At 41.7% G+C, this 72,089-nt stretch overlaps 1 protein-coding gene across 5 annotated transcripts; it reads left to right on the forward strand.

The window, feature by feature from the left end:
- The first annotated feature begins 2,924 nt into the window (after nucleotides 1–2,924).
- GPAM (glycerol-3-phosphate acyltransferase, mitochondrial) lies at nucleotides 2,925–46,796 on the forward strand. 5 transcript variants are annotated; one of them, XM_048857884.2, is made up of 21 exons: nucleotides 2,925–3,045; nucleotides 6,787–6,915; nucleotides 8,849–8,971; nucleotides 12,118–12,191; nucleotides 15,172–15,285; nucleotides 16,641–16,784; nucleotides 17,412–17,508; nucleotides 24,796–24,932; nucleotides 25,851–25,950; nucleotides 28,470–28,682; nucleotides 29,091–29,204; nucleotides 30,716–30,801; nucleotides 31,929–32,044; nucleotides 32,973–33,043; nucleotides 34,660–34,924; nucleotides 35,564–35,706; nucleotides 37,241–37,318; nucleotides 42,418–42,558; nucleotides 43,555–43,744; nucleotides 43,880–43,938; nucleotides 45,859–46,796. In XM_048857884.2, the coding sequence occupies exons 2-21, from the start codon at nucleotides 6,790–6,792 to the stop codon at nucleotides 45,973–45,975; spliced, it is 2,508 nt and encodes an 835-aa protein (XP_048713841.1). In that variant the 5' UTR covers nucleotides 2,925–3,045; nucleotides 6,787–6,789; the 3' UTR covers nucleotides 45,976–46,796. The 5 variants fall into 5 exon arrangements, with proteins under 5 accessions (XP_048713841.1, XP_048713845.1, XP_048713840.1 ...); XM_048857883.2 differs by having other exon boundaries at nucleotides 3,007–3,114; XM_048857885.2 differs by lacking the exon at nucleotides 2,925–3,045 and adding an exon at nucleotides 3,110–3,165.
- Nucleotides 46,797–72,089: the final 25,293 nt, after the last annotated feature.

Here is a 72,089-nt window from a genome sequence, read left to right on the forward strand (position 1 = left end):
GGATAGAAAGCTGGCTAGATTGTCGGGCTCAACGGGTAGTGATCAACGGCTCGATGTCTCGTTGGCATCCGGTATCAAGCGGAGTGCCCCAGGGGTTGGTCCTGGGGCTGGTTTTGTTCAACTTCTTTATTAATGATCTGGATGATGGGATGAATTGCACCCTCAGCAAGTTCGCAGATGACACTAAGCTGAGGGGAGAGATAAATACACTGGAGGGTAGGGATAGGGTCCAGAGTGACCTAGAGTCTGGAGGACTGGGCCAAAAGAAATCTTATGAGGTTCGACAAGGACAAGTGCAGAGTCCTGCACTTAGGAAGGAAGAATCTCATGCACCGCTACAGGCTGGGGACCAACTGGCTAAGCAGCAGTTCTGCAGAAAAAGACCTGGAGATTACAGTGGATGAGAAGCTAGATATGAGTCAGCAGTGTGCTCTTGTTGCCAAGAAGGCTAACGGCATATTGGGCTGTATTAGTAAGAGCATTGCCAGCAGATCGAGAGAAATGATTATTCCCCTCTATTCGGCACTGGTGAGGCCACACCCGGAGTATTGTGTCCAGTTTTGGTCCCCCACTACAGAAGAGATGTGGACAAATTGGAGAGAGTCCAGTGGAGGGCAACGAAAATGATTAGGGGCCTGACTTACAAGATGATGCTGAGGGAACTGGGGTTATTTAGTCTGCAGAAGGGAAGAGTGAGGGGGGATTTGATAGCAGCCTTCAACTACCTGAAAGGTGGTTCCAAAGGGGATGGAGCTAGGCTGTTCTCCGTGATAGCAGATGACAGAACGAGGAGTAATGGTCTCAAGTTGCAGTGGGGGAAGTCTAGGTTGGATATCAGGAAACATTATTTCCTCGGAGGGTGGTGAAGCACTGGAATGGGTTACCTAGGGAGGTAATGGAATCTCCATCCTTAGGGGTTTTTAAGGCCCGGCTTAACAAAGCCTTGGCTGAGATGATTTAGTTGGGATTGGTCCTGCTTTGAGCAGGGGGTTGGACTAGATGACCTCCTGAGGTCTCTTCCAACCCTAATATTCTATGATTCTATGTTTCTAAGAGGGCTGGATATACTGTTGTGTGTGGGGATTGCTTGCTGATATGGTGCAGGATTGGAGGTGGTTTTTTTGCGCGGGGGGGGGAGGGAGTTGGTATAGTTGGATGGAGATGCTTTGAAGGGGCTACAGGGGTGTGTGTGTGTGGGTGTATTAGTGTTGGAATGGGGTGTTGGAGCTGCTGTTGTGTGTGTGTGTGAGATTGGAGGTGCAGTGATGGGTCAATGCGGGACTAGAGGATTGGAGGAGCTGAGGTGTGTATAGGGTGGTGGAAGTGCAGTGACAGGCGGGGTGAGTGTGGAGCTGGGGGGTTTAAGGTGTTGGGGTGGGGAGGTTGGAGGTGCTAGTGTTTGGGGTGGGGTTGGAAGTGCAGTGACAGGTAGGGATCAGTGCGGGGCTGGAGGGTGGAAGTTGTTGGGGTGAGGAGGGAGGTTGGAAGTGCAGTGACAGGTGGGTTCAGTGCGGGGCTGGGGATGCACAAGGGGTGGAGGTGCTGGGGCTGCCTGGGGGTGGGGTTAGAGGTCAGGTGTCACTGTGGGGGGGGGCTTGGTGCTGGAGGGGAGTGAGGTGGTGGGGGGTGGGGTTAGAATGGGGCGTCACTGTGGGGGGGCTTGGTGCTCGGGGGGGTGAAGTGGGGGCGGGGTTAGAATGGGGCGTCACTGTGGGGGGGCTTGGTGCTCGGCAGGGGGTGAAGGTGCTGGGGGGCAGGGTTAGAATGGGGTGTCACTGTGGGGGGGCTTGGTGCTCGGCGGGGGGGTGAAGGTGCTGGGGGGCGGGGTTAGAATGGGGCGTCACTGTGGGGGGGCTTGGTGGTGGGGGGCGGGGTTAGAATGGGGCGTCACTGTGGGGGGGCTTGGTGGTGGGGGGCGGGGTTAGAATGGGGCGTCACTGTGGGGGGGCTTGGTGGTCGGGGGGCGGGGTTAGAATGGGGCGTCACTGTGGGGGGCTTGGTGGTCGGGGGCGGGGTTAGAATGGGGCGTCACTGTGGGGGGGCTTGGTGGTCGGGGGGCGGGGTTAGAATGGGGCGTCACTGTGGGGGGGCTTGGTGGTGGGGGGCGGGGTTAGAATGGGGCGTCACTGTGGGGGGGCTTGGTGGTCGGGGGCGGGGTTAGAATGGGGCGTCACTGTGGGGGGGCTTGGTGGTCGGGGGCGGGGTTAGAATGGGGCGTCACTGTGGGGGGGGCTTGGTGGTCGGGGGGCGGGGTTAGAATGGGGCGTCACTGTGGGGGGGCTTGGTGGTCGGTGGCGGGGTTAGAATGGGGCGTCACTGTGGGGGGGCTTGGTGGTCGGTGGCGGGGTTAGAATGGGGCGTCACTGTGGGGGGGCTTGGTGGTCGGGGGCGGGGTTAGAATGGGGCGTCACTGTGGGGGGGCTTGGTGGTGGGGGGCGGGGTTAGAATGGGGTGTCACTGTGGGGGGGCTTGGTGGTCGGGGGCGGGGTTAGAATGGGGTGTGACTGTGGGGGGGCTTGGTGGTCGGGGGGCGGGGTTAGAATGGGGTGTCACTGTGGGGGGGCTTGGTGGTCGGTGGCGGGGTTAGAATGGGGCGTCACTGTGGGGGGGCTTGGTGGTCGGGGGCGGGGTTAGAATGGGGCGTCACTGTGGGGGGGCTTGGTGGTGGGGGGCGGGGTTAGAATGGGGTGTCACTGTGGGGGGGCTTGGTGGTCGGGGGCGGGGTTAGAATGGGGTGTGACTGTGGGGGGGCTTGGTGGTCGGGGGGCGGGGTTAGAATGGGGTGTCACTGTGGGGGGGCTTGGTGGTCGGGGGCGGGGTTAGAATGGGGTGTCACTCTGAGTGTGTGTGTGGAGGGCTGGGGGTGCTTTCGGCGGAGGGGGATGGGGATGGGGTGGCGGTTGCACAGCAGGAGGGGCGGCGTGCGCTCCGCACCATGGAGACGGGCGCGCAGGATTCGCGTCAGGCCCGCGCCGCCGCGAGTCCTTGAGCCAGGCTCTGACAGAGTCTCTGGCGCGGCCGCCGCCGGGAGCGTGCGCGGGACCCGTGAGTAGTCGGGGTGCGGGGAGCCGCAGGGGCGGAGAGACGCGTCTGGGGCGGGCTTCCCGGTGCAGGGTGAGTAGGAGGGTTTCCTAACTGGCAGGAAGGAGCGGGAGGCTGCACGCGGTAATAACGTGGGGGCCCAGGGCGAAGGGGGTACAGTGTTGGGGATGGCGCACGGGTGGGTGGGGCGGTACTAGTGTGGGGGTCCCAGGGCAGATGGCGGGCGGAGGTGGGGGGAGGGTGCAGAGGGATAGTGTGTGTTTGGGGGGGGGCGTTGCAGAGGTGGGTGGGGGCGGTGTGGCGCAAGGGACTAGCGTGGGTGGGGGCAGTGCAGAGATGGGTGGGGGCGGTGTGGCACAGGGGAATAGTGTGTGTGGGGGTTGCAGAGGTGGGTGGGGGCGGTGTGGCACAGGGGAATAGTGTGTGGGGGGGTTGCAGAGGTGGGTGGGGGCGGTGTGGCGCAAGGGACTAGCGTGGGTGGGGGCAGTGCAGAGATGGGTGGGGGCGGTGTGGCACAGGGGAATAGTGTGTGGGGGGGTTGCAGAGGTGGGTGGGGGCGGTGTGGCACAGGGGAATAGTGTGTGGGGGGGTTGCAGAGGTGGGTGGGGGTGGTGTGGCGCAAGGGACTAGCGTGGGTGGGGGCAGTGCAGAGATGGGTGGGGGCGGTGTGGCACGGGAATAGTGTGTGGGGGGGTTGCAGAGGTGGGTGGGGGCGGTGTGGCGCAAGGGACTAGCGTGGGTTGGGGCAGTGCAGAGATGGGTGGGGGCGGTGTGGCACAGGGGAATAGTGTGTGGGGGGGTTGCAGAGATGGGTGGGGGTGGTGTGGCACAGGGGAATAGTGTGTGGGGGGGTTGCAGAGATGGGTGGGGGCCCTGTGGCACAGGGGAATAGTGTGTGGGGGGGGTTGCAGAGGTGGGTGGGGGCCCTGTGGCACAGGGGAATAGTGTGTGTGGGGGGGTTGCAGAGGTGGGTGGGGGTGGTGTGGCACAAGGGACTAGCTTGGGTGGGGGCAGTGCAGAGATGGGTGGGGGCGGTGTGGCACAGGGGAATAGTGTGTGGGGGGGTTGCAGAGGTGGGTGGGGGCGGTGTGGCGCAAGGGACTAGCGTGGGTGGGGGCAGTGCAGAGATGGGTGGGGGCGGTGTGGCACAGGGGAATAGTGTGTGGGGGGGTTGCAGAGGTGGGTGGGGGCGGTGTGGCACAGGGGAATAGTGTGTGGGGGGGTTTCAGAGGTGGGTGGGGGCGGTGTGGCACAGGGGAATAGTGTGTGGGGGGGTTGCAGAGGTGGGTGGGGGCCCTGTGGCACAGGGGAATAGTGTGTGGGGGGGTTGCAGAGGTGGGTGGGGGTGGTGTGGCGCAAGGGACTAGCGTGGGTGGGGGCAGTGCAGAGATGGGTGGGGGCGGTGTGGCACGGGAATAGTGTGTGGGGGGGTTGCAGAGGTGGGTGGGGGCGGTGTGGCGCAAGGGACTAGCGTGGGTTGGGGCAGTGCAGAGATGGGTGGGGGCGGTGTGGCACAGGGGAATAGTGTGTGGGGGGGGTTGCAGAGATGGGTGGGGGCCCTGTGGCACAGGGGAATAGTGTGTGGGGGGGTTGCAGAGGTGGGTGGGGGCCCTGTGGCACAGGGGAATAGTGTGTGTGTGGGGGTTGCATAGGTGGGTGGGGGTGGTGTGGCGCAAGGGACTAGCTTGGGTGGGGGCGGTGTGGCACAAGGGAATAGCGTGGGTGGGTATGGGGGATAGTTTATCTAGTGGGTGTGGGGGATGTGTGCAGGGGGTAGAGGCATGGGGGTATAGTGGGAAGGCATGGAGGGTGCAGGGGAAGATAGTGTGTGTTGGTGGGGGGGTTGGTTATGGGTCGCTTCTGTCTTTTCTGTAGGCCTGGAATAGGATGAAGCATTCACTGAGCTGCAGAGATTCAGGCTGTACTCTGAACTGGAAGATTGGAATTAGAGGCTGGGAGCCCTATTAAGATTGTTTTTTCTTTGCCTTCTCACGCACCTTTATGCTCACTCCCTTCCAGACCAATGGAGCCACAAACCTTTATTGCACCTTGCTGATTTTGTCATATCCGTTCCTCAGTTCCACGTGAGCTTCAGAGGACAGTGCAGTTTCATTGCCATTATGGTCTGCTCCTCCTCCAACATTGCCTCAGCGCAGTCCGCTTGGCAATATGCCCCTCTATTGCTCAGGGACATTCTACACCACATATTTGTGCTCAGTGTTTGTAGTTTTATTTTTAGCAGATCTTTTGTATTTTTACTCCATGCTGATTCACTTTAGATTGACATATTTATTGTAGCTGGTTTAGAGCATAAGCTGTTTAATGGGGTTTAGGTGCTGGAAGAATTTTTTTCTCTGTAGATTTATGTATGAAATTGCCATTGCTTCAATAGCTTTTTATTTCTAGTGTTTGTCTTCAAGTGATTGTGTATACACACAAATGTGACCAAGGTGACCGAGAAGTGAATTAGGGGACATATCTTTCTGAATATGTATGAGCATCGTATTTGTATTTATGGGTTACTTAGAGTATTAGTGTGTTTAAGACCCAGTAAAGCAAATAAAGGTCCTGAACCTGCAAAGATCTATTCACGTGTACCTTTTTGTACTCACAATGTGTAAAGTTAAGCCAAAGGGCCTAATCCTGTAAAATGCCAGAATTTAAAATTTTAATTTAAGTTGAGAATTTTGTGCATGGAGTGCTTGCAGGATGGATCCAGGGTTGACTGTTGTTTAGAATCATAGAAATGTAGGGTTTAAAGGGACCACCAGACTTCATCTAGTTCATTTCCCTGTGCTGAGGCTGGTTGATTGCCTGGGATTAAATGAAGTAAAATTTTGGGTTAGTGATTTTAGTCTCTGCAAACATTTATATACCAGAATATGCCCATTGAGTTCAGTGGAGAGTACTCCTACAGGTATTTGCATGATCTGGGCTTTGAAATATTTCTCTGTGGTAATAAATGAAAGAATTAGCATCCTCTCTTAATACTGTATACATATTGAATATAAATTGATATTTTATGAAATATATCTCACAATTTGTAGTGAATACTACTACTTGATTTCAGAATGTCCGAGTTGTGCAAATGCTCATTGTAACACTCTCTTAATGCTTTTGACTTATTGGCTTATTAATCTTTCATGGAGTGATATGAACTAAATTTATTAGATTGATGATGAAATATTTTATTTCAAAAGGATTATCTTAATGCAGGCTTCTCCACATGCAATGTGGGCTTGTGTTGGATTTTTAATATTTTTTTTATTGCGTGCCAGTAATGAGTTTGGAATTATACATGCACATATAGCATGAACCTTGCCCCAAGGAGTTTTAAATCTAGTTTCAACACTTAATCTAGCTCAGACACATGCAATACACTGGCTGGTGGTGCAAGGAGAAAACATTTCTGAAAGACTTTATAGAAGAAAGATGTTCCCAGGAGTCAATTTATAAAAGAGGAATGTTGTATAGTATAAGAGGAGTGTGAGTAACTTCTTGAGCAAAGGTATCCTTTGGGTCAGTACAAGGCAGTATGGGCAAGGTGTTAATAGGTCTCTTCATCTAGACATACTGAGTATGCTATTTTGTCCATTTACTGTGTTGGTACAGCTGCTTGTACCAAAACCTGAGAGAGTCAATCTGGAACTTTGCAGGATATGCATTGATACAGGAAACCAATTTATGATGAATTATTTAGAATTGTAAATTACCCTTCACAAAAATATGCATTTTGCCTTTTAGCCCATGGTCTTAAATTTGTCCTGTGTCATGGATGAGGCTGCTTTGTCCCTTGGAACAATAGATGTTTCCTATTTGGCCTCTTCAGCAGAATATGCTGTCACTAGATGTAAGCACTCCAGTGAAGAATGGGTAAGTAAAAATATGGATGTAAGTCCTTAAGATTTGCTTTATTTTTCCTTAAAGTATAAGATAGAATTTTCTTTTTTCTTTTTTTCTTTTTCTTTTCATGAGGAGTGAGGATAAGAATGTTATCTCCTATGTACATTACACAATTTCTTCCAGTACTTGGCTTAGAAATTGGTGATGAACCAAGAGTATAATGCTGTTGCAGAGACCGGTATTGCTAGGCAGTAGAATGCCTTCATTTTGTCAGGCATAGAAAGAAATGGTGTTAACATCCTTAGAGCCTCATGGTATATTTATTAATAGTTTTATATAGCTCTTGAAATGGTTTCTTAGAAGTGCTGGAGGGAGCTTGGTGGGCATTAATGGGGAGGCTTTTGTAGTTGTGCAGGCTGTTGTGGAAAAGGATTCAGGATTTGGAATATACAAAGTGGGCAGTGAACAGAGTAGGTTGGGAGGAGCATAAGGAGCAGCATGGGTGTAGGAGGAGATGATGTAGCAATGCAGGCAGGGTGGAATTGTGCAGTGCTCTAAAGATGAGAAGTTTGAACTTGGAACTTGATACGAAAGAAGAGTTGGAAACATGGTCAGAGTTGAGAGAAAGGATGTTGATTTTGGCAGCTGTGTGTTTTGGATCCAACTAGAGGTGGAGGAGATAGGAGGGAACAGGCTACAGTAAATGAGAAAAGATTATGAGAGTGGGGATAATGGCATGCACGAGATGGGAAGGAAGAGATTTTGTAGAGAAAGTAGTAGCAGGTTTTAGCAAGGGCCTAAATGTGAGGGTTTTGACATAAAGGTTTTGAGCTTGGATGGTGACCGTTTGGTGGTGGTATTGGTAGTAGATGGGGCTGGTGAAGGGACAGCATTTTGGTGCTTATTTCGTTTCTGAAAAAAACTCTTTAGGGTAGGAACATTAGCCAATTCAGGCTATTACCTGTTGAACATTTCAATTTTTAATATGAATTTTTGCCTTGCTTTTGACTTTCTGGTTGTTTCTGAATGATGTGGTTTTCTAGTTGAGTATATGATAACCCACGTTTAGGATTTCTAACAGGTATGCTGCATTGAAGGTACTGGCTGCAATCTGCTTTGCTTCCCTTTCATGTGTCATTTTTAACATATATGGGCTTATTTTGTTTTCTCTCTTTTGGTTATATGGTTGCTCTTTATATCAATATTATAACAGATGACTTTGTAATTCCATTGAGTACAATGGTCCTGAACCAGCATCCACAGGCAAGTAATATTCCCATTGATTTCAGTGGGAATTATGCATGTTTAATTATGCATGCTACTGTAGTTAAGAATGGCATGGTTTGTTTTTCTAATTAATCAAATAAAAGAAAACTCCAGCTTTCTTGTTACTGATTCCCTGTACTTGGGAATCTTTAAAAATCAGCCTGAGGAATTAGGCTTTCGTACAGTAGTTATTTTTGCTTATTACTTTTCATATGGCTGTTGAAACATAACCTATAAGGACTGTAAAATTGGTGAAGTTCTTATACGTTCAGTCATCTTACAATTTTAAAATGACATTGTCCGGCAATGAATTAAAATTCAGATTTCCTTGATTACATTATGAACGACTCTGAATTATTAAAATGACATCTGATTTACTGTTCACTATACTTTGTTAACTTTTTACTCTTCTCTCATTTCTGAAAATGAAAATATACTGGTTAATTTCTCATCTGTTTCTAGTTAGCTTATGTCAATTTCATTTTCAGCTTTGCAGGCATCAGTACAATAATGCAGTGTTAGGGATGTAAATAGTGCAGCAGAATGTAGGGGTTTTTTTGGTATCAGTTGGAATTTTAGAAAAAAAAATTACGGAAACATTTCTATTGGCCTTAGGTTTAAAAAAATAAGTTGGGCCTGGTAGTATCCCTAAAGTCTTTAAATTCTCAGTAGTGGATAATTGTCATTTTTGTGCTAGGGAGAGTGCAATTCGAGGCCTACTGTCTTCCGATCTGCGACTTTAAAATGGAAAGAGACACTACTGAGCAGAAAAAGGCCATTTGTGGGACGCTGTTGCTACATGTGTACTCCCCAAAGCCGGGTAAGAAGATTATGAACTGGATTATGTTTGACAATAAGAAGTTGAAATGTGATTACAGTGTATTGGAGTTTCAGTAGTTTCCTCACTTTCAGAATTAAGATCACAGTGTTGTTAATCTATACAGGGAGGTTGATTGTTACTTCTCTTTTGTTTGCTTGGTAGTTAAGATTACCTTTCCTAAAACATTGTCATAAAATTTGGAGATGGAAAAGACCTTTTGTGATGTCTTGTCTGTCTGTCTGTCTTCCAGTGCAGAATTCCCTGCACTAAATTCTGTTTGAGAACTAGTGTTTGAATTTTGTGAAAAACTCATTTGCTGTGCAAGATTATTTAAAATACATGTTACTGATGTAAATTTAATGCTCATGAAAGGTATTAATCTCCAAAAATGAAATCTTAACGTTCACTCTGAATCCATAGAATAACTACAGTCTGACCATTGGTCTTGAAAGCTTCTCGTATTCTCCAATATGTTTCACCACTGACTTGAAGGAACCACAAGTAGGTTTGAGAAGACAATTGAGTTTTCAGACCCAGACAATTCTTGGCTTTTCTGCTGAGCCTGGCAACAACAAGTGCCAGATGTAGTAGTTTTTGTGATGTTTTGTCCCTTGGAGCAGTATCAAGATGCTCAAGTAACAGATGATCTGCAAGATGACTTCAAAAAGTGTTTTGCCAAACTTTTAAACTATAGTGAATGAGCTTCCTTTGAAGGTGTGATTGTGTGAAATGGTACATTTTTACTTGTCAGATATGTACTCTCTTTTGTTCAATTATATTTCATAGATTCACAGAGTTTAAGGCCAGAAGGGACCATTAGATTATCTGATTCTACTCTGACCTCCTCTGTGTTACAGGTCCCTAAATTTTACCCAGTTACCCCTGTAGTGAGGCCAGTAACTTGTGTTTGGCTATAGTAAGTATTTGTTGAGTTCAGTGACAAAAGAACACTTTTGCTTCTGTTAACTCCTGCCACCAGAGTAGGAATGGTCAATAACGACAAATGGATACAGGGGATAAAACCCCAAATGCATTGTAGAGAACTATCCTTGGTAGGATATGGGGAACAATATAAGGACCTAGATAAATTGATTCCACCTCCTGTGTACACGTAGGGGTTTTGTGCCTCATATGTTTTTGCAATGCTTTTGTAACTTGCCATATCAAAAATATTTTTGGATTTTGTTTAGTCTGTGGAGCCAGTTTAGTTCTGAGAGTGAACTGATTTCTTTTCTGGCTCAAGCATCAAACTTGTTGTTGATGATCCATTTGTAGGGCCACTTAATCCCATTTTCTTTGAATTATGCCCTTAGTTATACCTGTGCTGCCCCACTAAAACTACTGCGGTTGCTTAGGTGTAAATGAGGGCAAAATTCAAGGACTCTGCCGGGGGGGGTTACATAGCCATGATCTCCTTAGTCATACCTAATGTGATGGAATACATATGGAACACCTCAGTGCTGTTTTTATAGTCCCTTTTCTGATGAGAATCTCAGTTTAAAGTTAAATTTGAAAAGGAAGGGGTAAATACTAGATCTGTTGACACAAATCCAGTGATTTTTTTTTTTTGAGGTTGGCTTTTCATGCTACATATGATTTGAGGGGAATACCTGCAGCAGAGTGTTTTATGTCCTTTGCAAATTGTATTGTAGCAATGCATTGAAAGGTGGCTGTGGTATCAGACACCCTTTTGTTAACCTCAGAGCATAATTGTACAATACACTTGTTGCTTAATGTTCTAGAAGGGAAATAAATAGATATTTTTATATTATCTTTTATAGCATTTTCATCAGTAGCTCTTGTGCTTTACAAAGGAGGTCAGTATCATTATCCCCATTTTATAGATGAGCACAGAGAGGTGAAATGACGTGGCATAGAGAGGTGAAATGACTTCTCCAACAGGCCATTGGCATAGCTGGAAAGAGAACCCAGGTATCCTGAGTCCCAGTCCAGTGCTCTATCCAAAAAGCAACATTGCCACCCAAATACAATAACACTCCCTTCCCTGGTGGTGTTCCTCATTGAGTTCTTTCCCATCCCTGTGTCAGCTACGTTCATGAATCTTTCTCTGAACTCATAAATTGTTTGTCTGGGTTGGCAATACAACAACAACAAAAGGCAACTTGTTATCTGTGTGATGACTTGCTTTATTGGCATCTTCTGTTTAGGGTGGGAGGTGATAAGTGACTTGAGTGTGCTGTGAATCTCTTCTTGAATGAGTTCTCACTTCCCAGGACCTGAATGATTCATATACACGTATTTATTTTTACATAGCAAATCACAGGAATGCAGGTTTTGTACTTGTTACAGCAAATGTCTAGATTTGAGAGAGGATCACCTTCAGTTCGTGACTGTCAAAATGGGCTACAGTACTAACTATAAACCTTCTCATGCAGATGCTGTGCTTGAGCCAGAGGGTTTGACTGGGGTAAGGTTTATATGGTGTATCTCCTGCTTACACCAGGTGTGAATCTGACCTCAAGTTCCAGTCTGAAGCATCACTTCATTATTTGTCTTTGCACAAGTGCTGGTTTATGTAGTTTGCTCATAATACAATATTCTGGCTTTGTAGATGGACCCTGGGCCTAAACTCTGACTGTTTTTGAACAGCTCATGACCTGCATCTATCTTCTGGTATTCTATAACACCCATTGCTTTCCCATTTAAGTGATTAGACTGGTTAGACAAGTTTGGATTAAACTAACCTTTATTTTGTTTTTCTGTGGTTTTCACTGGCTGGCAGTGTTACCCATGCTAAAAAAGTGAGGGTTATTTCCCTTCTGTTTAGGAACGTGCATTTACTTATACCCCCGCTCATTACGTATCCTGATCTTCATCCACTTCCAAGTGGGAGGCACTGTTGAGTTTTCTAGGTGCAGTAAAGTATCATGGATGAACTGAATGGGCGCTAAATGTGGCCTGAGTAAAGGTCTGGGAGATAGGGCCTCCTGAGTTTAAATCTCAGCTCTGGTACTGGTTTATTTTGTACTCATCAACAAGTCACATAACACTTCTGCCTCTGTTTCTTTATCTTCATATTTGAAGAGGAAAAAGAATTTACGTTATTGTTAATGTGAAGAAACGACCATTATTTTATAAGGAAAAAGTCTTCCAATTATTTCTTTTCTCTCATTTTGTTTTGGTAGGATAAACTTTTCAATGCTAGTATCCCTTCTTTGGGCCTACGCAATGTCATCTATATCAATGAAACGCACACAAGGTAAGTTAAACTATTTCCAGCATAATTAATGACATTTTCTTTGTCTTTCTAACTTACTGGATCTCTTGGCAGAGAAACCACCAAGAAAGATTTAACAACCTCATGAGGGCTAGAATGCTTTCTTGGTACGCTTGAATCTGTGCTGAATTTACAGCGGCAATAAAACCTATAGTCTGTCTTGGCACGCTGCTAACTACAGACAGTGTGTGCAAACTGCTTGTATATTTCAGAGCAGTCCCAAGGTTGTCTACTTACATTGACTGCATATAAGGAGTGTGAAGATGGCACGTAGTCTGCGTAAAGTAAAGCAGATGTCAATCGCCATTGACTTTAATGCATTGGGGTGTGAGTCACAATGTGCGTGTCCCACAGATATTGATTTGAATGGGTAAGCATGTATCCCTGTATTAAAGATGAAAGCAGCAATAGATTAAAGATGAAAGTGGCCTCTGCATCCTTGGGTTGACTGTGTGACTGAAGGCTGCATTGTTGAATTTGTCAATTTGGCCCACAGCCTACACTTTGGCCACTGTTGGTATACATAGGAAAATAGCAGTTATAGGTTGAACCTGTCCTTCCATGATAGCAAAGTACAGCTCTTTGATATGTGTGTTTAAGGTATTTAACTGGATAATGCATTTTTGTTCTGTTTTTATAGTTTTGTCCTGGGGTAATGATACTTTCATTTTGAAGTAAATGAAAATGTTTCTGTGTTCTGCCTGCCTGCAAAGTTGATTCTCCTGATATCATAATTAACGTAAGATTCTGTAGTATTCATTGTAGATTCAGAACAAACAGAGACAGGCTAATAGACTGGAGGAAACGAGCCAAAATGTCTGAGTGAAAGAAAGACAGTGTTGTGTTGTACTTGAGAGAGAGAGAGAGGGAAGGCCTGGCGGTTAATACTGGAGATTACTGTCTATTGATTTAATTGATTATTTTTTGTGTGTGTCATCAGTGGTCTAGAATACTGAAAACCTTTTGAAATGCTGTTTAAAATAAAATAAAAAAAATAGGTCAAATCCTTGAACGGTCTTGATAGCTCATGGTTTTGTAAAATAGGAATGTAAAACCAGTTGATTCATCGAACCATTTTTCCTTAAACCACAAAATGTGCTTAACTCACAGTGCAGTTGTAGTGAACGTGTAAATGATTTTTTGAAGTTCCATATTTAATCTCTCAGTAACTTTCATACCACATTTGCTCATTTTCAAAATTAAAAAAGTGATTTTTCTAACTGCTAGTGAACAGTGACTATATTCACAGATTTTAATGAATGCATATTTTGTTTGTAGTTTAGCCTACCACTTTAAGTTCCTTTGGAACTCTTGAATGAATACCATCCAGTAACAACTTATTTATTTATCATTTTGTTTCAGCCCCTCTTCCTTTTGACAGTGTAGTATTTCCCTTGAATTTAGTATTGTACTGAAATGGAATTCTCAGCCAGTCTGATTCGAAGGGTGCTAGACAGTTATTGATTCCTAACTACAGTTTTTTCCCGCAGTAAATCCTTGTGCTCTGATTGGTTGCAGATACCTAATTTACATAATATACAGTTTCTCACTATGTATACAGTATGCAGTTTTCTCTGTCTGACAGCCATTTAGAGAGTAGAGATTTGCATGATTATTATTTCTAAGCCTCATAGTGAATGTGCTAATATTTGACAGGCTTCTGTGATATTTCTGTGCTGATCTGATGACTTACTCACAATAACCAAGCTGTTTGATAGCAACAAACGTCCCTTCTCAACTTTTCCCTTAAAATCAATTCGGATTGGGCATATGACTGGTCCAAAAATAATTGGTCAATTGACTGGTCGAATATTGTCAAATATGGTCAAATATTTTAAAGTGCTAATTTATTAGAACAGTAAGACAAAAGAGTAAGACTTTATGGTCTACAGTAGGCATAGCATTTTATTTATATATATAATATATATACACACGCGCGCTCACTCTATGCCTAATTTTTAAAAAAAAAAAGTTACTTGTTTCACATTTTTCGGAGTGAAAATAACTCAATGAAATGAAGTTCTAAAAAATTAAAGAATGGCTCCATGATGCAATCAGAAATGTAGGCTGCTGATCAGGGCATTCTTGGGTGAATATTTGACCATAGTGAAATATGTGGTCAGTTGACCATTTTGTCAAGCCTAATACGAATTTTTTTATAAAAACCTCTCAAAGAATTTTTTTTTTAGAAAGGAAAAGCAATGAAAATGCAGTTGCCAAACAACTGAGAAAGTGCTTTAAAATATTAAAAAAACCTTTAACCTATTTTCTTTTCTTCCTTGTCCACAGTTTAGCAAGGCTTTTATCTCCAAAATAACTGTTTGCAAATTCCTAGAATTGTTACAATGCAAACAGGCATATATGTGCATTAAAACAAAACAAAATATCTTGTTAATAATTATAGGAGGAGGTGGCAGGAACCCCTATCTTTAGGTTGAGGATTGACACGTGACTCAGGCAGCTTTGAAAAATGTCAGCCTCGATCTTTTTATAAAAATGTTGACGAATGTTAGCTGGATTTATGCTGCTCACAGCAAGGTCACTGATTTGCTTAAAACTTGGCACTGGGTGAATTGTGTATTCTGACCTGGCAGACAGCCGAAATGTATGTAAGTTCTGAGATGTAACCAAGGAAAATACCGCAGATATGTTCTTTTGTGGCAATTTTTTTATGATTGAGTGAAAATGTTATGACACCAGCCTCCCATAAGTTTGTTGCTTCAGTTTGGGTTTCTTCCCACGTATCTTGTGATATATATCTATTCTGTCTGTAACACTGTTAATTTTCTGATATAGTAGAAAATACAGAAGCTATGAGGTAGCTGTTCAAAGAATTTTACCTACTTTTGTAACCTTTTATTGGATGTATGTGAATGTTTGACAATAAAATTATTCTTTTAAAAGCTGACAATGGGACACATTTTTGGGACACATTTTGATGATTATCTTTCTTATGATATAGGTACAGAGGGTGGCTGGCAAGACGGCTCTGTTATGTTCTTTTTGTGCAAGAACGAGATGTGCATAAGAGTATGTTTGCCAACAATGTGACAGAAAATGTGTTGAACTGCAGCAGGTAAGATGTGCTAAATAAGCCAACATTGTTTTTTTTGTGTCTGTTTCCAATTTCATGCATAATATTACATTTAATCAAAGATTGTTACAGAATGACAACACAGCAAATTCTGAAAGCTAGAATATTTAGAATAATAGAAGGTACAGTGTCTGTATGACAGCTCATCCCTCAAATTTAAGCCACATAACTTTTGTATAGAATAGTTATGGGTGGGTGGGGTTTTTACACATCAGCCTCCGTATCTTTGGAGAGACTGCTGCTACAGATACAATAAACTTAATATTAAGGGCTTGTTAACATGGGACATTAGTGCATGGCAAGCAGGTGTGCTATAGGTTCACGTTAACGTCCCATGTGGAAAAGTCCTAAGTATAATAAACTACTATGGAGCCCTTTGCAGCTTTTGTTACCAAGTTCATAGTAGATCTATATAGCTAGGGCCCTACCAAATTCACGGTCCATTATGATCAGTGTCATTTTACGTATTCAGATGTTTAAATCTGAAATTTCATGGTGTTATAATGGTGGGGGTGCAACCCAAAAGGGGATATTTGTGTGTGTGTGGGGTCACAAACCTGTTGTAGAAGACTCATGGGATTGCAACCCTCACTTCTGTGCTGCCTTCAGAGCTGGACTCTGAAGGCAGCAACCATGGAGCTTCCTGCAGCCGCAGAAGGTTCCCGGAGTGGAGATGGGTCTGATCTCCCCCGTGCTGCTGGAAGTGCCCTAGCCAGGGGCAACCATCATAGGCCCTACTCCTTCTAAGCGGTGGATCTATAGTCTATGCTCTCATTCTGTAGTAACTTTTTGAGCTAGTGCTTATAGTTGGATTCCTAATTCACTCAGTTTCTGAGCCGACTTTCATAATATCCAGGAATACTTGCACAAATTTAAGGAATGCTTTGAACATCAGCCATTGATCTGAGAGCTCTCAGACCCTTGCTTTTAAAATTTTATATTCTATAGATGTGTTCTTAGAATGGAGAAACTTATTAAAGGCCAGCACTTGCCATACTCTGTCAAGGGTTAACTTTGATAGCCAGTGAATGATATTTTTGCCTCTGTACTGTATTTATAACTTTCAATATGTTTCTGCAAATCATTGACCAGCTGATACCAGTTTACCCATGGATTGGTCCATTTCATTTTACAAGTATTTAATCGAAACTTAGATGACCATTGAATTTCAGTTTATGGCAAATGAAACGCAAAGCATGTTGATGTGCATTTCTTTCATCTTCCAACTTACTGCAATAATTATACCATAGAACTGCCCTAGTTCATTCCTTCTAGAAACAGTCTATAGCTTAACTCATTTGTTACAGAACTGTCTTGTGTTTTATTTTTAAAATCAGAGTGCAGAAGGCCATTGTAGAGGAGGCTTCTGTATTAAGTGCTGCAGGTACTTGGACAGACCTCAAGGCCATCAGCAAAGTGAAGAAAAAAGCTAGAAGAATTCTCCAAGAAATGGTAGCAAACATCTCACCTGCTTTGATCAGGTAATAACCATAGTTTGGTGAACTATTTTTATGCTTGCCTAGCATCAGGGGAAGGATCTCCAGTCTTTGCCCTTGTACATGAGCACAACAGTCACTTCCTGCCTAAAAATTCCTATTTTATAGCTAACCCTAATGCTACCCCAAAACATGAGGATTATAGGTTTTAGCCTTAAAAAATGAAGTGTAATCATACTCTCATATTGGAACACAAGGAATCTGTGGGCTTTCCAACTTACAAATAGTATGATAAAATTTAAATAAATACACTTTCCCCCCCTGAATTAAGCTCCTTGCTGTCAGCCCCAGGGTACCCTCTATTGTTACTGCCTAAATCAGCTTAAGCATCTTGCTGCAGTAACTTACGATCAATAGTCCATTTAACAATATTTTTCTTTAGTTGTGACTCTTAAGATAGGAATCAAATTTCATGCTTCAGTGTGCAAGCTGATCACGAGAGATGTTAGGAAGGAATTCTCCCTGATTATGCCCCCAACAACTCCACTGACCAGTTGGTGTTGCAAACTCTACATCTCTATGTGACCATATTGGTTATAAAAGCAATACAACAGGAAGGCCACTTTGAATTAAACTTAAAATTCTCTTGGGTTTAACATTTTTCACCCTTAGGTTGACTGGTTGGGTGTTACTGAAATTATTTAACAGCTTCTTTTGGAACATTCAGATCCACAAAGGCCAATTGGAGATGGTCAAAGCAGCCACCAAGGTAAGAAAATTACATAAACTCTTAAAACATGGGGAAACTTCTGATGTTACTTTCACTGGTGTAAATCAGGAGTGACTCCATTGAAGTCAGTGAAGTTATACCAGTCTAAATGAGATCAGAATCAGGCCCCAGTTCAGATCCTGTGCTATCCAGTTCTGTCAACGTACCATTCAGCAGACCTGTCTTTATTAGATAATCCTAGGTACTAGAGATACTGTGCTCTTTCAGCTGTGTGTTCACAGCACCCTAAAAGACCAAGCCAAGTTCTGGTTTTATCTCAAGTTTCAGGATCATTTTTGAGTGTAATGTCTGATGTGACCCACTGTAGAATATTCTCTGTCCCCCCCCCCCCCCCCCAATGCTGATACAGCTGCAGGCTAATAAATTACTAAACTTTTTAAAACTACTTATACATATATTTAGACTTCAAGGAATAACCTGGTCTTCATACTTGTCTGCAAAGTGCCTCACCTACTGCTTGCTTATTTATTTAAATTTATTATAAGCATCCTTTCAAGTTCTACCAGTCCTTACCCCTCCCATTTCACAATATCAATATCCTGAATTTTCTACGCCTTTTATGCAGAATTTACCACAGAAAGGTGCTATATGACCCATACACTATCAAGGAATAAATAATTGCACTGAAATGAGAGAGAGAGGCACCATTGATTTCTAAGGAACTTTACCGGGAGTATTTGGAGACATTGTGCAATATTGCTTAGATAGTATGCAGTGAGAATAAAATGGCAGGTTTTTTCCTTATGTAATCAGTTACCGTGTTAGCATTTTGGAGTACAATGCCTGGGAACATTGCTGCTGATAAAGTTAAGTTACTTTTTTACAAAACAAGTCAACAACCTGTTTACAGTGGAAAATTTTGGCACATCTCAAATAATTGTCGTCATCTTGCATTGATACTGTAAGTCTGAAAAACCTGCTAATGTCATTCTACTGCTCCCTGCAGTGCCTACAGCACAAACACTGGTAGTGCAATTGCCTAGTCTGTTCTCGCTGCTAAAGAAAATAAGTGGAGAAGTGTAAACTGAAATTCTGTCAGTTCTACTAATCTAAGGTGTTACTCGGTAAAGAAAATTTAGAAGACAAAATTCTTCTTCGAGATGTGTCCCTGTGAGTGCTCCACTCCAGATGTAGGTGCGTCTTTGCTCGGAGAGTTTTACCGCAGGGCCCGTATGGGTTGTGCATGCACGTTGCCTGCCTCGTGCGCCGTTGTCTGTTCAAGTGTCGCGTGCACAATCCGGACTCCTCAGTTCCTTCTCAGCTGTCCCCGGCCTGAGACGGAGCGCTGCAGTGCCGTTCATACCTAGTTTTTAGTTTAGGAAATAGTTATTTAGTGTTAGCCAGTTTATACCATTTGTATTTTAGTGCCAAGTTTTTTTTCTTTTCCAAGATCCTCGCAGTGGCAACGGGGCATCTGAGGAAGCCAGGAATAATTATATTTCCTTATCTGGCCGATTGTCTCCTCAAGGTGTACACTCTATTGGAAGCTGTTCACTCCATGCAAACGGCAATAAGCTGTTTTCACAGCCTCAGCCTACAAAGAAATCAATGATAGAACCTACCCAACAGTTGGTATTCAGCTTACGGCCCATGAATGCATACAACTTTTGAGCCACGTGGCAGCATGCACATTTGTAGTCAATTATACGTGTTTGCACATGCACTGCCTGCAGGGATGGCTATCAACAGTGTACAAACCAAACAAGCACAACATGAACATCCGCTTAACAATGTCCCACAAGAGCAAGGAATCATTAACCTGGTGGACTCACCCACCCAACCTGTGCTTGGGGATCCAGTTCACACAGATTCCCCCCCCCCCCCACCTCACAATTGCTCACGACAGATGCCTTCCTCGTGGGGTAGGGGAGCAAACAAGGAACATCGCTCAGCACAGGGGCTATGGTCCACAACAGAGACCAGGTTACATATAAATTTCCTGGAACTTCGCGCTATGCGCAATGCCTGCCTCCACTTCCTACCATTCATACAAAATTAACATGTACGAGTGATGACCGACAACATCACTTGTATGTTTTATATAAACAGGCAGGGGGGGAGCCAGATCCCTTTCACTCTGCTCCGAGGCTATCAAGCTCCGGAATCTACGCATCCGTCACAATATCCACATTTCAGCTGCATTTCTACCTGGCTGCCAGAACACCACAACAGACGAACTCAGCAGATGGTTTCCTCAGGACCACAAATGGGAACAAAGCAACCCAGTACTTCAACATGTATTATGACAGTGGGATCACCCACGTATAGACCTTTTTGCCACAGTCCGCAACAGCAAAAGTCCCCTATTCTGTTCCAGAGCAGCCCTGGGGAAACACTCTTGGAGAGATGCATTCTTAATCAGCTGGATCACTGATCTCCTATATGTGTTTCCACTGATACCACTGCTCCCCAGGGTCATACAGAAAATAAGAACCGATAGAGCCAGAGTCATCCTAATAGCCCCTACGTGACTGAGACAGCAGTGGTACCCCTTCTTGAAATGCATGTCAGCATAGCCCCGATCACTCTTCCCCTGCACCCAGACCTACTTACACAACAGGAGGGACAATTACAGCACCCCAACTTGCAAATGCTACAGCTCAAGGCATGGCTGCTTTATGGCTCTCTCATGATGAGCTAACCTGTTCAGAACAGGTTCAACAGTAGGAAGCTATCTACAAGCTCCACTTACATACACAGGTGGAAGAGATTCATAACATAGTCAACGAATGGCTACGTAGGTGGTGTCGGAGAGAAGGCTTTGGATTCTTCGACCATGGGATGGTGTTCCAAGAAGGAGTGCTAGGCAGAGACGGGCTCCACTTAACGAAGAGAGGGAAGAGCATCTTCGCGAGCAGGCTGGCTAACCTAGTGAGGAGGGCTTTAAACTAGGTTCACCGGGGGAAGGAGACCAAAGCCCTGAGGTAAGTGGGAAAGCGGGATACCGGGAGGAAGCACAGGCAGGAATGTCTGTGAGGGGAGGGCTCCTGCCTCATTCTGTGAATGAGGGGCGATCAACAGGTTATCTCAAGTGCTTATATACAAATGCACAAAGCCTTGGAAACAAGCAGGGAGAACTGGAGGTCCTGGTGATGACGTGATTGGAATAACAGAGACTTGGTGGGATAACTCACATGACTGGAGTACTGTCATGGATGGTTATAAACTGTTCAGGAAGGACAGGCAGGGCAGAAAAGGTGGGGGAGTAGCACTGTATGTAAGGGAGCAGTATGACTGCTCAGAGCTCCGGTACGAAACTGCAGAAAAACCTGAGTGTCTCTGGATTAAGTTTAGAAGTGTGTGCAACAAGAGTGATGTAGTGGTGGGAGTCTGCTATAGACCACCGGACCAGGGGGATGAGGTAGATGAGGCTTTCTTCCGGCAGCTCACGGAAGCTACTGGATCGCATGCCCTGATTCTCATGGGTGACTTTAATTTTCCTGATATCTGCTGGGAAAGCAATACAGCGGTGCATAGACAATCCAGGAAGTTTTTGGAAAGCGTAGGGGACAATTTCCTGGCGCAAGTGCTCGAGGAGCCAACTAGGGGGGGCGCTTTTCTTGACCTGCTGCTCACAAACCGGGTAGAATTAGTGGGGGAAGCAAAAGTGGATGGGAATCTGGGGGGCAGTGACCATGAGTTGGTTGAGTTCAGGATCCTGACACAGGGAAGAAAGGTAAGCAGCACGATACGGACCCTGGACTTCAGGAAAGCAGACTTCGACTCCCTCAGGGAACGGATGGCCAGGATCCCCTAGGGGACTAACTTGAAGGGGAAAGGAGTCCAGGAGAGCTGGCTGTATTTCAAGGAATCCCTGTTGAGGTTACAGGGACAAACCATCCCGATGAGTCGAAAGAATAGTAAATATGGCAGGCGACCAGCTTGGCTTAATGGTGAAATCTTAGCGGATCTTAAACATAAAAAAGAAGCTTACAAGAAGTGGAAGGTTGGACATATGACCAGGGAAGAGTATAAAAATATTGCTAGGGCATGTAGGAATGTTATCAGGAGGGCCAAAACGCACCTGGAGCTGCAGCTAGCCAGAGATGTCAAGAGTAACAAGAAGGGTTTCTTCAGGTATGTTGGCAACAAGAAGAAAGCCAAGGAATGTGTGGGCCCCTTACTGAATGAGGGAGGCAAACTAGTGACAGAGGATGTGGAAAAAGCTAATGTACTCAATGCTTTTTTTGCCTCTGTTTTCACTAACAAGGTCAGCTCCCAGACTGCTACGCTGGGCATCACAAAATGGGGAAGAGATGGCCAGCCCTCTGTGGAGATAGAGGTGGTTAGGGACTTTTTAGAAAAGCTGGACGTGCACAAGTCCATGGGGCCGGACGAGTTGCATCCGAGAGTGCTGAAGGAACTGGCGGCTGTGATTGCAGAGCCATTGGCCATTATCTTTGAAAACTCGTGGCGAACCGGGGAAGTCCCGGATGACTGGAAAAAGGCTAATGTAGTGCCAATCTTTAAAAAAGGGAAGAAGGAGGATCCTGGGAACTACAGGCCAGTGAGCCTCACTTCAGTCCCTGGAAAAATCATGGAGCAGGTCCTCAAAGAATCAATCCTTAAGCACTTGCATGAGAGGAAAGTGATCAGGAACAGCCAGCATGGATTCACCAAGGGAAGGTCATGCCTGACTAATCTAATCGCCTTCTATGATGAGATTACTGGTTCTGTGGATGAAGGGAAAGCAGTGGATGTATTGTTTCTTGACTTTAGCAAAGCTTTTGACACGGTCTCCCACAGTATTCTTGTCAGCAAGTTAAGGAAGTATGGGCTGGATGAATGCACTACAAGGTGGGTAGAAAGCTGGCTAGATTGTCGGGCTCAACGGGTAGTGATCAATGGCTCCATGTCTAGTTGGCAGCCGGTATCAAGTGGTGTGCCCCAAGGGTCGGTCCTGGGGCCGGTTTTGTTCAATATCTTCATAAATGATCTGGAGGATGGTGTGGATTGCACTCTCAGCAAATTTGCGGATGATACTAAACTGGGAGGAGTGGTAGATACGCTGGAGGGGAGGGATAGGATACAGAGGGACCTAGACAAATTGGAGGATTGGGCCAAAAGAAATCTGATGAGGTTCAATAAGGATAAGTGCAGGGTCCTGCACTTAGGACGGAAGAACCCAATGCACAGCTACAGACTAGGGACCGAATGGCTAGGCAGCAGTTCTGCGGAAAAGGACCTAGGGGTGACAGTGGACGAGAAGCTGGATATGAGTCAGCAGTGTGCCCTTGTTGCCAAGAAGGCCAATGGCATTTTGGGATGTATAAGTAGGGGCATAGCGAGCAGATCGAGGGACGTGATCGTTCCCCTCTATTCGACATTGGTGAGGCCTCATCTGGAGTACTGTGTCCAGTTTTGGGCCCCACACTTCAAGAAGGATGTGGATAAATTGGAGAGAGTCCAGCGAAGGGCAACAAAAATGATTAGGGGTCTGGAACATATGAGTTATGAGGAGAGGCTGAGGGAGCTGGGATTGTTTAGCCTGCAGAAGAGAAGAATGAGGGGGGATTTGATAGCTGTTTTCAACTACCTGAAAGGGGGTTCCAAAGAGGATGGCTCTAGACTGTTCTCAGTGGTATCAGATGACAGAACGAGGAGTAATGGTCTCAAGTTATAGTGGGGGAGGTTTAGATTGGATATTAGGAAAAAACTTTTTCACTATGAGGGTGGTGAAACACTGGAATGCGTTACCTAGGGAGGTGGTAGAATCTCCTTCCTTAGAGGTTTTTAAGGTCAGGCTTGACAAAGCCCTGGCTGGGATGATTTAACTGGGAATTGGTCCTGCTTTGAGCAGGGGGTTGGACTAGATGACCTTCTGGGGTCCCTTCCAACCCTTATATTCTATGATTCTATGATTCTATGAACATGGTGTACCACAAAACAAGCATATGCTGTATCTGCTCCTCTCATGATGATACGAGACTATCTCTTAGGGCTTAAATGGTTGGGCCTTTCCATTAGTTCACTGAAGGTTCACTTAGCGGTGATCACTGCTTTCCACCAAAAGATTGATGAGACCTCAATCTTTGCTCACCCTATCACCAAACAATTCCTCCGAGGCATCCACACCCTCTCTCTGGATGTGAGGCCACATACTGTACCTTGGGACTTAAATCTTGGGCCAACCGTCCTGACTCGTCAACCGTTCAAACCTTTGGCAACTTGCTCCTTGTTACACTTGTCCATGAAAGTATCCTTTTCGGTTGCCATCACATCCATGAGACATGGGGGAGATAGAGGCACTTATGGCTGACCCCCCCCATACTATCTTTCGTAAGGATAAAGTTATGTTATACACTCATCCCAAATTCTTAGCTGAGGTGCACTCATACTTCCACATTAACGAACCTCTGCAGCTCCCAACTTTCTTCCCCAAGCCAAACGCAAATTCGTTAGAGGTGACCGTGCACACGCTGGAAGTTAGAAGGGCTTTGACCTTTTATCTGGACAGAATTAAACCATTTCGGGCTTCTCCTAAACTCTTCGTATCAGTAGCAGAACGGTCCAAAGGAGCGCACATACCAAACAGAGGCTCTCTAAATGGATATCTGGATGCATTCGGCTATGCTATCAGCTAAAAGGCACTCAGCTTCCAGCAACCATTAGTGTGCATTCCACGAGGTCTACATTGATGTCCACGGCATTTCTAAACAATGTCCCGTAGATAGACATTTGCAAGGCTGCCATCTGGGCATCCAGACACACCTTTGCCAAACATTTACGCTATCACGCAAGGCCCTAAAACAGATACTCAACTTGGCCGAGCGGTACTTTCCACTGTTTTATTTCCTACTGCAAAGCCCCTACCATCCTAAAGGGCACTGCTGTACAATCACCTGGAGTGGAGCACCCACAGGGACACCTCGAAGAAGAAGAAGGTTACTCACTTTGTGCAGTAACTGAGGTTCTTTCAGATGAGTGTCCCTATGGGTGCTCCATTACGCACCCTCCTCCCTCCTCTTCGGAGCTGGATACAGGCTCTGAGTAGAGAAGGAACTGAGGAGTCCGGATTGCACACGCAACACTTCAACAGACAACAGCGCGTGAGGCAGGCACCACCATGTATGCGCAACCTGTATGGGCACTGCAGTAAAACTCTCCGAGTGAAGGCATGGGGATGCACCTACACCTGGAGTGGAGCAATCACAGGGAGACTCATCTCGAAGAACCTCAGTTACTGCACAAGGTGAGTAACCTTCTTTTCACTCCACAGTATCCTATTAATTTTGTTTTATCTCTTTTTCTCCCTCCCCCAAATAGATGAATTTACCTCTTATCTTCTTGCCTGTTCACAAATCTCACATCGACTATCTGCTCCTCACATTCATTCTTTTCTGCCATAACATCAAAGCACCGTACATTGCTGCAGGGAATAACCTCAACATTCCCATCTTCAGGTAAGGATAATATGCTGAGCTAAACTTTAACTTGCTTTCAATAAAGCCAAAGGGGCATATGCTCAGTTGGTGTATATTGTCATAGCTCCACGCCAGCTGAGGATCTGCCCCAAATTGTTCAGGATTTGTGATAAGGGAATTTAGTCTTGTGGTCATACTTTGGAATTTACTTTGGTCCTATCTAGCTTATCTAGCTTTACTTTGGTCTTATTCGAGAGAGAGTCTTGAAAGAGAGATTCTTTAAGGAAGTTGGAAAAGGAAGACGACTTAGTTGAGACTTAGTTACTGAGTCGCTTTGAGGAAGGGGTGTATGAAGAAATCTTGATAAATGTGGGATAGCACAAGTTTAAGAGCATCTGTTCCTCTTCATCTTTGGAGACTCATTGGGATTTAGGGGAAATTAAGTGTATTCAGTTAGTGGCAGGCAACATAGAACTTTGAACACTGAGGGCTGTTTAAGTCAAATACTGCAGCACTTATCTTTGTAAGTTTTATGTCAAGTGTTGAAGGACTGAGAACACTCGCATAAGCTTTTGAAATTTGGCAGTAATGTAGGGACTAGAATTCTCGCAGAGCACTCCCTCTCTATCTTCAGTATTTATATGGCCCCCATCATTATAGAATTTGAACACCTTAAAATTTGTAATGTATTTATCCTCCCAACATCTCTGTGAGGGAGGGCAGTGCTCTTAGTCCCATTTTACAGGGTCACAAAGGGAGTCTGGCAGAGCAGGGTCCTAGACTAGTGCCCTAACCACTAGAACATTCTTCCTCTCTTTCATTTGAGGGAGAATGGCTGAGATATGCACATTGTTCTGCCTCATCTAATTTTTTCCTGAAGCTGTTGGCTGGTTTATACATTCCACTCTTTTCATATTTGACTAAAATTGGTGAATAAAATCATTTCTTGATTTGTAGCACATTGATCCGCAAGCTGGGAGGCTTTTTCATTCGGAGGAGGTTGGATGAGAACCCTCATGGACGTAAAGATGTCCTTTATAGAGCTTTGCTGTATGTGGTATGTATCTTTTCTTAATTTGCAAATATAAAATTTGATTAGTCACAGAGAAGGGGGAAAGAGCACCCATGTATGTTAGGAAAACGTAGGTTGGTTCTCTTTAACTTCATTAATTTGAACAGCATTGCCTGATGAGAAAGTGAAATTGTTTATTATCTTGATTTTAGCATGTGTGTGTGTTTTGGTACATTAGAGATAAACATCCGATGAAGTGAGCTGTAGCTTACGAAAGTTTATGCTCAAATAAATTGGTTAGTCTCTAAGGTGTCACAAGTACTCCTTTTCTTTTTGCGAATACAGACTAACACGGCTGTTACTCTGAAACTAGAGAAACTGTAAATTCTGTGCTGAGTGAAGTCCTGAATCTATGAAGTGCATGAGAGTCGAGGGTGTTCAGCACCCGTCAGGATCAAATTTTTCCCCTGTGTGAGTCTCTAACGGGGATATGGGATTGCCTTCAGTGTAAATTAACAGTAACATTAGGCCTACTGGGACAGCTTCTGATTTCACTTACACTAAGGTAAATCTAGAGTAGCAGTTCCCAAATTGTATTTGTTCATGTATTTAATGGGTGTTTGAAGTACCACATGCACACTTCTTTCTTTTGCACATTTATTTTAGGCCTCAGTAGGTTTAATTTAAGTATTTCTGGACTCTGTGGTAAAATATATCCCTAAAGAAGCCAAAAATGTTCAGTTATAATTAGGCCTGGCAGGAAAGCAAGAATTCCATTTTGTGAAAAATGTTGAGGTTTTGCCATTTGTTTACAAATTCCGATGTGGCACGAAATCAAGACATTTCAAAAATGTGTAGTGAAAAAAGAGACCACTCTAGAATAGCCAGTAGCCCTGCGGTTAGACCACACATCTGGGATATTGGACATCTAGGTTCAAGTTCCTAGCCTAAAAGGCAGAGTGCCCTAATACTGGATTATGCTGTTCTATGGTCTCTCATATTTATCAGAAACTTCATGATGGAAAACCTTCCTGATGAAAGTTGAATTGAAACTGCTCTGTTTCCATGAAAAGTTTTGGTTTTGTCAAATCAGCATTTTCCATAAAAAGTTTAATTGAAAAGTTCCCAACCAGCTGTAATTATAACATCCTTTGTAAACATCTCAAGTTTTTAGACAGTCCATCAAAAAGAAACATAATGAGGCAGCCGTTATTTCTTTCATCTTACTCAAATTATAAGAAACAATTAAATGTCATAAATGCTTTCTTGATATGCTATGGTATGCCATTAACTACACTCAGTGGATTGTCTCTTTTTAACTTATCTAGTCTAAGTTTTAAATTCCTGCTAATTTTATCGGAATTATTACTGAACAGTAGCCAGAATTCATTTAGCTTCCTGTCTGACAAAATTTAAATCAAGAAAATTATGAAATATTTTGAGAAAGCTCTGGGAGAGAATAAGAGAAGTGCCATTACAAAGAACGGTGCACGTGTGCAGCAGGGCAGGGGCTCAGAGGGCAGATATAGAGAGATGGGGGCGGGACGCTTGGCTGGAATTGGAGGGGCTTCAGCTCCACGAAGCATCTTGCTCTTCAGCAGAATGCTGGGCATGCTGCACAGTGGCTCCCCCTGCTGAGAAGAAGCTCAAATTATAGCCAGCTGGCTGCTGTCCTGGTGAACAGCCAGGCAGTTCTCCTTAGTCCTGTAGCCAGGCTTTTATCCACTGGTTCTGGCCAACAATCCTTCCCTCTCTACCTCTTGCAGCAGCTCCCTGTGTGGGGCCCTTTTATCTCATGCTCCCTGCAACTGTAGGTTTTGCAGTGGCTCTGAACTGGCCCTGAACTCATGTGTCTTTTCAGATGAGAGAGGCTCTGGCACTGTGATATGGAACTTTGCAAAATCGCCCCGGTAGCTGGAGCTGTGTGATTTGGTGCAAGCTGAAGGCTAGGCCCAGCAAAAAGCTAGGCAACTGTGCACAACTTGAGAGTGCAGTTCCCACAGCATTCAATACACTGCTAAATAAAGCTACTATGATGACATGGTCGTACAGAGTTACTCATCGAAATTGCTGAAAGTGTACAGGAGGGTGTTTTGCTTCTCAGGCATTGTAGGATGTACTGAAGTGCATGGAATGACTTTTTATTTGAAACCAAAATATTTTAAAAAGAATTTTGGTGCATCATTTCCAGCAAGCTCTCATGCCACCCTGCCATACATGTACAAAAATTTGGGAACTCCTACCCTACTGACTTTGTTGAAATCCAGAGAAGAGAATAATTTAGGTGTCTTTAAAATATTTAATTATTGCTAGGTTGCTTCTTTTTGGTTTTGCAGCTGAAGTGATGTTTTAAAGTCCATGGTATTACTTTGGATATAGATTAGTGTAACTGGGATCAGAATTTGGTTGTATAAAACTCTAATTTCCTCTTATAATTCTTGATTATTCTTGCAGATTTGTATTTATTTCAGCTCCAGTTTTGTAAAGAGGATTCTATTGCTGATATGGAATTTCTATGTCTGTATCATTAGTTTTTTTTGTTCTTTTACTCACTGTCCCTTTAGCACATAGAGGAGTTGCTTAGACAGCAGCAGTTCTTAGAGATATTCCTGGAAGGGACGCGTTCTCGGAGTGGAAAAACATCCTGTGCCAGAGCAGGTCTCTTATCTGTGGTGGTAGATGCTCTCTTCACAAATGCCACCCCTGACATACTAATTATACCTGTGGGAATCTCCTATGATCGCATCATTGAAGGTCACTATAACAATGAACAGCTGGTAAGAAGCAACTGAAGACTTATTGTCTTGCCTCGGGGATTTTCTGCTTAAGTAAAAATGTATCTAATTTTTGTGCTAGCACTGGTATGCCATGAGTGCTTTAACTTTTTGTGTCAGAATTAAAAATGCAACGTAATGTGAATCATGAAAGCTTTCTAGGTCAAGTACTATCTTGATATTTGAGTCTTGTATATTACTAGATACAAATTCATCACTTAACAAATACAAATAATAATAAGGATAAAAGCCATATGATTCCCTAGGCTTTTGTCATGGCTCTACTCTTTGACTTTTAAAGCTGCATGTCAAAAGACCTGGATTTATTGTAACTGTGGTTATGCTTCCGTAAAATATCAATGAACTTTTAATTGTAAATGAACGTTGGTTTTTGCTTTTCAATGTTTGCAGGGGAAGCCTAAGAAGAACGAAAGCCTTTGGAGCATAGCCAGAGGAGTCTTCAGAATGCTGCGGAAGAATTACGGTTGTGTCAGAGTAGACTTTGCACAACCATTTTCCTTAAAAGTAAGTTTCATATTCATAGAAACACTTAAGTTCTTATGAATTCTTAGCCGCTTTAAAATGCGGGAAACCACAAGCTAAACTGTTGGTGCAGAAGTATTGTTTTCAGCCTATCAATGCAATGAAGCTGTTTTTCCAAAAATTCACTATTTGATACCCCTGAGAAGATTCATAGGGTGTTGGTCCATGGTATGAAGTCCAGTACAGGTACAAGTGTTATAACATAATGTCAGACCAGACTGAGTCATTGGACATAAAGCCAGTATTTTTCTTCCATGAGTGATCAATAATAGAGGAAAGTAAAAATTCCCCATGATGCATCTGATCAATTGTGTATTGCTGTACAAAAAAATGGGGAAATATATTTCCTGTACAGTAGTTGACTGTCAAATAGTTTTTTATCTTTAAGTCTTACTCAGCAATATGTATTAAAATGTACAGAATTTCAGTTTGAAAAACAAAGCTAATTTTGGCAACCCAAACAAAATTGCCAGTCAACCTGGGTTTATAGAAAGTAGACACAGTCAAATTAATTTAATATCTTTTAGCTGAGATTGAGTTTGATAATGGAAATAATGTTGATGTAATATACATATACTGCTGTAAGGCATTTGTGAACAAGCGGTGCAAGCTGAGTAGAGAGCTGTCTTTGAAAATTTACCCCTAATTATTTAAGTAGCTTTGCTTGAAGGTAAATGTTTTCCTGACCAGCAGGCAGAGTGGGTATATGGACTGCGGAAACAGTCTTTATTATAGGAACCAGAAGAACATAATATCCTGAAGACAGAGTAACTTAAGTGGTAACCTTTAAAGACAGAAGTTTTAGTTGTTTGTTAAAAGCATAGAATTCTTGAGGTCCAGTCATGTGCTGTACCTCCTGAGAAACACAGCACAGAAGATACAGCTGAGAGGATGGGGGGCAAAGGTGGTTTTAGACACCTTCCTGCTGCCTACGTTCTGGGAAGTGTAATTTACAACAGTCTCCCCATGGTTGCCTGAAGTTTGTCACTGCCAGAATTTCTGTAGTGGTGTTCATCTGTGGAGATGCCCTGAATGCTAGAGTCGGTGAGGAGGCAGTATAAGACCATTAATGTCATCCATATGCTGCTCCTCCACTGGGGACTTGATATTGCTCCCATTCAAATCAATGGGAAACCTCCCATTCACTTGAATGGTGCAGGATCTATCCCCAAGGGAGTTTCTGCCAAAGTGGTGCAGGGGAATCTTTCCCTTGGGTTTTTTTTTTTAAATTGCAGTATTTTCCCCAAACTAACAATTCTGTTTAGAGAGAAAGCTTCTCCTCTACCTGATGCTAACTCCAGACAGAACCACCAATGCACCAGTGAAGAAACTGTAGTGATCTTCACACAATCTCGCCTCTATTTTTTTGTACTTACTATTTCATGGTTGCTTTTTTTTTTTTTTTTTTTGGATTTGTACAAATAAGATTGCAAAATTTGCTGTTAGATGTTACAATTAATGGAAAAATGTACAAATAAGTATTATATTTACAGGAATACCTAGACAGCCAAAGTCAAAAACCTATGCCTGCCATGCTATCTTTGGAGCAAGCTCTCTTACCAGCTATACTTCCTTCACGGTAGGATGTTTTTCTGGAACCTTTTTGGTAGTATTTTTGGATTAATGTATATTTCAAGTAGTGCCTGGTAGTTATATCCTACGAATAATTAAACTGTTTCCCATGTAACCCTTATGGAAAAATCCTATAAAATAGAACACAAACATGAAAATTTTACTCTAGGATTTTTAAACTATCCTATACAATTCTAATAAATTGAAGAATATATTCCTGCTGTAGAACTCCTGTTCAAATAAACTATGGGAATGTTATCATTCTCTGTTAAATTCTGTGTAGTTTTAGAATAATTAAGTGAACTTTATTGGTTTAATAAATTTTAAATTCTATAGGACTGTTGTACAAGGAAAGAAAATGACACATTTTGAAACATATCTTTTTTAAAATCTCCCACATAATCTAGATATTATTTCTAATTACTCTAAGATGAAAGGCATGTATTCATTCACTCACTAATGATTTCTGATTCAGCACTATACAATGATTGCCAGGGCTGTTGTCAGTGAGCTCCCGTCTGTTAATAACTTTGCTCAAAATGTAAAACTGTGTTGTGGAGATATTCCTGAATTTTAGACTATTTTATATTTAATTTTTAGTAATTTTCATGGCTTGTTTAAGCCTGTGTGGTACTACTTGGCTACTCTGATACTTGGTTCCTGTAAAGAGAAGTTGAGTAAGTCATTTGTCTTTAAAGCATTGTCATGCCATGCCATACCCTTGTTTTGATATGCAAAACAGCTGGACTGAAAACTCTCTTCTAAAAAGGTTTGCATAATATGTTTGTTGTTGCTCAAATTCATTAAAGGAAGGGATTGTGGGACATGTCTGATGTAATGGAGAAGTCTGAATAGCCAAAGAACAAAGTGAATACTCTATGTTGCTTTTCTTAGAAGGTCTAGGAATATGTGTTATAACATGAAGAAAGAGTCTGGAATATGTTGAGAAAAGTAGTTAATGAGAACTTTGTGGGACTTGTAATGCTTAAAGACATTTTTGTATCCTTGTTAGAATGTCTGATTTTATTTGGGCATTATAGTTCATTTAATGTTTGTAAATGATGATGATGTAGGTTAGAATTTGACAAGACTTGGATGTTTTCACACCATAAATTATTTGTATGCTATCTTCAGGCCTAATGATGTTGTGGATGAAGGTACAGAGGCTGCGCTGGGTGATTCCAGGGATTTATCCAGTGAGCCCTTTAGAAGACAGTTGATAGCCAACTTGGCTGAGCATATATTGTTCAGTAAGTATAGAATCAATCATATGTATTGACTGTATATCTTGGTCCTCTGACTGCATTTACTAATTTACCATTTGATAGCATTTTTACTTGGCTGAGGGTGATTTCTTTTCAGGTAAGAATTTTGTTTACTTAAACACTTAAAATCTCATCCCTTTTTAAATGAAATTGTCTCTCTACGGCATTCTTATTTCATTTGCTCTGATACATTTACGTTCTTTAGGCCTGTATCCTGGGTTGCTGCTGACTTGCTATAAGTGTTTGAGTCAACTGTTGTGCATTTACATTCCTTTTGGCAAGAAGTAGGAAATTGCCCCCAGAGGTAGAGCTGTTGAAATCACCATGTCTTTAAAGAATTACTTGAGTTTGTGTATCTGCTTATCCAACCATTGTCCGGCTTTGTAGGTTCTATAATATGCAGTTTGGACACCAGGTCAGATACGTGAACAAAGACATAGCTATAAATAATGGTACTTAGTTATATATTTTAGCAAATGTTTGAGACAGACTTCTTCACTCATGCTTATTAATTAAAACCACTTTGGTCAGTTAATGTTTTACATTTCTAAAGTACTACAAAAATGTTGAGTAATCATCTCAGCCCCTTTCCTAGCTAGGTATGTGTAATCACCCCATGTTACACATGAAGAAAATGAGGTTCTGAGAGTTGGGGTGATTTGCCAAAGGCTGCATGGCAAGTTAGTGACAGAGTAGGCTGGAACTCTAGAGTTCCTCTGGCTTGTTGCTCTTTGATTAGTCCCTTAAAGTACATTACAGCTTGTTGAAAATGTAAAGCCCTATAGAAATGTGTAAGGGCCATCTATAATTATTAGTTGATTCATGCTATCTGTCATTTTATGCCATACTAATGACTTGTTAAGCATTTCAGATGCTTAACAGGTCAACATAGCTTTGTTTTGTTTGCTTCTAGCTGCTAACAAGTCATGTGCTGTGATGTCAACACACATAGTTGCCTGTTTGCTGCTCTACCGACATAGGAAGGTAAGGCTATATTGCTTCTGAAATAGCCATATGCTATCCAGTGGTGAGAAAAGTGTGCACTTCAATATTACATTAAAATAATTTGAGAGATTTCAGCTAGCTTATTATAATGGGTGTTCCAGTTAATGGTGGGTACTTAAAGATATTGTGCTACTTTGATTTCAGTTATCATTAGGCTTGGCAGAATTCAATTTTTATTTTTTTTTATAATTTTGACAGATAATATTGATGGTTTTTAAAAGCATTTTGTAGGTTTTTATCAAAATTTTCATACTTGTGTAAAATTATGACATGTTAATGGTGGAGGGGGGGAAGACTAATTATTTAATGACCGTAGATGCTGAGATTAAAAGTTAAAACGGTATAACCAGTAAAACTCAAATTGTCAACATTACATGTCAAAATATACAAAGTAAATATCCTTAAATCAAACTTAAATTTTGATTATCAGTGGAAATATATTTTTGTCAGCTTGCATATGTATGATGAAATCTGTTTACTGAATTTTCCTGATAGAAATCAAGTCTTTCCAATCCTAGTTATCATTGAAGAAAAAGGAACCTTTTCCTAAAAATTTAACAAAAAACCCTGTCATCCCATGTTAATTTTAGGATTTATCTGTGATTCTAAAAAGCAATAATTTTGTTCCTTTTTATTGTTAATGGGTGGTGGTGCTTTGTTTTGTTTTTTGTTTTGTTTTTTGTTTTTTTTGTTTAAAATCTGTTATTTCAAATCGTTGTAGCTGGACAAATTGCTGAACTATTATTATGTTTGTTTTCAATTTATATTTTATGATGGAATGATACTAATGTGTAACTGAATTTTAATGTGTGGCTCCTAAAGAAAGATACAATTATTCATTGCTACACTCTCTCTTTTCCATTTTATTTAAAATTCCTCACCACCCCACCAATCCAGAGCTCTAGGTACATGTTCAGAAACTAAAATAAAACATACAAATTAGAAGAAAAGGTCAAAATATAGACTCCCCCCAAAACTAGGGTATTATCACTTTCCAGTTCAATCCAATCGTTCCCCTTTCCTATAGAGAGAATCTGGGAAAACAGATGTGCTTTGCAACAGGATCTGAAGCTCAGCAAATATGGCTTTTGGTAAACTGAGAAAGGAAGTAAGTTCCAGAGTTGAGAAAATGTTCTTCCTCAAGCCTCCTATCAATTAAAAAAAAAGGTCTGTTAGCAAAAATATCTCAGGTGATCATATGACACAATGGCAGGTGAGGGAGATGTGATCTCTAAGGAACACTGGTTCTGACCCTCCTAGGGCTTTATAGCCTGTGAGATGCACTACTAAACAAACAAAGCAGTCACATCTTGCACTAGCTGTAGTTTCTGGGTGGTTTTAAGGTGTAGCCCCATGTAAAGCATTTTGTAGCCGTCCAATTGGAGCACAGTCATGGATTACTTTGGTAAAGTCTGCTTTCGAAGAAAAGATTTGTTCATGTGATAAGTTGTGCTTTGGATTATTACAAATTTATTATGCATTTGATTTATTTACTGTGTTTGGAGATTACAGATAAATTTAACCTGTCCTCTTAACATTTTGTCTTGGGTTAGGGTTAGAGTTTGTTATTTAATCTTGTGACTCTGGTTCTTCAGGGAATTGACCTTTCCAAGCTGGTGGAAGACTTCTTCTCTATGAAGGAGGAGGTCTTGGCCCGTGACTTTGACTTGGGATTTTCAGGAAATTCAGAAGATGTTGTCATGCATGCCATCCACCTATTGGGGAACTGTGTAAATATCACAAACACCAGCCAAAACAATGAGTTCTTCATCACTCCCAGCACAACTATTCCTGCTGTCTTTGAACTCAACTTCTACAGCAATGGTGTACTGCATGTCTTCATCAAAGAGGCCATTATTGGTATGTACTGGTTTTTAGCAGAAGATTTGTTTGTATGAAGGCTTTATTTTTCTTTTAATCGTTCCCCCGTGGCCTCTCCCCCCGAAAAGTAATACATGAAGTAAAACCATCTGCACAGAAATAACCAGTTTCCAAACAATTAAATTATCTAGGGTCAGAAAATTATTCCACCTGCCCTCTACCCCATATTCACCATTAAACATATAGCTGAATGAATGCATTGTGTTTTTTTCATTCTCCTTGGCAGTCTCCATGTATTGGCCACTGCCAGAAACAGGGACCTAACTTTATGGACCAGTGATCTGATCCAGCATGGTAGATGTTCCTATCTTGGGAATATTTTAATAAGATTAGTTAATGGTTGGATCTGAATCATTATTTAACTTTTACACACAGTGGTATAATCTTTTATTGTTTAGTAGCTTTGTTATCTTTTAAAATGTTTCCTTCAGTTGTGCACCATTGTAGTTCATGTATATAGGATGATTTTGCTTTAGTCAATTGATAGTTTTCAGTTATGTGTGTAATGGATGTCAGTTTTTAAGCTTGTATAACTTTCCTGTTAATAAACCTAAGTCTCCCATATTAAAAAACTCTGTAGGAAAACTAACCACCCTTGTATTCACATTTCTACGCTAGCCTGCAGTCTTCATGCAGTGCAGAGTAAAAGGTATAGAAATGGCATCAATAGCGTTCCTCCCAACATGATTAGCCAAGAACAACTGGTCCGCAAAGCCGCCAGCTTGTGCCACCTGCTTTCCAATGAAGGCGCTATATCCTTGGTAAGCGAAGTTCATCATAGTGCTTGTCCATAACTCCAACTCCATTCTGTTAGTGTCTGTCTTCATTATTCTAAATAGAATGGATTTTTTTTTTAACTGCACTCTGTTTCTAATGTAGTTGTTTGGTCTTAATACATTTACTTTAAATAAAACGTATATGATCCATTACATGGATGTCCCATCCCCAGCAATGCTAAGAGGGAAATACCATTGTTTTAATTTGTTTCAGCAAAATGTCTCTACTTCTCAGTTGTGTAGCTGAATTAGTCTAGCTCACTTGAAACCATTTCTAGACAAATAACATGAATGATGTGAGCTTGACAAGTCAATTCATTAGCTGAGATTTTCTGAGCCAGGGGAGACGACATCAATCAACATGGTGCTCATGATATGGTTTAGATGTTTGCTGTGTGTGTAGTGAATACCTGTTGGCCATGCAAGTGAGCAACTGATAGTACTGGCAATGAGCTTGGAATATTTCTGCTATTCTAGTACTAGGCCTCTCCTGCGAAGAGACTGCTTGTCAAACTATACAGTGACTTTGATCTAAACAAACTTAAACTGTGAAGTCAAGACTACCAAACTCTTTGCACGTGTGACTGCAGTCAAATTGAAATCGGGTCTCCAGATTTTAAAGGCATTTTCCCAATTTATAGATTACCTCAGTAGTCATATTGCACATCATCAAATATTTATCAGTGATTTTACCCATGACTTACGGTAAACCAATAAAGGAACAGTGGCAAATACCGCAGTTTTAACTTTATAAATACTGATTATCTTTTAAAAACAATGTGTCTCCTGTTCTTTTTAATAAGTGTCCACCTAGAATCTTAGAAATACATGTTCTCCTCTTATAGATTTAGTTCTGATATTGGGAAACTTTGCTGCAGTTTCCCAGCCCCCTCTTCTTTCTTGTTGTTTGAATGGAGCATAAATTATGTTTGATTTCTTGTCTGGGTGCAATGCAATTTGAGGAAGAGAGCTGATTATTACATTTATACTCCTTATTCTACCTTTGAGGGTAATGATTGTTTGTTTTTCTTAATCTGGTGGACGTTGCCCTACTTTTCAGTGGTTATAATCTGGTGGGGAATTTTGATTCTAAGATTTTTCAAGGAGTTTCTTTAAACTATAGGAGAATTTGTGGAATAGGTCTTGCAGCTTTTATATTTATGAAGATTTTGTTCCAAACTGCTCAATGATTAGCACTTATTCATTTTAACAAAATAATAGTATAAGATGTAAAAGTCCTTTTATGTCACCTGGTCCAGCTCCTTGCCAGTGAAAGAGTCTCCATATCTCAAATGCTTTGTCCAGTCTAATTTTAATCATCCCATTCGTGGATTTTTTTGAAGGGTACGTGAGTGTAAGAGAAGAATAAAGCATGCACTAATGGAGTGGGAGCATTGATAAAGAATTGAGGAACTTGCTTAAAAGGGACATAGCTGTATATAAAAAAATATGCTGGTTGACTAGGGAAAAAGAATCTATAAGAGATTAATTTTAACTTCTTTTTTTTATTTTTGTTAAGCCTTGTCAGATGTTATACCAAGTTTGCCACGAGGCAGTCGAAAGGTTTATACAATATGGCATTCTTTTGGTGGCAGAGGTAAGATGATTAGTTTGTTTTTTTTTTTGTTCTTCGATTTGCCTGCAGTCTTGGAATCCTTTGCTTCTCACTAACTATATGACTTATTCCAAGTATCTAAACAGGCACTTTTTCTCTTGAAGTGCATAACAATTAAGGCAATCCTAAACTGAAATGTCTTTATTCTTTTATTTTAAAGCACAAGGTATTCTGGCAGAATCACTTTTTGATGTTATGGATGACAACGTATATGGGAGCAGGATCCTAATAAAGCTAGTGCTGCTTATGATGATGATTACACCAGCTCTTAAAGTGGGCTGTGGTGATTATCTTTTAATATTGAAGTCCTTGTAAATTTCAATCACTGTGTAATACAGCTCATCCTTAGCTCCTGTATGGTCCCTTTGCTCTGGTACAGCAGCTCAAAGGGACCAGGGGTAACTGGGGATTCCCCAATACATGGGAATCCACAGGTGATGCAGCCCTAAGACAGCTCTAGTGTGCACCCGGTTCTCCTAGTGGTCTCAGGGATCCAGGAATTGCAAAGTCAAGATATCTTTACTTCCCACATTCTACAGCACTGCAGCAAATGCAGCATGGCTGGACTAAGAATGGAGTCAGTAATTTCTGTCTTCCAGATTTGTGTCCTTCGGGGAATCTCATAACACAATTTTTTTTGATAAGTGAGTAAAAAGATTAATGTATCATGTTGCATTTTTTCCATGTCAGAATCATACCACAGCTCCGTGACAATTATAAATTAAAGTAGTGGAAAAAATAAGACAGTTACATATACTTGGCTGCTTCCTTCTTTCAGTTCTCCTGTTTGAAGGGAAACTACATCCTGTGCTTTGATGACCCTTGTTCAGCTCCACTCCGTTGCACCTCTTGTGGTATCCCAAGTTTCCCTTTTAATGTGTAGTTACAGAGGTAGAATTCACTTCACCTGTTCTCTGGAGACAGATTTTCCTGGCTCTAAAACTCTCTTGTTCTCTGGATGTGTTACCTACATTTATACATAAAATGTTGGCATATAATCATGTATTACAATGCAGTCTCTACATGAAGCATTTCTTATCCTCTGAATCCTATTCTTATTTACTTAATGTTCCAGGCTCCAGGAAAAAAATAGGTGTGTATAATGGCATAAATGTCTGTTATGTCTTTGCCTCTCAAAGCATGTGTCTTGTCTTAGGGGCTTTGTTATGAACCTATATTGTCTGTCTCCCATCTGTCATTACCATCAATAAGTGGGATAGAAGTGGCTTACAGGTCATATATAAAGCTTGTCTGTCTTCTCTTGACTTGATTGTCTGATATCTGATTTCTCAGCATGTTTTTATACATATCTATTTGCTGTGTAAAACTTTCTTACAGTCACGACACTCATAAGTACCAAGACATGATCTGTCTTGGTTCTTATATTAGGCCCCTCCAGTGTGGTATCTGAATGCCAGACAAACAGAACACCATCCTGTTCTCTGATACTAAGGAATCAAATGATACTGTTGCAGTTATTTCCTATTTCTTCTGCACAGGCTTGCATGATTCTGTTACTGCCTTAGCTGAAATTCTAGATACCTTACTCATTTTCAAGTACTTTCCATGATCAGAATTATTAGGTTGGGTTGCTCTTAGTCCATTTGCCCATTCAGTTCAGACTAACAGGAATATTTCCTAATTTCTAAGATTCTCTGTACAGTTTTCCTAATACAATCTCACCATCAGTTTCTGCAAGATTTATTTCAAGTATTGTCTCCAGGCTGTACCACTGCTCTTGTCAGTTGTGTATATACTAATATTTTCTCTTTTTTTCTTTTTCTTTGATGCTGTCTATCCTATCAATCCCATTTGCTTCACCTTGCATCCTTCTAACTCATTTCTCTGTGTAATTCTGAGGACTATCTATCTAGTCTGTTTTTTACCTGAGAGACACAGCAAGTCCATTATATATATCTTCTATATATTAGGTGAAAGAGAAAAACTAGGGACTTCATGTTTAATACAATTTAAAAGTATACATTATTAGTGGCAAACTGTGGGGAATAATCACCATTTCCCTGTTTAGGACAGTTGTGGTATGTTTTCTGGGTACTTTTCCAACTTAACCTCTGAGAAACATATCTGTGATCAACAGAAGCCTGTCAGTTGTCTGTGGCGTCTGCATCACCTTGTTTTTATTTTTATTTTTTTTTCCAGTTTATTTCTTTACAGCTGATACCTGTACATTTAGGTCTATCTGACTGTCATATTAGTTTGAACTTTTGCCATCCGTAGCTTTTCATGGTTTCTCTTTTTCCCTTTGACTCCACTGTCCACTCTATTGAACGTTATGAGCTGAAACTCTCCTAACACATCGCATCTCTTCATTTAATTTTTCCTTTGTCACTGACTTTGTTACTTGGTTTAAAATAAAACCCTCAATTACAGTAAGATTGGACAGATATTACTTCATTTTCTACAAAGACCCGTCTGTCTCTCTCATAGATGGCATGAAGATGAATACTCTGTACTCGGTCTCTGTTATGCTATTGTTTGAATCCTGCCAGGCGGGAACAGGATTAATCTAATTTTAATCACATCTCTCAGCATAAGAATTCTTGTAGCCTCTTAGTCCAGCTGCTTCACATTCATGAGATCTTGAAGCAATTCTCTACTATGTTTCTTACCTATGTGTGATTGTGAGTCAATGAGACTCAAGTCCCCTTTTACTTTTGAGCATCTACTTGAAATTTCTAGGGCTTCGTGCTTCTGAGAACATGTAAGTAATTTCTAATTTACTATATTACTACTACAGTGATTTTGTTCATCGGACTAATAAAGCTGATGTCAGAGGTCCATTTGTGTCTGTCCCCCTTTTTAATACTCTTTCCTAGTTAAGGGTGGGTCGTCTGAGTCAGTCATATTTTCACTTCATCTTGTCAGCCGTGCTACCTGCCTGATTACTGAACAGGATTGCCACTTGACTTCTTTGTAAGTCCCTTCTTTGAATCTAACACAGCAATGTTCAGACTCCTAAGCAGTCACATCCTTGATTATTTTCACCAAGATCTGAGGGAGCTTTTGTAATATAAACCCTCTCTCTGACTGATTTATAATCCTTCTGAAGATATATTTTTACCAACAGTTTGTCCCTTTTGGAACATTTCTCCAAAATGGCTCCTACCTCCATACATTGATCTGTTAGGTGGAGCATTTCTGACACATCTCAGTCTCCATGTGATAATAGTAAATCATTGTCTAAGTAGGTATAGAGGCTTGTCGCTTCTCTGTTGCAGGTTAGTCCCTTACGCACCTGCATAGGGAGTGTCAGCTTGGTAGAATTCCTTTCTGGTGAGATGGGTTCCTCGGCATACCAGATGAATTCCTCCTACAGATACTTCTACGCTATCTGATCCTGACCATCCCCAGTCTTGCCTTGAAACTCTTTAAGTACCCATTAACTTGGTCTGACCTTAACGCATTCTCATGCCTTTAATCCATTTCGTAAGACCATAGTCGTCTCCTTAATTATATTGATATTATAGTGATCACACACAAGCCCCTAAGAATTTTCACAGGTCTTTGTAAAGTGCCAAGCCCAGTTGCATAATAGACTCTTAGTGTCATGGTCAGGTTTTGTTGCTTCCCTCTCTCATTCTAGTCTGAAAAGAAACTGAATGCCCTTCCTGTTGAAGGTAGATATTTCCCTGTCTGTCACACACAAGAGTCAACCTCTAGCCAAACGCTGTCTATCCCCAACTAAGTAAAATTAGTTAAGGGTGCAATATGTTGAAACCTAAGCCACTGCAGTTCAGTTCAGCTAAAAAGAGAACTTGAAAAAAAATAACAGGAATATAAAAATAAGCCCCCTTATTCAACCAGGATGACCTCCACAGAGCAGATAAAATACTCATTGGAGAATGGTACATTCCTCTTACTGAAAATGTAAGACATTCGGAGTGATACAGGCCTGGAAATGAGAGCATGTAGAACATGGAGTTTTCCAGATGAAACCTATGTTGTCAGAAATTAGCTACCTGTAAACTTCAGTGTCTTTCTTATGGTAGCTGATTTAGCATATATACAATTTTTGTGTGCGTGTTTTCTTCGTCACTTTTAGATTTCTAACCATGTCTCTATCCTTTCCCATGGACATATGCATATTGCAAACATTAACAGATTTTACAAGAAAATGAGCCAGAGACCAATGAACTCTCCTGAGCCATTCGTGATGGCGTAGTAAACACCACCTCACTGACACTCTTGCTAACACATGCCCCTCTCGAAAGCCTGAGGAAGCATATATTTTGCATCATGTTCTGATGGTCAGACTCAGAGCCTCTTACTGCAAATGGAGAAGTGAGTTTGAGTGAAGGACACTTCTCTGTAAATGCATTGCCAGCAGTCCCCTCCTAAAGTAAACTGAGTGCTGTTAACTAAGGTAGCTCAGCTGATCTGATGCAGCACTAGGAGAGAAGTGGTATCTCAGGGATTCAGAACAAATCATTTAGAGCATTTTAGATTAAAACCAACTCTTTGAATTTTCAACCAGTATAGAGAGAGTATGGAGACAAATGCAGCAAGCACATGATTACAAGAGGTAAGTAGCACTTAACAAACTTGCTGCTGAATTCTGTACTAGCTTGAAATTTTCAATTGGTCTTCAAGTATAGCAGCATGTAAAGCGCATTCAGTAATCCATCCTTGGGTTGACAAAGTTATAGATCACTGTAGTGAAATCCACATCCAAAAAAAGTCCTACCTTCTAGTGAAACACAGGTGAAGAAAAAGTTCTCTTGACATCTGCTGCCTACTGAAGTGCCTCTCTCTCGAGAGGATCCAGCAAGACTCCCCAACTTGAGCCCCTCTCTTTCATGTGATGGGCAGACTTTCCCAGTCAAGGGAGAAGAAACAACCTTTACCAATTCTTCTGATTTGTTTCTATCCACTTACTTCAGTCTTGTGTGGATTGGGTCTCGGCCAGCACATCCTCATTGTGAGCCCCAGTGTGCAAAGTACTGGTAAATCACTAAGGGGTGATATCAGGTCACCTGAGATTAAAATATAGCACTGGTTGTCACCTGGATTTGTTTTTCTGAATAGTTACCTTTTTCTCCCCTCCCCACTTCTGATTTAAGCAAGATGATCAGGAGGATATTAGCCCTAGCCTTACAGAGCAGCAATGGGGTAAAAAGCTTCCTGAACCCTTGTCTTGGAGAAGTGATGAGGAGGATGAAGACAGTGACTTTGGAGAAGAACAGAGGGATTGCTACCTGAAGGTACTGTATATAAAGCTAACAGCAATAGTCAGGCCTATTATGTTAAAGTTTAAGTAAATCTTAGTTTACAAGTTCAGTTGGGGAAAATAATAAGATTTATTTTTCTGATCATTCCCAGCATTAAAGTCTGCAATAGTCTGCTACAATCAGTAAATCGTCCTTTCTCTCTCTTCACACCCTCCACCCCCCCCAAAAAAAAAAAAAAAAAAAAAGACCAGCTCTGTGAGGAAACTTCAGACAGCCTGCTGGCAAAGTCTACATAACTGGGGTGGAGTGGCCATTATGGTGAAAACTACTACAGGCTTTAGTATCCTACAGGGTTCTAAAGTTTGTACTGTATTACTAATAACACAGTGTACCAAACGTGGGCATATACTGCTCGTGCATATTTTTCTGACTCAAATGTGGTGTACTGTTTCTTATGTGTACAGTGTTTTATATTTGTGCATGTGTGTACGTTTTTAATTTGTGACCCAAGACATGTCAGAAGATATGATTTCTTGATTCAAAAAGCTACTGCATAGTCCCCTTCTGTGGTCAGCCTATAGTTTCCTTGCTAGAAATTCAGTTATATTGTTTCTTCTTGGAAAGCAAATTGTGAGTTTTGTTGCTGGTTTGTTTGGTTTCTTTGTTTTTATAGTGGTGACACTTGTTTTGGGTTTTTTTGAATATTCATTTGGAAACTGCTTATCTCTGTGAAGGAATGAACTGTGATTGTGCTATTTATTGCAAAGCAACATGACCTTTTAAAGTGGTGAAAACAGATGCTTGACTAGTTTTTCCCCAGGACATTAACAGTGTAAGTGATTTCTGGAGCAGTTTTTCATACATCAGACCACTTTTGGCTTTGCTATAATAATGCACTGTTGTAATTTGTGCCCCTCCTCCTGTTCTCCTGAGTGAATGTCCATATCCAGTGTTTTGGCTTTTACTGTGTAGCTGGCCATCTTTCTTCTTCAAGCTTCATTCACTTTCATTCCTGCTGCCTTAACTTAGGTGAACCAATCCCAAGAACACCAGCAGTACATCACCTTCCTGCAAAGGTTACTGGGACCTTTACTCGAAGCCTACAGCTCAGCTGCCATCTTCATGCACAACTTCAGTGGACCTGTGTCAGAAACAGAATACCTTCATAAGTTACACAAGTACCTAATAACCAGGACAGAGAAGAGTGTTGCAGTGTATGGTACGTCACGCAGCTTGGCTCTGGATAAAACAGAGCCAATATTTCAGTTATTGATGTATAACTCTCATTCTTCCTAGTACCAGTGTCTTATATTTGACCTGAAATGCGTGTGTTTTTTTCCCCCCCTCCTCGCAGCTGAGAGTGCCACCTATTGTCTTGTGAAAAATGCAGTGAAGGTCTTTAAAGATATTGGGGTAAGTGTTTTGCAATCAAAGCTTTCTCCTCTTCAGTTGAAACTGTTGGGGCCCTTTTAACGTGAGTGACTCAAAGGCAAACTTTGGGTAGTGCATGAATGCTGTGCAATATCAGCCTTTGCTAATGTTTTTCAAGCAAATGCTTCTGCATATATCTTCCTCTTGTGCTTTATAAGTGTGTACCTGTCTTTGAAGTTTACGGCTGCAGAGGAAGTGTAACGTTGCACTTCTGCTTTTGCATTTCCTACTGCTAAGAGAAATTGACCAGTATGGCAGGATGCCAGCCACTTTTTCTTTTTATAGGTTGAGTACTTCTGTATTGGACTGTGATGCTACCACTCCTCAGTGTGCTCCAGGGGAAGGAGGGAAGGCTAGCTGTCTATTTGTATGTCTATTTACTGACCTACATAGCACGATAGTAATTAAGCACTTCCCCATAGTATTAAAAACTTACAGAAATATTAGTCATCAGATTTTGGCTCATTATTTTCCATCACTCTCCAAGGCCTCCAGCAGCTTTTGCCTGCACTAACAGCCATAAAATTAACATTCCATCCAAATCCTGAACGCACAGAAAGACGCTGCCAGATGCTGACCCTCTCCAGGGCCGTCACAGTGACCGAGAGAGCTCTTCTGCCATTCCTGTATGCCAGACAGTCATAGCAGCAGTGTCCCAGTGAACCTGAAATGCAAGGAGATACCATGGAGATAGATGTGCTGCTCCCTGATGTAGCTGGATGGAGCTGGGCTTTCCATACTGTCACTAACACCTTGACTGGGTTTTTTGTTTTTTTTTTTTTATTGCACCTCTCAATTTTTCTTAAAGCTGGATGACGTTAAGATCATACTGAATATTGCCTCTTTTATGTCGAAAGGTACAAAGCAAAGACTGTTTCTGGATAGGGGTTAGTGAATGCCTTTCAGTTCTTTGGCCATGACTTCCTAAGTACTAAGCTGACTATTAGAATGAAGGCAAATTTCTGCAGTTTGTTAAATGCGCTTTGGGATGCTGCCTTATGAATGCTTTGATCAAATACAGCATATTTATTCTAATATACCGTGCTGCTAGGGTAGTGGAACTAGCTGACATCTGTTACTTGCATCTGCTCGTAATAATTAATTCTGATTCTTGTTTTTTAAACTAAACATTGCACGGTTTGAGTTTTCTTTTCTTGAATCACATTGTTTCCTCTTACTATTTGTCTGATTATCATACACAGCATACTTTTTCATGTAGTTTTTCATACATATGATGTATGCAGATGGATACAAGTAGTCCTGTTGTGTTAACTAAAAGCTGACCATTTGTCATTTTCTGTTGAATCATCTCATCATTTTGAATGCTTCTGTTTTCATTAACAAATGTTAATGTTTCTACGCTAAAGAATAAGCTTGTAAAGAATCTCCCCCAAAAAGATTGGTCTTTTCAGACCTCTCTTCTAAATTACAGCTTGTATCTCTGGAATAATCACTCTTTCCTCCTCCATGCTACTTAAGAATCAAGGTATTGTTGGGATTTTAAGATATCTAAAAGATTCTTAAGATTTCTGTCATCCATGATGGTGCTAGAAAGAAAGAAAAAAATCTTTACAATCGGTTCTAGTAAGCAGTCTTTTGTTCTTTATCACATGCATGAAATCACAGCAAACAGAATTCTCTTCAGGGTTTGTATGGAATAATATCCTTATGGTGTATGGTGTACTAGAGTGAAGAAGGGATTTTAGAGATGACTAACTCTAGCCTTTTGTCTCCCACCTGTTATAATTTTCAACGACCACATGATTTCAATGCTTGAATGTTTATGCTAGGCCCAGGGTCTTAATTAGAATAGATCATAAACTGCTGTACATTATTCATTACAAATAAGTAACTCTGCTTGAAATTGTTAATGAAGAGGCATGTCTTCATCCTTCCCTTTAGGTTTTCAAGGAGACAAAACAAAAGAAAGAGACTTTTTTGGAACTGAGCAGTACTTTTCTACCTCACCGCAACCGGCAAAAACTACTGGAATTCATCCTGAGTTTCATTGTACTGTAGACCACGTTTACTACCTTTTGCCAGGGAGATGAAACCAGGTTCTGCGATTTGGTTCAAAACATGAGGGCATTTCCTAGTCCTTCAGAGTATAAGGTGCCCTTGTTTGTTTGGTAAGGTCTTATCTGACTTGAACCACTGGAAGACAGTGCCTTCTTATGTATGCATTTGTGGATTTCTGATGGTCCCAATGCTGTGATAATACAGTAATACAACAGGTAACACTTTGGATGCAAGCGATCAGTCGTGTTTGCAGCAAAAAAAATATTAAAACTAGAATTAAAATGAAAACTGACATTTTATCAGAGTTACATTTTACATAATTACTTTTAAAGACTAATGACTGTGACAGGTGCACAAATGCAGATATTAGTGATTTATAGCTAGCCCTGAGATCTTGAATTTAGAGGAAAAACACTGCTTGTGACAAAAAAAGTAACGTGAAGGCTGTTACTTCAGAAAATTTGTCATCTCATTCCTATCCGGTTTATTGTTTAAAATAAATGGTTTATAAAGATATGCATGGACAGTGCATACTTTATGGAAAAAGCCATAGTTTTTCATAATTGTTAGCATCTAGAATGAATGCCAAAATCTTAATGAGAATAACAATCAATTGAGTAGCAAACTAGTGCTATCGGGACTGCATAATGCAATGGTAAATTGTACTAAACGCTGTTGTCATGGTAGTATGTGATAGCACAGTTTTACTAGGGCTTGCTATCCCTTACCCCTAATAGAAATAGGGAATTAATTTGCCTAAAACATGAATGTATTCTAACCACTTACATTTTGTATCTAATAAAAAAGAGTTGTTTAGCTAATACAGTGACAGTCTTTTGTTTTAAACATATAATTTAAGGGTAGCTGGCAAACCAGAAGGTTTTTTCCCCCAGTGCTGTTACCTGTTGGTTGGCATTTTATTTTGTAAAGTTACTTTAATTTTGTCTCTGAAATTTTCCGCAATAACACTGCAATCTTGTAGAACTGAACTCTCTAATTCCTTTTAAACTGAAGAAAAGTATGTTCCCATTCTGTTTTTTCCTGCTGAGTTATAAAGTGAGCAGTTTTAAATTGCTTTGACCTCTGGAAACAGAAAAATGTCGTAATGTTTTATTTTTGGTTTTGTTCCAATTGGGAGTTTTAAATTAATATTGGGGGTTCTATCTTAACCAAAAAAAAAAGGGTGGGGGGCCCTGATTTTGCAACCTTATCCTTAGGATTGGCCCTCTGTGTCCATGTGGGGCCCCGCGGACTTCAGTTTGATTCCCCATGGGTGCAGGTCGGACTACAAGCCCTAATCCTGTAGTGCAGTCTCACTCAGCTGATACTAGCTGAAGCAATAAATCTATGGGAGGTGGAGCTGGTTTGTTGGTGAAATGTGTGTTCTCATTTGGATTGCTTTTTTTTCACGTGAGAAATCAAACATTTCAATCAGTGTAGTGTTTCACTTAACTCCTCCATCCTGTCCTTGCAGGTAAAACAAGCACTATGGTTACAAAATTTGTGATTTAATGTAATCGTTTGTAATAATGGGAAAAGCTCACTTGAATGACAGAGGCATTGCACAGTACTCCAGCATAGAACTGCTGCATGCAGTTTGAGTCTGCTTTAGGAGTAACTTGTTTTTACTGCACATTTGTTAATAAAAAAGTTCTATACATCTACTGATTAAATGCTATTAATAGTGAAAATTTCAGAGTATGGTTTGTTAGTATTATCGCTTCTTTTTTGTGACAGGAACTATTATGCATGTTTTCTGTCACTAAACAGTGCTTTAAAACATTTAAAAGAAGAAATTCTGAACCAGAGTTACATTGATTTAGAGATAAAAGCTGACCATAAAATTGCTTTTGTTTTTATGTACGTCTGTTTTGTTCGTCAGGATAGTGGCTGAAATATACGCCATCCTAGGAAAGTTGACCAGCTGCTTAAAGTACAGGTTCATCTCACCCTAGTTAATATGCACTATTTGTTAACTAGATATAGTCTCTGCTTAGCAATTGTTAAGATTGCTGTTGGCTTCCATTTAAGGTCAAACAGATGAGGTGCTTATAAATAAATAACTTCTCACAGTTTACTGCACTTCAGTAAATCTGAAGTATATTCTATACTGAAGACTGTGTGCTAACTAAATGAAAAAAAAAAGCAATATGAAGCAGTTGAAACTTGACTAATTTTAATGAAAATGTTCTGCTTAATTTAGATAGATATGGAGTGTAGGGACCAGCATGGTCACCAGAACGTAACTGCTAGGTGTCACAATTAAAGATGATTTCTGCATTAGATTATTAAAATTCCAGTTCGTATAAAGTGCTGAGTGCGTTAGATAACATGTCTGTGAATAAACATTAATACCTACAGTAAACAGAGGGGAAAATATGCTTTTAAAACCTGTAAAAAGTTGCAATTTGAAAACCTCAGCATATGTATTTGCTGACACAGGAAGTTTTTGCTTTCTGCAGCGTACATGTATACGTATGTCTATAGGCATGTGTAGTTAGGGCATGCAGTGGTTATGCTTTTCCCTGAATATAGTGCATAGATTAAAAACTTGACTGGTCGTAACACTACAAAATTTTTACACTGGATTTGGGCCTCTAGAGTCTTTAAACTCTCAAGCCTCCTTGGCTGATGTATAGAACGGATTCAGAGTTCATCATTTTTTATCAATATAAATAAGCATTTGGACCTGAAATGGCACAATACTTTAAAGACTTACTCACACAAATCACTTTACTCACATGATCATAGTTACTCAGGTGCTTAAGTCTTTGCAGGATTAGGGTCTATCAATAAAGTATAAACATGATAAGAAATCTTCCCACATAATGTCCTGTGAACTTTATTTGTTGGGTGTAGAGCTCCCCCCTGTCCACCCCCCCTTTTTTTTTTCAGGAGCTGTATGTTTATTAGCATATTGAATCCTACCAGTGACTGCATATTAAGCCTACATCCCTTATCTTTGATAGTATGGGCATTATTCTAATATCTTTAGCTCAAAAGTGCATTTGAGCATTAACTAACTGCCTGCTCTGTAAAGGAGTGTCAGAATCATACCATTTAAAACTAAAATGATCTTGGAAGATGCTACGCAGTGTCGGTTCCGGGATCTTAGAGAAATTGGGTGAGGTAATTTCTTTTACTGGACCAAATTCTGTTGGTGTAGTGTAGACACTACAAATCATTGTCTTAATAAATATACTAGATTTATGGTTAATTACAACAACCCGTAACCCAATAACCCCCCCTTTTTGTCTTATGACTAGAGGGGTGTTAACTGGCCACTTTACCTTGAATGATTAGAATATGTGCTAACTGCTTGTGCTAACTTGTCTGTTCAATCTTGTATTTAGCTGTGACACTGAGTACTTTTCCCAGACTGAAGAAGAGCTCTGTGTAGCTCGAAAGCGTGTCTCTCTCACCAACAGAAGTTGGTCCAATAAAAGATATTACCTCACCCACCTTGTTTCTCTTGTAAGATGCTGTAAAATATAGCTACAGTGTGTCTGTATTTGTGAGTCCTGCCTGTAGTACTTTGAAACTGCTAATGTTACATGTAACATTGTATCTGTCGTAAGAAGCACAGAGACATACTGTAGTTTTATTTTAATAAACGAATTAAAACGTTTTTTGTGCTAGTATGACACTGAACAACTTTTTGTAGATTTAAAAAAGTGGTAAAATAAACAATTCTCTATATAACTTCTTTCCCCACCAAATATTTTCTTAAGTTAAACATATGGAAGTCTGCTCTTGTAAGTATTGTGAGTTAATGGAAACGAACGTACTTAGCACTTTATTTGGATGGGGGACTGGGGAGATTCCGAATATAAATTACTAATCCTCATCCTGGGCACTGATTATTCCCTAACTGCCTACTGCAGGATTTCTTCCTCTGAAACAGCAGGTACTAGCAATCATCAGAATGGGGTACTAGGCTAGATAGACCAACGTCTGATCCAGTGTAGCCATTCCTTTATTTGTATGACGAGGAGAATAATGTAGGATGGTACAAGGAATTAAGGGAAACCAATAAGAAAAGATATATTTAGGCTGAGAGCATCAAGAAAAATCTCTTCTTTGGATTAATTTTGCAAAGAAAATGGTGCAAGTCTTATCACTAGAGATATGTAAAACTAGGCTGGGCCAAAGCACTGTGTTCTTTGGGAGCAACCCAATGCTGGCAGAGAGAGAGACTAAATGACCCTTTACGCAAATTCCATGAATAATCTGTATTATCAAATGTTGAGGCACTGTGTAATGGACCCAACAGCCATTCTGTTCCTCTTGCATGGGCCTTGCGGACTTCGGAGTTTTATGGTCAGCCTGTTTTCATCTGAGTGCTGGGCATACGCCTGCACATTTTGTCATACCCAGAAATAAGGCTAAGATTTTGTCATGGTTATTTTTAGTAAAAGTCAGGTTACGGGCAATAAACAAAAATTCATAGAAGCTGTGACCTGTCTGTGACCTTTTTTGCTGCTGCAGCTCCATGGTTTCTCCTGCCACCATAATGTCTGGGAGCTGTGGGGTTCCCCCAGCCCCCATGAGGCTGTCACCCATTGCTGGAACCCTGAGGAGGCTGTCAACCGTCGCTGGAACCCTGCTGGGGCTCCGCTAGCTGCCAGCTCCAGACCCGTGGCCCCAAGGGCTGAAGCAGAAAATGTCATGGGGGGGGGTCTCTGAAAGTCACTGATTCCATGACCTCTGGGACCTAAATGTAGGCTTACCCACAAATAATCTCTGTTCAAACATCAGAGCCATCTGAGGTGTCTTCTGATATACAGGCAGCTCACCTTGGGTTTCTGCTGTAAATGTATTTACATCATAATATGTTGAAGGTAGCCATTTGCTCTGTAGGGATGGATGAAACAGCTTTAAAATAAGAATAAAACTTTTACCTAAAGCTAGTGGTTCAGATATAGTGGTTCTACTTTTTTTTTTTTTTGATTGGTTGGTCCATGACCCATAAAAGTCAATCGTCCCATAACCCACCATTTTCTACAAACGATTGTGGATTGTGCATTAGAACAAGAGACCTCAGGTGGGTTGGGGTTGCTGGTGGGACTCATGCTGGAGCAGTGGGAGAACGGTTGATGGTCGGTTGCTGAATTGGATCATAGATGAGGGGGCCTCTTCTGTAGTGGGGGTGTTTACAGGAGCTGAATGGTTTCAGAGGCTGCAGAGTTGGCTACACATCCTCTTGAGTTTCTGCTGCATATCGTGTCCCAGAGCAGAGTGCTTCCATTTTGTCTCTTTCTCCCCTGTGCACAAAGGCTCTGTTTCACAGTTCTGTTGCTCCCTTTCGGAGGCTGTAAGTTCTGCTTGCTTGACCAAAACTGGCCACTACACTTCTTTACAGTTTGAGTCTGTTGCTTTCCCCTGCCACACTCCAAACTGGTCTGAGAGTATGTCTACATAGTAAAAGCTCTGCATGGGCTAGCTTACTCAAACTGGCTTTAATCCAGTGAATGCAGATAACAATAGCAGTGAAGAGACAGCAGCAGGGGTAGTATAAGCTTGGTGTGGTCCCTGGATATGTATTCCACTTGGTAGCCTGCCCTCAAGTGCTCATGGTCCCATTTTTATTGCTATTGTTACCCATGTTAGCTGGATTCAAGCTAGCTTGGGTAAGCTAGTCAAGGTAGACATACTTGTGTTTAGACTCACATTTCTGATCCTTCTGATCAGCCTTTTATATAGGGATAATTGCAAACTGTTTTACAAATTAATATTTTATGTTGTGTTTTATGGTAATACTGCCAGCACCCAGCCAATACATGAATAAGCCTGAGTAGGACTTTAAAGTAATATACCTACCTAGCAAATTTTTACCCAAAGGGTATTTCTTTCACTCTGAGTGCAAAACAATTGAACTTTTATCCACAACTGATTTTGTAAGAGGCCTCTAGCTGCATTCACATGCAGGCAAGGTGCAAAAGCCTGTTATTTGTGAACAATAGGCTTAGATAGGAAACTAAAATGCAATTTTTGTTAATGGCTTGTGTAAAACATAATGTTTATCAGTGATAACCTTATATAGAGGCTATTTTCTGTTTAAATGTCTTGCATCTTCCCAATCTTTTAAAACCCAAGATGTTAGATTAAACCCTTTATCTCTGAATTAAACAAAAATTCAGTTTTGCTTGTAATAAAATCTTGTCATGCTGATTTAAAAGGATCTTTTGATTTGAGTCCTGTGGTGTTCTCTTGTATACAAGACCTTGTTTCAGTAGCCCTTGGCTTTTAATACGTTAAAGATCCTATCTCACGCATTGACCTGGATGATACTTAGAGAGGACTTCAAATTGCTTTACAAACATTAATTAGGCCTCTCACTTGCTAGGCAAAGTACTATTCCTATTTCACGGATGGGGCAGCTCACCAGAAAAACAAATGTAACTTGCCCACGAAGAGAGAAATTTCTGTCTTGAGAAGAAGAATCCTCTCCCTTGCAAGAATTAGTGGGTGACATTCTGTGGCCTCTATTATGCAGGCAGTTGGACTAGATGGTCCGCTAAGTCCTTTCTGGTTTTAAATCCATCTGTGGTTTTTTTTCCTGAAAGTTACAGAAAGAAAAGCAGAGTGTAGATAATTATACAATGCATGATTTCAAGCAAATGCGAATGGTATAATTGCTACAAGTAGTTTGCATAAATAATTATAGCACTTATACCGTTAGCATATTTTTACCTGTAGGTCTAAATGCATTAAAAAGCAGTAGCATTTTGCAGATGGGGATATCTGCCAAGGTTAATGATAGCTAGCCCAGTACCTTACCCTTCCATATGGTCTCCTATGTGACATAGGAGCGAAGAGCAATAACTCAGATGATCTTGCTACTTGGGTGTCAGATTCTGTAAGAGAAGTAGCTGAGTGTCCAGATATTTGATCACTTTCTTCATGTGTTTTCCATCACCTGGTATCCAGAGTGGGAATAGGAAGGTTATACAATTGGGCTGCAATGATAAGCCTGTGGGTGAGCAGTTTTAAGTACATGAAAGGGTTCACCTTTCTGCAAGGATGCTTGTTGGCTACATCCAGTAAAGCAATATACAGATGGATTTGTACGAGAGAGCCTAGAAGGGTTAGGCTGCTTTGTTTGGCTGTTTGTTCCAACGAGATCTGAACTGAACAGCCCTACCATATACTGAAGGGGGCCAACTGCTCAGTTACATTTCATAAATCATAGAATCATAAAATCTGTAGCATTGATTTCCATTCTATATTGTTTTTATAAGACAAGTTCTTTGCTATCCCATATTAAGATGGTTGATAGAGTAGTTTATTATTTGTACAGAGGTAGCACCGAGAGACCAGGGCTCCCTTATTCTCTAGGCATTGTACAAAACCATGACAAAGAGACAGCCCCTTACCCAAAGACCTTGCAATCTCTGTCCCTATACATAAAATATTTGTCAGTCTGAGGTGTTTCCAAATTGCCAATGAGGTATTTTTTTAATGCAAGATGAACTTTTTTGCAAGTCTGCTGTTGCTTTCATGATTGTTTTGTCTCAAGACTTCAGCCTCTTTGTCTTTGCACAAAGGAGTGTGGCAGAAGGGAGAAAATAGGAGCATATTTGAGAATTTTAGCTGCTTTCAGCCTGATAGTGTAATGCACGTGTGGATTTGTAAATTTAGATCTAATATAATTAAACTATGGTAAATAAGGAATATATTCTAACAGTGTAGACCTGATCCATAATGATTCAGTGTTGTTTATCATTCTTGTACCAATACAATATTCAGTAAAACAAATAAGTCAGGAAGGTTAAAACTTTCACTAGCTTTTTTTTTTTTTTTTGATGTAACAGTTCCACTGTTTTTTTTCTCCTTTCTCTTCCCATGCCAATTGAGATAAGTTATTTTGCAATCTCTTAAGATTGCTCAAAAGCCATTCCTGGAACAAGATCATTTAAACAGGGGAGGACATTCATTTTTAAATGATACCATGTCTAGAATATCAGGATAAGATGAGATTGTTCAATAAGCTTTTTGTAGATGTTTCGCCAGAGAAGGGTGGTTTATGAAGGTTTGAGGGTTGCCTGGACATGTACTCCAAAATATTTGCTAGAAGTTGAATAGTCGGTCATATCCTCTTTAGAAAAACCTTTAGGCAGTCCCTTTTTTAGAGTGAAGCCACAGAGGTGTACCAAAAAGCTGATGATTAAAACTATAAGGCGCAATGTATTCGTTACTTGGATCATCTGCATACAGTGATAAGTATTTTCCTATCTAATACTATTTATTTACCTATTTGCATAAATTCTTTGAGCCAGGCATTCAGCCATTCTGTAGCAAGCATAAAGAATGAAAGAAAAGGAATGACCTCATGGCACCTGTGAAACTCCAGGGTTCCATTCCATCGATAAGAATTCTCGCTGCTGGAAGGTGAGTAACATCTCTCAATCCAGGCATAAATACAGGAAAAAAAATCCCAGTTTCAGGACCTGAAAACAATATCACCCTCTTCCACACCACGTAAGACTTTTTATACTCCCAGGAACTTAATCATATTTAGCACTTTCCACCTGTAGAGAGCAGAATGCTTTAAGAGGTGGGGGAAATACCAGTAATGCCATTTGATTTATTAACAGCACCCAGAAGTCTTGTAGGTAATTTACAGATCATAAAAAGACAATGGGTGAGATTTTCATACCCAGTGGATTTAGCTATGGAAATCTCATCAAAATTAGTGGGAGTTGTATGGCTAAATTCTGTAGCCAGCTTTGTCCCTGCTTTGAAGAATTTACAATCTATTAAAAGACAGGTAATAGACATTTTTCAGTGAATTATTAAATTCATCCTTTGAGGTGGAAGGGGTTGAACCTCTCTTAATTGTTCAGAAAAGAGGGAAGGATGAAAATGAAACAAAAATAGCTGTATTTATAAAGTGCAAGAATAAGGAGAGAAATCATTTCAAGGCACAGTTGGAGATCGGGACATGACATTTAAAGGTGCACACACTTTCTCTGATGCATGTGTGAAGTTTAAAGATATTTTTAAATGATCTTTGCTTCCTAATTTAGAAATAAACATAGTTTCAGCTGGCTTGTTAATGCGGTATATGCCTGGTGTAGCGGGTGTGAGTGCTTTGAAATGTTCTTCCTCCTATTCTTGGATTTGAGGCCCGGACTACACTAGCAGTTTACACTGTTATAGCTATGTCTCCACGGGTGTGAAAAATCCTCACCTCTGAGAGATGTATCAATGCTAATCTACCAGCTGGTGTAGATAGTGCCGGGTTGATGCAGATTCTTCCATCGACCTAGCTACTGCTTCTCGGGGAGATGGATTACCTACTCCAACGGGAGAACATCGCCTGTCCCAGTGCTGCTGCAGTGGTTCAACTGTGGCATTTAAGATATAGGTGTATCCTGAGTCTTAATCAGAGGAATGCAAGTGTATATTGCACTAGTATCTAACAGTCAGGTCTTTGGAGGCAGGGACTGCCTTTGCATTTGTATCAGGGAGTAGCCGTGTTAGTCTGTATCCACAAAAACGAGGAGTCCGGTGGCACCTTAAAGACATTTATTTGGGCATAAGCTTTTGTGGGTAAAAAACCCACTTCTTCAGATACGTGGAGTGAAAAGTACAGATACAGGCATAAAACATATATTGGCCCATGTAGAGAAGGGAGTTACCTCACAAGTGGAGAGCCAGTGTTGACAGGGCCAATTCAGTCAGGGTGGATGTGGTCCGCTCCCAATAACTGATGAGGAGGTGTCAATACCAAGAAAGGGAAAATTGCTTTTGTAGTGAGCCAGCCACTCCCAGTCCCTATTCAAGCCCAAATTAATGGTGTTAAATTTGCAAATGAATTGTAGCTCTGCAGTTTCTCTTTAAATTCTGTTTTTGAAGTTTTTTTGTTGAAGGATGGCTACTTTTAAATCTGTTATTGAATGTCCAGGGAGATTGAAGGGTTCTCCTACTGGCTTTTGTATGTTACCATTCCTGATGTCTGATTTGTGTCCATTTATTCTTTCACATAGACACTGTCTAGTTTGGCCAATATACATGGCAGAGGGGCATTGCTGGCACATGATGGCATATATCATATTAGTGGATGTGCAGGTGAATGAGCCCCTGATGGTGTGGCTGATGTGGTTGGGTCCTATGATGGATGTGTTCATAGTGGTTGTGTTTGTAGTGTGTTGGGTCTTGTGATGGTTGTGTTCGTAATGTGCTTAGAACAATGGGGCCCCAAGGCCAGATTTCTAAAGGTATTTAGGTAGTTAAAGGTGCAGATAGGTGGGATTTTCAAAATTACCTAGGGCACCTAACTCCCATTAGGAGTTAGGCATATTTAAAAGTCCAACCTGGCATCTGTCAGCATCTTTAGGCATCTAATTACCTTTGAAAATCTGGTCCATGGCTGGGGCTCACTGGTGCTGCTGCAATACAAATAGTATTCAGCAAAAAATTGTTAAGCGACAGTTGAGCCTCAACTGCATTAATTTTATTGGTGATTGACCCGTCTCTATTGTGCTTGTCAGGTTCAAATTAGTTTTTCTAACTAACAGGACCCACCTTATTCCCCTCAGATTCTCCTCATCCCTTTTCTAGTCACCCAAACAGAAGAAGAGTAGTGCTAGCCATACCCGAGCTAACTTTCCTGCCTTTGTGTGTGCAGGATTCAAATGGGAATGAGAAAGGGCTGCTAAGCCATTGGGTGTGAGTTTTTTCTTTCAGCTAAGCAGTTTGCTTGTGGTACTTTGTGGAAAGTTTGTGCAGCCTCATTTTCTGGATATATTAGTATGTGTTTCCCTAAATTTAGCTGATGCCTAATTAGGGTAGCAATGTCCTTGGGCACCTTCTGGAATCAGGCTTCCTATCTTAGCTCTGCAGGATGGGGAAGACCAATTAAACTACCAGTCAGAAGTGTTTAAAAGCCTTTTTAATGTTTATATTCCCTCTTAATTACAGTTAATCATCAGGAACTCTGCTGTTCTCATTCTGTCCTGCCATTTATAGCCTCCAGTTCCCACAGCTAAATCTTGTCTTCCCTCTTGCCATATCCCTCAGCATTGTCACGATGATTTATCCAACTGCTCCTCATTTTCGTTACATACTTGTCTCTCTGTTGTAGCTCTTTGCTTTAGTTACCCAAGAATTTATCATTGCAATTTGGGGACCTAAACTCACTTCAAAATCCAGACACTGAGATTCAAGCTGGTTGATTTATTTTTTTTAAATCTAAATATTTTTCTGTCAACAATGCAGTTTCAGGGAAGTGGGTGAAATAACATTTTTATTTAATTTCTGGAAAATATTTTTGAAAGGAAAAGAACATTTTTGTTTCGGGTTTTAAAACTCCAAATTTCACGATTGAGGATTTAGTCAGGTCTAAAGAGACTAAATTAATGGTTATTTTTTAAAACTAAACCAAAAAAAAGTTTCAATCTGAAGCGAATGTTTATTTCATTTTGAATTTTTCATTTAAAAAATCAGTATGTTCCATGAAAAATTTATACAAAATGATTTCATTCAAAATTATTTCCAAAAATAAAATTGGATTTTTTTGGACCAATTCTAAGTGAAATGGCATTCATACCCAAGTATATGTTTTTCTTTTGTGGAAGGATCCAGACTAATCTAGTAATATTTTTTTTTCTGAATAAAATGTTAAGTTTTAAAATATAACAAATGGATAGAGGAAAGGAGTCTGAAAACTACATCGGTGTTTATCAGACAGATAACAGTAAGTAATGCCGACTGCGTTGCTTGAGGAAGCAATGATACATTGCATGGTACGTACTTGCATGACACCTTTGGAGTATCTCAAAAAACTGATGGCTATTAATAGCACATGGTGAAATAAATATTCTACGGATGGGGAAGTTGAGGCACAGGGAGGTGAAGTGACTTGCCCAAACTTTATAGTCATTGATAGATGAGCTGGCACATTCACTAATGTTTCAAAATGCAGTTCTGTTGTTGTGAATATTGCATAATGGCTCTTGACTACTGAGAGCACTTTGGCAGCTGATCTTCGCAATCTCTATTACTTTTTCCCTCCTCATTCCACCCCATACTTGTTAGTTTATTCACGTGTTGTGTACTGTCTAAATCTTACATTGAGTGCTTTCTGTGTTGGTCATACAGTGCCTAGTACAATGGGGTCCTAATCTCTGGTGTCCTCAGGTGGCTAATGCAATAGAAATGCTAAATCATACTTCTAAGGAATGGATTCAGAATGCCAGGGTACAGAATGTTTTCTAGTCCACATCTCACAGTTCAGCTGCACTTGATAGTATTCACTCACATAATAGGGAATAGAGCCTTGCAATCCAACAGGACTGGACTACAGGTGTTGGATTTGGGTCAGGTCTGAAATCAGCCCAACCCTCTCAAGCTTGGGTAAAGTTGTCTCTGATCAAGTCCTCTTGCCCGCAGGGTTGGTGCAGCGGCAGCTGAGTGCCCACTGCAATATTGCGCGCTCTGTGTACCGTACAGTGAGTGTGCTGACAAGTTGCAACGCCTGTCACTTCACCACACACACAGTGCAGCCAGCAAGCGTGGGGCACATAGGTGCTTCCCCATCGACCCCATGGGCAGAACACGACCGGAGATGGATTGTGGGAAACCCCTTCGAGGCTGAGTCTGAAGGACTAGGTAGTTGCGATAGTGTTAATGCTGTGGAAGTGTCAGGTCTGGGTTGGGTCTGAAAAGGACTCAATACTCTTGGGTCAGATTTGACTGAGCTGTGCACTGGTTGGGTTCAGGTCCAGCTTTAAAACTAGGACCAAGCAGACCTATAGTAGGGCGACTTATTTCCTCCACCATAAGACTCACTGGATGAAATTCTGTGGCCTGTGTCATGCAGGAGGTTGGGCTAAATTATCATCATGGTCTGTCTGGCTTTAAAATCTATGGCTTCCCAGAGTCCTGGGGTGAAGTCGTGGCCTCACTGATGTCAATGGGAGATTTGCCATTCACTTCAATGGGTATAGAATTTCAACCTTGATTCACAGTCCTATTCTTTAACTATCAGATACGTCCCTGCTTAAATAATAGAAGAGGCATGGGGTAAAATTTTCAAAATCAGCTTAGTGACCGATGAACCTAAGTCCCATTTTCAAAAGTGACCATAGGCACTTAGGACCTTAAGGGTAACATTTTTAGAAGCATTTTAGAACCCTTTTTGGAAATGGGACTTAAGCTCTTCAGTAGAGCTGATTGAAAAAAAATTGATAGGATAGTTTTTCCTGGGAAAATGCAGTTTCATCGGAATTAAAACATTCCATGGGAATGTGTCAGTTTTGACAACATTTTCTACAAGAAAAAGTCTAAATGAATCATTGCAAGTTTCCAATTTTGATAATGTTGAAACATTTTGTTTTAGCGAGGTAAATGTTTCATTGTGACTTTTTATATTAAAATATTTGAACATATTAAAAAATTTATTTTAGCATCTATATATAGTCTAATATTACATGAAAGTATAGCTAATATTTTATCTTACATTTTGATAGTTCCTAATTGAAATTTTTCAGAATTGTGGTTTCATGGAAAATTTCAAGTTTTGGCTTTTTGTTCCAAATAAAAATAAATTTTGGAACATTGGAATTTTCCACAAATCAGAAATTCTTGTTTCTGACCTGCTCTAGTCCTAAATCACTTTGGCATTTTTAAAATTTTACCCTCATTCATCTATAAAAGGTAACCCAAATATTCGGTAAATAAATCTGAAACAAAGTAGTATAGCTAGATTAGAGGCTAAACTACTGTTTCTGGATACACCCATCTACTCAGAATTTGAAGAGTTAATGCTGAGTTTATTTTGCATTGATTATATAAATGTTCCCTTTGCTGGTTCAGTAGGCAATATAATTGAACAATGTTGAACTCTTCATCCATGACACATGTAGTTCATCTCCTGTACTAAGTAAATTAAGTACAAATTGGCTATTAATATTTAAGAGCAAAAGAGAAATGCTAGCTAGAAATTGGAGCAATTTGTACATCCATTCCAACCATTAAAAGATTAGTCTCAGCAATGCACTCTGTGGTTCCTGTATCTTTTATTAATGCCTTGCTTCTTTATTTTATTAAGGAATTTGATCAAAACTATGCAACAGGGTTTGGACATTGCTGTTCCAATAACCCTCGTGCATTCTGCACTACTGAAAACTCAGGATAAACTAGAAAGCGGGTCAATGCTATACATTTGGAATGAGTTGAAATTCTGAGGTACAGCCTGGGTATCGGGGATCAGAACACAGAGGCTTTTGCAGTTAGGTACATGGTTGAAATCTAGCTCAAGTTGATAACTGCCAAAGTAGTTATTGTTATAGTATGTGGTGCCAAGAATGCTGGCACTTCCTGGACGTGTAAAAAGATAGTCCCTATCTCTGGGGTTTATTACCTATGTAGGCCACCCACAAATGCAGGGATGCAACAAAAAGCAGTATGCATGGCAGTGATACATAGCACATGTCTTGTTAGTGCCATGATTTTTGCTGCTGTTATTAAACGGATATTGGATGTGCCTCCCTGAGGGGAAATCTAGAGTTCATAGGCTTGTTGGAAGAAGTGTATGTAAGAAGGAGCTGAAAGGATGGTCCTGTAGCTGAGGCACTCACCTGGGACTCAGAGGATATGGGGTTCAATTTTTGGCTCCACCGCAGACTCCTTGTGTGAGCTAGGGCAAGTCACCTGATCTCTCGTTGCCTTGATTTCCCATCTATAAAATGGAGATGGTGGGTACAAGACTCTAAAGCACCTAAGTGTCAAAAGTGTCAGGCAGTTAGGAGCCTTTGAGTCATTGTAAGCCAATGGGATTTAGTTCTTAAGTGCCTTAGTATCATTTTCAAAAGGTACTTAAGGGCCAGATTTTCAAATGTATTTAGGCACCTAAAGATGTAGATAGGGATTTTTCAAATGCTTCTACGCAAGTGAGACACCTATCCTGCTTAGGCACTTTTGAAAATGCTACTATTCTGTATAGGTTACCATGCTGCCTTTTAGTAGTGCATTAAGCAACATGACTAACACATGTCGTGTGTCTGTCCCCTTGCATCCTCTCTACAGTGGGAGACTGTGTGCATCTTTAGGCACCAAAATACTTTTGATAGCCTGGTCCTTAGGTTCCTTTGTCACTCGGGTTTTAAATTTCTACTCGGTAATCCTTGCTTTCGCCCACACTTTGTCTGTTCTGTCTATTTAGACTATGAGCTCTTCAGGGCAGGGGCCCTCCCTCGCTATTATAAGGGGACACCAATCTCCCTTGCGGCCTATAGGCGCCTTCTGTGACACAAGCAATAATTGAAGAGAGCACGGCAGCACTTGTACGGGTGGCACATTCAGGTTCTATCAGCTGGCAGCCCCAATTCCCCGCTGCGTTGTACACAGCCCCTCCCTACACAATCTAAAACGCAGGCAAGAGCCAAATCTTGATGCCATTTTAGTCCCTGGAAAAATTCATATTGACTGAAATGGGATGAAGATTCAGCCCGTGCAGTTTTTAAATGGTTTTCGTCTCTATTAACTAGTTCTCAAAGGGAAAGTTTTATTTCTTTTTCATGATTAAATTAATTCCAAATAACACCACTCAATTTTGCTCCATCCACTAGGTGGCATTGCAGTTTCATCTACAGTTGCAGTCATATCAGCTGGAAGGACAATAGCAGTACATGTCAGGCTGAAGGCCACTCATTTAAAAAAATAAAAATCCCCTCAATTTATTATATTCTCGACAACCAGATACGTTTGCTTAACATGGAAAGCGTTTGGTTTGGGGCTGATTTTATCTGTAGCCATTATTGATTTTTAGAAGCACAACAACCAGGCTGCCTTATGGAAACTGCTTGAGCAATGGCACCTTGAAATACCAACTTCCAGGAAAGGAAGAGACCATAACTTCAGCTCCTGCAAATATGGATTTGCATTCTGACTGCTCCACGAGGTAAGAAATAAGTAATACAAACAGAAACTGGCTCTCTTAGGGGCATTTCTTCTCTTCCTCTTCCCATGCCCCCATATACATACATGTTTCAGAGATTAATCCCACACCCACAGCCTGGATCACAGCACCCACAAACTGCAAGGTGTTTGAGACCCAAGATCTGAATTTTGTAGCTTAGACCCATTTTGGTCCTTTGCTTTTCCTTTGCATCACATGAAAGCTGTGCCACCGAAACCACACGCAGAGTCACATCGGTTAAATCCTTGCACGTTCTTTTGCAGCATGGGTGAAAGTGTCCTAGAGTTGCTGCTTGCCCTATGGTAGACTGACAGCCTTACAGAGGCTGTCACCTCAGGACAAAATCCCCTGGCGTATTCTTTTCAGATGAAACCTCCTCATCCAAACATTACCACATTGTAGGAAATGGCAGGGGCTCTGGACGTATGGATTCAGGGACTTCCCCATGGAGTTTTGGGATCTCCAAAGTTTTCTGTAAATTATAAGACTTCACTAGGAAAAAAAACCTCTTTATATTAGTGTAGTGCCTAGGGGCACCAGTTACAGACAAGGACTTCCTCGTGCTAGCCCTCTCATTGTGAAGGAACTCTCCAAATGTGAACTATATTCTTCAGGCAGCCTGGAGCATCCCACTGTGCTGTTTCTTCTGACACTTACTAATGCAAGCGTGCATAGCAGACTGAGATCAGCAATGAGATCCCCTTGAGGTGGGGAATCCTCCTGTGCAGTAGAATCAGCATCAAGGGCTCTATCTTATCTCTCTTTGCAGTCAGTAGGTGTGGGAAGTGGGAATAGCCAGAGTGCTGCTGAGTTCTGGTAATAGACAGGGGCTGCTGAGTTCTGGTAATAGACAGGCAGCCAGGCATAACTTAGAGCAGCTTTACTTTTGGGGCCTCAACCAGTCTCAAGCTGGCCCCAGATTCAGGAGGTGGGATATAGAGGTGATATAGGTCAGAATCTTTCAGAGCTGGTCCCTGTATATTACAGACAGTGGTGTAGCGGTAAAAAAAAGATAAGAAAGTGATTAAACTAATCTCCATATTCCCCAAGTGAGAAGTGGGTTAACTCTATTTACCTATGACTATACAACTTGTATTAGAAAAGCCTTGACAGAGAGCGCATGAAACCTTAGCTTCTGCTTCCAGGGTCCATAAACCCAGATATGATTACTGAGCTGGGAAGGAACCACATTAGCTCTCTTGGTGATTGTCTTGTCTAATCTGACCACATGCATATTTATGACCAAATAGGGCTTTTTCCCCTACTGTAAATTGTGTGGGATCAGAATTTTTGTTCCTTTTCAATAAATAATGGGCAATCAGTGATTTGACAATTACATTGATTGTGGAAGAGAAATAATAGTTTTAATACAAGAATAACCGTAAAAGGATTTGAACTTCGTCTGCATCTGAAGTATAAAGCCACTTTGCACTAAGCTAATTTTCCTCTGGGGGAAATTTAGGGCTATTAAGTTAGACACTAGAGGGCACCTTTTTCAATTGAGAGGAGCTCTGTGTAAGCTCAAAGCTTGTGTCTCTCACTAACAGAAGTTGGTCTAATAAAAAAGACATTACCTCACCCACTTTGTCTCTCTAATACCCTGGGACGGGGTGACTACAATAATAATGCACTCAAATTAACTTTGTAACAGCTAATTCCTCCTAGAATTATTCCTGCAGTTCTATTCCTGTTGCAACAAACATTCCCTTTTGATATCTCAGGTTTCCCCCCTCTTGTTTCCAGTATTCTCAATGTCAACAGCCCTTTGGGTGTCAGGGAATCGGAGCCTTCTCAACTCCATTCAACCCTGTGGTGGTGCAACTGACCCTACTTTTAGGGAATGTGCTGCCCCAGCTTTCAGCGCATAGCTCCACCGAATGTGCTTGGCTTGCTGTGCTTTTCTCCAGCAATACAGACAGAGCTCTGCGTGCTGCAAACCAAACGGTGGCATTAAACCCAACCGGCTATTTGTATTTACAACAAAGGTGCTTCAAATCCCAACCCAGAGTGAGGGGGAAAGAAAAGATTCTTCCTGTGAAACCAATAAAATGATTAACCAAAGGCAAGTAGAACTGAATGACTCAGCATGACAAGTGCTTCATTGACTACCCACTGCCACTTACTGAAGAGATTCAGAGGAGTGGAGAAAGAGAATAGCACTTGGACAGCGATATTTCCAACGGTGGCTGAATGGGCTGCCTGCTTATAGAAGGCACAACAGCCTTAGCTAATGTGTCCATGCAGTGGTTGGGCAAAAATTAGTGAAAGGGAGTTCCCTGGAACCTTTTGTGGTACTGAAAAAGTTCAAGATGATTAGAGTTGCAAGAGTTCCAACCTCATCCCGGGGCCTGGCCTGCAATGATCTCTGCGTGGGCAGACCCTGGTACATGCTCACAACTACAGTGAAATTGGCTGACTTAAAATCTATTCTATGTCATGACTTCCATGGCACCGGCTTCAGTGGGGTTCTGTGCAGGGACAGGAGGCTGCCCATGTGGGGTTCATTGGAGGATCAGGACTTTAGGCTGTACACATTTGGGGCAAGGACTCTGTCTTCATCCTCATTTGAAAAGCATCGAGTGCACTGTGGGAGTTACCGCGATAAGGAGTAGTCAGTATTTTGCTGGGAAGGAGAAAACTTGTGTCTTGTTGTTGGCAAAGTTGCTAGGAGAGCAGTTTGAAAGAAGTCCAGAGAATAAACAGTGGCAGGATACAAACATCATTTTTATTTGCATTAAATCAAATTATAAAACAAAGACCGTTTGATTTCCAAAGCTGCTTTCGTGGTCTTGTGCTTTAAGTCTCTACAAGAAAACACTAGTCTCACAAAACCAGGGAGCTGGATAAAGAAAGGGGCGGGAGGGGGGGGATTCAGTTTCTCTGCCCTCTACCAAGCTTTCTTCCAGTCTTCTACAAGTAGCTGTTAAACCTAAGAAACTTGAAAAGGCTTTCTCGTAGTTCAGAAGACCATGGCTAATAAATCTCCACTGTCAGGGACTTTATGGATTTTTCTTGCTCTGTAGTATTATGCAGTGGTGGCAGGATATATGAGAATGCTCTTGTGGTTAAGGCATAGGAAATGTGTTCAATTCCCAGCTGCACCACAGCCTTCCACCGCGACCCTTGGGCAAGTCACTTAAGGTGAGGCTGTCACTACCAGCATCTTGGATTTAATGAGCATGAGCCTCTACTGCCTGAGTTAAAGGCTGCAATCAGCAGTAGACTTGTAAAGCTTTCTACATGCGCTAGCCACTGGAGGGGAACAGGTTACATTTGCATCAGCCTTAATGCTAAAAGAAAAATCAGGTCTGAATCTGAATGACCTGGATTAAAATTCGGTGGGCTCAACTCTATCTCAAACCGTTGCTCTCAGCTACTGTGTGGGCACTGCATTAACACCACAGCTGCTGATTCTGTTGCTCTTGTGGGCACTGGCATGCTACAGTATTTCAGGACTTAGGAGAATAACTAGCAAAAGCATGGGTGCCAGCTGCTAGGCAGTAGCCACGCTTAGATGATTGAGAAGCTTGGCCTGTGGTGTTCAAAGGTCAGCGCTGTAAACAAAACCAAGGCTAGCTCTCTCTGTGCCAGTCAGCAAGAACTCTGGAAACCAATTCTCCCTCCCTCCCTGTGAGAAGCAGCCAAGGCAGAGGCTGTAAAACAAGACTTGGAAATTATGAGCTGTAAATCAAGTCCTGTTAACAAGGCTGATGGCCATGCTGAATGCCACCTGCACCCAGTTTAGCAGGTAACCAGGCATGGCTGATAGTAAAGGCTTAAAGTAATCCATCCCGGAAACCAGAAAGGCATGAATGAGTGGACGAGACAATGCATCCTCTGCAGAAAGGCTCCTGCTCTGACAAGCAGAGGTTTGGGAGGTAACTGGAGTTTTTCTAATGAAGTGCTGGAAGAGCAGATGGCTGGACTGTGTGGCCAGATTCTACTATTTCATTAAATAGCATCCTAATAATAATTTTGCAAGCAACAGTATCTCTTTGCTGTGATAATGTGTGACCGCTTTACACTTTACTTCCTTGTTTTCTAAACAGCCACAGCCTGTTTCTTCTGTTGAATCTCCATGGGGAAAAAAAAAGGCTATTCCCAGTAGAATGATTCTTTAAACATGCATAATTCCTTTCATTTAAGCAACTTGGATCCCCTTTCAAACAGCAGGTAAGTTTCCCAGCACTTCTACTCCCTATAAGACTGATAGGTATTGTTGGACGCAGCTTAGAGTGGCTAGCCAAGTTGAAGACCGAGTAAGGCTAATGCTTCCAAATGTTGATACCTAAAATTAGGCATCCGTAGTTAAATTCACTCCTATGCAGAGGGCAGGCAAAGCCTTTCCCCCGTAAGAAAGATATTTGCGATGCTGACAACCCCCTTCTACACCTGACTCATGACCAACGCAAACCCTGCCCCCCAAAGAATTTTGATCCCAGAAAGGGAGAAGTCTCAGACTCAAGAAGTCTGGGGACTTTGCAGTTGCCATTGATTGTACATGGAAGGAACTCAGATACTACCATGATGAATGGCAGACTAAAACACTCCGATAAGTAGCTATGGCCTATGCACCACTTAAGTTCTCAGAATAGGGCTTAAGTCAGAGGTCGGCAACCTTTTGCACGTGGTCCATTAAGGTAATCCACTGGTGGTCCGCAAGACATTTTGTTTATGTTGACCGCCCACAGGCATGGCCCCCCGCAGCTCCCAGTGGTCGCGGTTCACCGTTCCCAGCCAATGGGAGCGGTGGGAAGCGGCGGCCAGCACATCCCTGCAGCCGCAGCCTATGCCCCTTCCTACAGCTCCTATTGGCCATAGGGCCTGATTCATCACTTTCCTTCTCCAGCATAAACCCCTTGGAGCTGCATCTATTTGTCACTGGAGTATCTGAGTGTCTCACATCCCTTAATTTATTTATCTTCAACACCTCTGTGCTATTATCCCCATTTTACAGATGGGGAGCTGAGACCTAGGTACTTATCCCCACCACTTTAGGCCACTGAGTCCACCAGTTAGGTACCAGTGCCATTTTCAAAACCACCACTCAGCTGCTGCCTAACCTTTTGAGTTGTTTAAGTTTCCACCCATGGCAGTCAAAAAGCTGCCTTAACTTTGATGCCATTCCACGATTAACCAGCAGATTGGAGCCCTCACTCAAACCGAAGGGGGATTCTCAAAATAGGCGGTGGAACGCCGATATCATCAGTGGGGCCCAGTCCCAGTCCATGCTCTGAGCACCCCTAATGCCTGACACTTGTCAAACCCTGCAGCAGAATTACCAGACCAGATCCAGGTTACTGATAGCTGATGATGGTGGGGGTAGGGAGCAGCACAGCATCCGTACAAAAGACAGCTGGAGGCACAAGGAAATGGAGGCATGTGTTAGAGAGCTACCGGGCAGGAGCAGGAGACAGAGATGCTTTCGTTTCCTAGGGTGCAGGCTGCCTAAGTTAGGTCAGCTCTTAGGTACCGATCTCCAGGAAGGATTTGTGATTGAGGATCCTGAACGAAGGGAAGTGCCTATCAGCCAGGCACCTCAAGTCAGCCACCTAGGTGCCTAAACCCCTTTCTTCTCCCTACCCCTCTCACTGCCCTTCTTGGCATTTCACTGCTGGCTAGCTTGGGCTGCTTCGCATTCTGCTGGCTGACTTCTGAGGATCCCTTCCTTAGACGTCTAACTCTCCCCATGCATTGTAGCAGGAACCTGGGTGCCCAGCTCAGGGCTGTGGATTCCCTGTGGTGGCAGGTGACTTCAGTGGGCTTTGGAGCAGGCTCCTAATCTTTTCCCCTTCTTCTGGAAACAAGAGCAGAGAATCTGTGGCAGGGGTGTTAGGCCACTTCCTAAGGAATTATGTTAATGATCCTCCAAACTCCAAGTAAAATATTTTTGAGAAAGGGGGAGGTACCAAAGGAGTGGGGAAGTGGAAGACTGAAAAAATTAACCTTGCAGTCATTCTCTGTAGATGCTGGAATATCTTTTTAGCACCAGCATTCAGCTGAAACATTGGCATTTCAGTAGGGATGTCAGGGGAAGCATCAGGTGTGTATGTTTTCCCTAGTGCAAGTAGCCAATTTGTTTATGTAAATGTTTAGTAAGTGTCTACTGGAGCACTGGCTCCTCTAAAGTCATCCATAAATGCATAGAAAACAAACTAGATCTAAATGAACTCCCAAGGCATCAAAATCAACCTTTCCATTCCAACATGCTATTCACTCTCCTCCCTGGCCTATCCCATCCCCAAGAAACAGGCAAAGACCCAGAAGAGCCTTGCAGCATGTCCTAATCATCACTATACCTGGGATCTGGCAGACCAAGACATGAAGCTCATCTGAGTACAGAGTTGTTAATCGACAGCGTCCTGCCACCAGGCCCCTCCCATTCAATGCGGGAGCTGGCATTTTACAAAGCTGAGTTGATTACATCTGCAGAGACATTGCACACAGGAAGAGCAGATTTTAAGGTTATCAGTTGGCAGCCGCAGGTTCAATGTGCTCTCTATGAGGGATGCCATCTAGTCGGTGGGCAGCCAGCTGCTGTACTAATTTCATATCCCAAATGACTTTAAGGTGTAGCCTTCAGCAAGGCAGCACTGAACCAGTTAATGTTAGAGCAGCACACGTGCCCTTTTGTCTTCTCTACCTGCCTGGGTTCGAGCTGCTTGTCTTTCTGCCAGGATTCTGATCTGATCTGGATGCACAAGCTGTCACATGGACACTTCTTCCTTTGAGGCTGTCTCTTGCTGGTTTCAATATTGAGCTGCGGGTGGTTATTTCAAATCAATACGAGTGAGAGTTAGACTAAAAACAAGTCATTGTGACCTCTGACATGACTTTAGCTCTCCATAGACAGCAGGAGGGAGAAAAGTCTATTTTACAAACAGATTTTCCTTTTAGGTCCTATTGGGCTATGTGCTGCAATATAATAGCCCAAATTTCTCAGCTATGAGGGACTGGATGGCTCAGGGTTCTGACAATGAATTACGGAGCCTTTAACTTCTAGGGTCCCCATTTCAATGGGGCTGCTACAGGAGTAAAGCTAAGGGTGTGTATCTGTGTTTGCAGGAGTGCGGGCTAGGTCACTGGCTCCCTGAAAGCTTAGCAGCCTGTTCTTATTTGGACAGGTGTCCACATCACCAAGGGCCTGATCCAAAGCTTGCTGAAGTAAATAGGAGTTCTCAAAAGCATTAGTCCTAATGGCACTGTTATTGGTCATACCAGGAGAGCGACCCAGTACTGAATGACCCTTGAGAATGATGAGTTCTCTCCCAGTGATCCTTTGAGGCACTCTGACAGCTCAGTGTGGAGCAGCCTGTGCTGAGCCTTGTTTGGGACTTTAGAGACTAACAAATTTATTTGGATATAAGCTTTCGTGGGCTAAAACCCGTTGTTTTTGCTGATACAGACTAACCCGGCTACCACTCTGAAACTTGTTTGGGACTGGCTCGGGTACATTGAGACTGTAGGAATACTTGAAGTGGCACTTACTATCGAATGGGACCAGCTTTCTTATCATTTCCCAAATGCACTTAGAAAATAACTGTAAAAAATAGCGAGGTAGAATATTGTTTTACAAGCAGCTTCTCCAGACCCTTGACTCCACGTGGTGGGTAGAAGATTCATTATAGCCATGCAACAGGGAGCTGGCTGCTGTGGGAAGCTCTGCATCACACTTGAAAAACCTTGTCTTTACGGAACATGATGGAGGTATGATGATAAAGCAATGCCATGCTTCTGTGCTCAGTGTTTGCCTCTGGCTGTTTGCTGAATTATATCATATGCTACTAGATCATTGCACATTAATCAGATCTACCCTCTGAAGGATTTCTTCTTTTTCCCAGCATGGATGAATGGACACCACACACACACACACTGTTTTTCTGTGTTTTCTTTCTGTGTTGTAGATGAGACTTGAAAAATATACACATGCTAGTTCCCATGTTTCCCCACTGTGTAAAATACTGTTCTTTTAAATATAGCTTTTATTTCCCAATTGTAACAAATCTGTGACCACTAAAGGTCTTTGTTATTGTTGCTGTGATGCATAACATGGCCATTTGGGACTTCCCAGGATCAGTTCTCCAGGCTTCAGAAGCATAGGCCTCATCCACATCAGCTGAGCAGCGCTTGCCCACCTTGCTAGCATCCAGTGCTGTTAGAAGAGATGTGAGGGGGGGAGGGTGTGCGCAATTAAATTCCATGCAGTTTATTATGTAGGTGTCATTCAGATTCCTTAAAAAATCCACTGTTTGTAAGAGTAGGAGGTGTCCCCTGTAGTCCTTAGTTGGCATTTCCCCACTCCATACTAATGTGTATGGTGCTAGTAGTATGAAGCCATTGGTTACTGTCCTATACCCCACAGGTGGCAGAATTATTGTGGAAAAAATAAGGGAAGGACATGGGTCCTGGACTCACTTGAAACATCATTGACCCTTAAGATTTTGCATTTGTGTTGTGGAAGCTTTATAACAGCATCCATTTGAACTGAGAATCTTAAAATGCTGTATAAATATTAATTAAAATCTCACGAGGTTCCTGTGAATTAGGCCAATATAGAATCACTTCGCTGGTGTGGAACCAGACGCTGTTTAGCACTTCACTTCACATCAATTCCATCACTGGTGTGGAACCAGATGCTGTTTAACACCGCACAGCGGGACTAAACAACTCTAGCTCAGTGAATGAGAGTACAGCATCGAATTGAAACTTAAGGGAAGGAATTTAAGTGGTCAGACGATACTTGGGTTGGAATGGCACCAGGATTTACTCCCTTAGCCTTACAAAAAGTAGAATGGGACCTTTAAGACACATACATTGTGCAGGACTCTGTCTCCCTATATCTTGTGTGTGTGTGTGTATATTCTCTTGCTGTGTGTATACTTCACTAGGGGCAGTGGATTGCCTCCCAAAGGTGAGGTGGAAATGCTTTCAAAACCCTATACTTCTACCTTGCTCCCAATGGATTCTTGAAGAAGAGCTTGGCAACACTTTCTGAGTCAGGGAGCTGGAGGGATAGAGGACCTGGAATGAAAGGCCTGTGATTACAGGGAAGAAAGTAAATTCCCTGTAAAGAAACTGGTAGAACTAAGGTGAATGAATGAGCCTAATGGTGGTTAGAGCTGGGTACAAGCAGGGAGAGGGGCTGGAACTTGAATTGTGAAGTCAGGCAAAACACCTTATTGGACAACAGTGTAGAGAGGATTGGGTTTTTCAATGGGGTGGTGGCAAAATTCTGATGCCATCATCTGACTTGGATGTTCTTTCAGGGCCAGTCACTAGATGCCCCTCAGGGTCAGAGTGTCACTCGGAGCCATGGAGGGGGGCAGCCCCTGCTGTATCACTGTTGATAGACCGTGATAGAGCAGGTCAGTGGGGACCACTAGGGAAGCAAATGATCCACAATGTAAGTGCAGGGAGAGTCTTCTGAGTGGACTTAGAAGTGGTTAATGGAGGGGACTGTCCATTCTCCAGCTCTTCTGGACTCACTTCCTTTCTGTCTGGGGGAAAAGAAAAGAAGAGACTTGAAGACCCCTCTGATCTGATGGGTCATTATCATATAAGGCGAAGGTGCAGAATTCAGATCTGGATTCAGATTGTTGACTCCCCAAATGGAAAAGCGGGTGGCTCTGGGGCTTTGGTTCAGCTCTTTATTAAGTTGGAGTCTGTGGGGAAATCTGGTAGCAGATCCAGTTCAGATTCAAAACTACTGTTAAATTCAGGGGAGTTGAGGCCCAGGAGTGTTGATGACCAGCTGGTCTCTTGAGAGCGAGGTTAGAAAGCTGGAGAAAAAAAAGAGACATAGGGAAGTCTGAGGGAGCTAAACCTAGAAAATGAGACAAAGATGAAGGTGAGGGGGTGAAGGAGACCTTGTTCTACCACCCCTTGGTTCAGGAGCCACTTTCCCCTTTTCAGTAACTGTGTCTTGGCCCAAAGCTTTTCTGTAAAGAATAAATTCCTGGCCCAAGTGACTCTTTCTGGCCCCACTGCCTGTGATACTAAGAAGTTCCCTCAAAGAGAAGAACAGGGCACTGGGTGTAAAGGGAATAAAAGCACTCTGTTCTGATGAGAGAGAGAGAGAGACTGCTGAAAAGATGAAACCATTGGCTTAGGGTGAGAGATCAGGTGAAATGTAGTAATGTCCTTGAGCAGGAGCTCTTGCACAATGGAGAGAAGATCAGATGGAATTTTT

This window comes from Caretta caretta, chromosome 7 (genome assembly GCF_965140235.1).
Source record: "Caretta caretta isolate rCarCar2 chromosome 7, rCarCar1.hap1, whole genome shotgun sequence".
Lineage (NCBI taxonomy): Eukaryota > Metazoa > Chordata > Testudines > Cheloniidae > Caretta > Caretta caretta.

Excerpts from the sequence above, each read along its gene's own strand:
- GPAM (XM_048857884.2), top strand. The coding sequence starts at position 6,790 with ATGGTCTTAAATTTGTCCTGTGTCATGGATGAGGCTGCTTTGTCCCTT. Across the intron at positions 12,192-15,171 it reads ATCAATGAAACGCACACAAG|GTACAGAGGGTGGCTGGCAA; the intron begins GTAAGTTAAACT and ends CTTATGATATAG. Across the intron at positions 32,045-32,972 it reads GGCTGAGCATATATTGTTCA|CTGCTAACAAGTCATGTGCT; the intron begins GTAAGTATAGAA and ends GTTTGCTTCTAG.